General features: G+C 36.8%; 2 protein-coding genes across 3 annotated transcripts; one reads left to right on the forward strand and one right to left on the reverse strand.

The window, feature by feature from the left end:
• The first annotated feature begins 5,330 nt into the window (after positions 1-5,330).
• LOC127425649 (dolichol-phosphate mannosyltransferase subunit 3-like) lies at positions 5,331-6,421 on the forward strand. Of its 2 annotated transcripts, none has more exons than XM_051671847.1 (2): positions 5,331-5,395; positions 6,057-6,421. In XM_051671847.1, exon 2 carries the CDS (start codon positions 6,102-6,104, stop codon positions 6,378-6,380), a length of 279 nt encoding a protein of 92 aa, XP_051527807.1. In that variant the 5' UTR covers positions 5,331-5,395; positions 6,057-6,101; the 3' UTR covers positions 6,381-6,421. The 2 variants fall into 2 exon arrangements, with proteins under 2 accessions (XP_051527807.1, XP_051527806.1); XM_051671846.1 differs by having other exon boundaries at positions 5,336-5,395; positions 6,045-6,421.
• An 18,439-nt stretch (positions 6,422-24,860) lies between these two features.
• Positions 24,861-50,022, reverse strand: LOC127425639 (ephrin-A1-like). Its single transcript, XM_051671834.1, has 5 exons — positions 49,739-50,022; positions 29,398-29,693; positions 28,349-28,414; positions 28,144-28,233; positions 24,861-27,525 (listed from the first exon to the last, which is right to left on the reverse strand). The coding sequence occupies exons 1-5, from the start codon at positions 49,834-49,836 to the stop codon at positions 27,401-27,403; spliced, it is 675 nt and encodes a 224-aa protein (XP_051527794.1). The 5' UTR covers positions 49,837-50,022; the 3' UTR covers positions 24,861-27,400.
• Between the last annotated feature and the right edge of the window lie 22,067 nt (positions 50,023-72,089).

A 72,089-nucleotide genomic window follows, 5' to 3' on the forward strand; every position in this document is an offset into this window, starting at 1 on the left:
CTAAACTGCAGTGGAAAAGCAAGCTCAGAAAAGTGAGCAGAGTCAAGTCGAACCGTAACATGCAGTGGAAAAGTGCCATAAATGAGGACATACCATAGACTCCTATTGTTTTGATATAAAGCTAATTATGAGTGTGTTTACATGCACAAAAATATGCTGATAACTACCAAAAATCAGTTAATTCATAAAATTGGACAATGCAAGAAACCAGTGCACATAAAGGCAGCATAAAAGTAATCCATAAGACTCCAGTGGTAAAATCCATGACTTCAGAAGCGATTTGATAGGAGTGGGTGAGAAACAGATCCATATTTAAGTCCTTTTTTGCTATAAATTATCTTCCCTGCCCAGTAGGTGGTGAAATGCACAAAGAATGTGAAGTGCCAAAAACAAAAGAAGAATGTGAAAGTGAAAGTGGAGATTTATAGTAAATAAGGACAAAAATATTGATCTGTTTCTCCCCCCACACCTTTCATATCACTTCTGAAGATATGGATTGGACCACTGGGGTCGTGTGGATTACTTTTATGCTGCCTTTACGTGCTTTTTGGACCTTCAAAATTCCGGCCAACATTCACTTGCATTGTATGGACCTACAAAGCTGAGAATTCTAAAAATCTTTGTTTGTGTTCAGCAGAAGAAAGAAAGTCATACACATCTGGGATGGCATGAGGGTGAGTAAATGATGAGAGAATTTTCCTTTTTGGGGAACTATCCCTTTAAGGCGTTGACATGACCACACACACATTAGTCTTATTAAACATATCTGTATAAGATTGTGCATGTAAACGTGCTCTATGATTATTATAGACTAATAATAACACTAAAAGGACACTTTTTGCACTTTTATAGTTTAAAGAAACATTATTTTGTTTTTTAATTAATTCAAATCAAATCAAATCACATTTATTGTCACACAGCCATATACACAAGTGCAATGGTGTGTGAAATTCTTGGGTGCAGTTCCGATCAATATAGCAGTCGTGACAGTGATGAGACATAGGTGAGACATATACCAATTTACAATAACATCAAATTAACACAACACAATTTAAAGTCTAATATACACATAATTACACACAACAATATACAAATAATAACATACACTGTACAGTATACAATACACACAATATAGATACACATTATTCAATAAAAATAAAAGAGTATATATAGTTGTATATATAGAATGTACAGTAGGCTGTATTGTACTGTATTGACATTCAGGCTGTCAGTTGATAGTAAGTTGTTAAGAGAGAATATATATAATAATAATATAATTTATGACAATCCGGTGTGAGATATAAGAGTAAGAGTAATTGTTTTTCCAATTGAGGATGTCCATAGATGTCCTCAAATGGAGGTTTTGTCAAATTTAGCTCCCTTCTCTGGACAAATTCATCCCAGAAGTATTGCTAAGTAAACTCACACACACATAGTCTAGATCTCTTCTTGCTGGGTGGTGGCAGGGGACCACCATTTAAGCATGTAAGCTATTTAAACATCTGGATTTAATGCACCATTAAGGTCAACTGCTGACCAGCTTGCACCTGTAGCACTCCATGCCAAACCCAACACCCTCCTCTCTTTCTACTGCCATTGCACACTATTTCTTCAGTTTTTCTCTGTCATTTCATCCAAGAAGATCGCACACTCTATAGTTTCCAAGTAGAACAAAAATGATTTTATAGTCTGAACCTTTTTAAGAGTCATGTATAGGAGGTAATCATCCTTATGTGAAAAGTCTTGCGAGATTTACATGCAACATATTAGCCTCAGTCACCATTCACTTGCATCCTATTGCAAAAAAAGATGCAATGAAAGTAAATGATGACTGTAGCATTGACATGATGACATAACATTCTGCCTTAAATCTCATTTTCTGTTCTGCGGAAGAAAGTCATACAGGTTTGGAACCACATTAGGGTGAGCAAATGATAACAGATTTTTATTTTTGGGTAAACTGTCCCTGTAACCTTGGTTGTACTACTTGTGCTATTAAAAATGCTTGGATACAAAAAAACCGATACCATCTGATGTACGAATGTCATTCTGTAAACATTCAGCACACAAATTAAAATCACATTATGTCCTAGTGTGATTATTAAACCGCAAAAGCTGCAATTAAATTAGATAAATATAAAGTTTGCATGTACTGATTCACTTTGTAGTGCGAGGCATATACAGACTACATATTTATTTAATGAAATAGCAGCCTTTTGCGGTTTAAAATCACTTTGAGTCACGTAGCTACCTGCTTTTCCGGAGGTGAGAAGCTACCATCAAAAACACACAGAAACAGAAAGGACTGCAGACCAAAATAAAAGCTTCCGCCAAAATAAAAGCTACATTTAAATGGAGAAAAGTACGACAGAAATATATCACTAACGTATAGTTATGTAATATTCACTGTAATACTACTACTACAACTACTATTACTACTAATATTAATAATATTTAAGCAATATCGCACATCTGTGATGCTCTGTTATGCAGCACTTTATTTGACAAATATAACTCCAGTGTTGTATCTTGGATTGTGCTGTGAAGTTCTGTATAAAAGCACTTCATATGATAAAAATAATACAATGTTAAAAATGTATTAATCTATTTTCATTTGATGAAAGTTTTAATTTATTTATTTATTAAGACCCCATTTTGATGAAAAAATAAATAATTAAATAAAATAGAAATAAACTGTTAAACTGTTGATCAGCGAGCACCGAAAAGGAAGTATCAGTACTCGTACTCATTCTCAAAACAATGGTATTGGGACATCCCTAGTTATTTTAAAATAAACAAACTTAATTTAAATGCTAAAAACAGCTCAAATCCAGTAGGTCCACACATATAAACTGAAGGTTCAGGAAAGTTACTATACATAATCATGAAATGAATCATGATTAAGTATTTTAATTTATTGACACTTTATTTCTGGGGGATGGGAGTCTTCGAATGTTGCCTTGGACTCAAAAAGGTTGAGAACCACTGCAGTATTGTATTACTGTATATTATACATTGTATTGTTTAGTGTATGTTGTACTGAATATACATTGCAAACATGCATACTTGCACATTCACCCACAGTCTATGTATGTCTTAAAGCTGTACTTACAACAATGTCCACCACCCCAGTCGTGTGGCAATACAGAGTCTCTCAATCCAGCATCATTGTTGTTCTCTCCGCACCCCTCCCGGCCTCCTCCACCCCCTCTGTCTCAGTGCAGGCTGTTATGTTGCGTCTGCCAACTGCTCTCTGCTAGATCACAGGTTTCCTGAGCTGGAGAACAGGGGACTGGCAGTCTGAAACACTGTGAACGGCCAACTTGCCTTTTTCCCACTGTGATTCGTGAACGTTCTGCTCACTGCACACATACTCCTACACAAACGCCCAGGCAACAAAAAATAACACAGATTATGAAAGGAATCACAACCATTGCTGAGCTTTACAAATAGATAGATAGATAGATAGATAGATAGATCAATCTCCTTCAAACAGTGTAATAATCTTTCTTTTTTACTATATACAGTACTGGCAAATAACAAGTTGCATACATTTTTAACCATGGTACTGTGGTGGTAACTTTGTTACTAAGTAAATACTTACAGTATAAGGGGTGAAAACAAGTCATTGGAATTTTTTCACTATATTTCAATTTACTCAGTCATAAAGGGTCTGAAATATTTACAATAATAAGAACAGTCTTAATACAACCACTATGTTGAACTAAAGAGATGACTGTATGTGCCCCAAACCCCCACACTAATGCCTGATTACAGCAATGCTTCTTCTTTACAACCACTTGCGCTTTTGAAAGAGGCACTCACAGAGTGTAAACATCACTAAGAATAACCTCGCATTTGCTGTAAGGGTGATGTTTGTTTGTCAGGAGCCTCGGTGCTGTTTGTGCCCTCTCAGGGTGAGTAATGTTCATGACGTATTGGCTGGTGAAGAGGTCACGGCGCTTCTGTTCTCTGTGCTGAATGACCGAAGGTCACTCGTGGCATCTACAAGACACTGACCTGTGCTAACACGAGTGAAATAGAGACAAAAACAATTTACAGACTTACATAGTGCAGACAAGGGCGTAGATTTGGTTTGAAAATGGGGGGTGGGGGTGGGTTGTACTTGCTTGTTTTTATTCCCCCTTGGAATCTACGCCCCTGAGTGTCCTCCTTTAAACAAGCCTCGTTTAAACGAGATGGCCTTCGTAGGACAAATGGAAACAGAACCTATAACTGTTGCTATGACAGCACGCCACTCTTTAACAAGCGCAAGCGCTTTGAGTGACAAGGGAACAAAGTCACTTTGGAAGGGAATGTATGAGGTAAATTTGAGGAGAGTTATAATGATGTAGACAGAAAAGAAAATAGATTTTACAGGTGTACTTTTAGTCTAATACTTTATTTTAATTATATATTAATATAATTATACATATTATATACTCTGCACCTGTCTACTGAGGTACTTCAACTTGGGAATTAATATTACTTGCGTTTGAACATCATATTTATGGGCAAATTGGCGTCATTTTTTTTTTTTTATACATTTCCATTGAAGCAAAGAACTGTGGGTTGTGAGTGCCCACGAAGGATACGCAGAGGTCGCATTCGAAGGCTGCATTCGAAATGTCCTACTCGCTTTTCTGAAACGAGACAGCCTCAATGACGTATGCGGCCGACAAATTCGACCTCCGGAGGACACAGCCTTGCAAACGAGACGTCAGCTCTGGCTTGTTAAAAAGATGATTATTTGTAAAAGTTATGGAATTTATTTCTTTTTATTTTTTTGGCAGTAAATAGGCTCTGTGCTTTAACATCTATTTCACATACAATCTTGTATTCAATTACCCTTTTAAAAAAATAGACCAAGAATCATGCAAGCCACGAACATTTATATCAGGGTAAAATATAAACTACAATAACAATATAAAGGGGCTTAGATTTTTTTTTTCAAGATATAATAATGATCAAAAAAAGCTAAATAAAAAATAAATAAGCAATAAATAAATTAATTAATAAATAATAACAAACCGTTGACTCTTAAGCTTCAAATATTTTCAACTCTTTCACATATAATAGTATATATTGATTTCTTAGAATTTATATGCCCAAGAGAATCAATAAATGAACCTGTCAGTTAAAGTATTATTAAAATAAATTTAAGATAAATTTGAAATTTTCTAAATAAAATCAAAAGCTTCAAAATAAAATGCAGAGAGAGAAAGAGAGAGAGAGAGAGAGAGAGAGAGAGAGAGAGAGAGAGAGAGAGAGAGAGAGAGAGAGAGCGAGCGCACCAGAGTGGACACAACTACATGTTCCAGCATGCTTTTCAGCAGTGTGACATCATCAACCCACGCCGTATATTCCAAACTGGTGAGCTGGCTTTGAATTGCAGGTGGGAAAGTATAGATTTATTTACATCAGTACATTTAAATGGTTATCTTAAGCAAGTTATATTTAGGGGCTGGTAATTTTACTAAGTTCAAAGATTACATCTGTTTTGCGATGACTGTCAGATTTAATTGTAACTACTGATAGCCATTAGCCATCTTGCTACCTGTTCAACCCGACTGTAGATCAATGTAAATATTAAAACAACTCTCTCTATTTTGATCGGATCTCTGTGATATTTGTGACATTTATCCTCCGATTTTTCCAGTTTCAAGCCAAATCTAGCAACTACTAGAAAGTATGTTTTGAAGGCAACTAAGTATATTTCAAATTTAAATCTGATGCATTGAAAATGTTTCTGAAAGCAGGAGATAATGTACAGAAATGGTCCTAATTAATATATTAATAATCGTTTTAAAAGCCCACATCGTGTCAGATTATGAGAACTGTTTAATATCCACTTGGTACAGTAATTTTCAATTTCAAATTAACATTTTTATTTGATAATTATCCATGTTATGTCTCATTGTTTGCATTTTCTTTTCTTTTTTTTTTTTTTCAAAATCTGAATTGCCTTTTTTGGGTTTAAAATACTGGAAGGCATAATAAGCAGTAACAATAATCAGAATTATTGTCTAACGTCATAATCACAGTTATCTTTGCAGGTGGATTTTCCAGTTGTAATTTTGCCTTCCACTATCCTTCTCACCATGACCAAGCTTCTGGAGTGGCTTCTTTGTGTGTCGCTGATTGGCATCGCATGGGGACTTGTTTCCTTTGACCTTCTAGATTTGCAGTTGCCTCCACAGTATAAGGAGATGGCCTGGCCGATGCCTGTGTATCTGCTGGTGGCATTTGGGTGTTATTCACTGGCGACTGTTGGCTACCGTGTGGCTACGTTTAATGACTGTGAGGACGCAGCCAAGGAGCTGCAGGCACAGATACAGGAAGCCAAAGAGGACTTGAGGAAGAAAGGGTTGAAGATGTAAGAAGTGTTTGTGAATACTAAATATACTGTGTTTCACACATACTACTACATATTAGCAGGTTTTTTTTTCTTTTCTCTCTCATCACCTTCCTACACAGATCCAAACCTGGTCTCATTTTTTGTTTTGGGTCCACATTGATACAGAAATAGCCCAGTTATATGGACCTCTGCACTGTATTATAAGCTCAAAACTACAGTTATCCATGTGTGAAGTTGGTTCTCAAAGCTTCCCACCTTTAAGTTCAAGTTTTTCTTTTCTCTACTGTGATGTAAATGATTGTTGAAAGTTTGTCATGCAAATTCCAAGCCCTGAGATCTGCTGCACACCTACCTATTTCCAGCATTATGAGAGTCCATTTAAACTTTACAGACATATGCATATATTGTCAGTGGAGAACAGTGCTATTTTTGTGCAACATCCAGAGAGAGTGTGTATTTGCATTGGCATGGGAGTTAATACATCTGTTTTTGACCCAGTTGTTTTTAGCAGAGTCAGAATTCTGAGTCAGATTTAGAAACAAACCCACTACGTAGACTCACATTTGTGCAAGTCTGCAGCCCTACGAAGTAGGACAACATTTGGAATCTTAAGATATGCACTAGAAGCTTGATTTTAAAATATCGGGATGGGGTTGATATATTATGTTATCAATTATTTAGACGTTGATGTAAAAGACAACACACAGGATCTTTAGGTCTTTTTACCTTAATTAAACATAAGACAGTCCACATGATGCAACTAAATGTGTTCATTTTCAAAAGGGGTGTCTTTGATACAAAAAAACACTCTTATTCTCAACTGTTATAAGTCTGTGTGAGCTCGTACCCTCAGGCTGTCTATGGAATACTACTGTTGGTTCTCTTTTTATGATATCGAAAAATGGAGTTCTGTGCATTGAAATGCTTAAAATATATAAGTGTGTCCATGTTTTGGCTCTTAAAACACTAATCCCAAAGCCACTAAGTGCACATGAGTGCTGTATATAGTGCTGAATTAATCTGATATTTTTGGCAAGCAAAGCTCATTCATTCTTTCCAGGCTCAAAGTAGGCTGCTGGAGCCTTGATTTTTTTAAGGCCCCTTCTACCCCCCCGTCGAAACAGGCCTATAAAGGGCTTCAAAACCAAAAAGCGAGGTAAAGTTAGCATTTTCTCATATAATGAGGCTCTGCCCAGATGCTGATTGGCTACTGTTTAAAGCTCTGTGATGTCACTCCCTACAGATTCCTGCAAACTGTTGTTTGTTTTTCACAAAGGTTGCAGAGTTTCAACATTTTATGGCATTGAAACCACAGGATAATTAAACAATGTTACCATGTTTAAGCTTTGAGATGCAGACCAAACTGTTAAGAAATTGTGCAAATGGTTTACATTAGTCCCACTGTAACAATCAAGGCACATTATAAAGTGTATGTCATTGTATTAGATAAAAAAATATCACATTTCTAACAAATGTAACAAATGACCTTGTGACCAGTTGGTGAAAAGTAATTGCAAAAAAAAAAAAAAAAAAATAGTTTGTTTGCAGATGCCAATGGTTTGATATTTTGTTTTGTAATGCAATGAAATTCATCCGTTTTCAGTATCCAAATACTTAAATTACTGCAAATACTGGATTTCATTTTTTAAGGTTATTTTGTACTTTTATGAGGGCTTTTTTTTTTTTTTTTTTAACCAAAAAATACAACGTGTGTCATCCCTTATTTACGAATACTTCAATTTAAAACTCATGTTTTATGAAATAATATCTATAAATAGGCTTAAAATATAATCTTATTGGAATATTCTGGGTTCAGTACAAATCAGGCTCAATCGACAACAATTGTGGCATAATGTTGATTACCACAAAAATTATTTTTTACTTGTCTACTTTTAAAAATATAAAAAATTGAGGTTACAGTGAGGCACTTACAATGGAAGTGAACGGGGGTCAATTTTTGGATGGTTTAAAAGGCAAAAATGTAAAGCACATTAATTCTTCTGTTCAAACTAGTGTATTATTTGAGCTGTGAAGACATTTAAATTGTCATTTACAGGGTTAATGGTGTTATGTTGTCATGGCAATGAAGTTGCTTGCATATAGAGTGCAACGGCCTGGTTCCGGAAGTAAAAATCCCATTAATATTTTCAATAGACTAATTGATTTTCAATGATAACTTATAAACCTTTAAAGACAGATCTACAGTGAGCTCTGTGGCAGTTCATCGATGGTATATGCTTCCGCTGAAGCCATTGGTCCTCGTTATTTCAACTTCTTTGTTTAAAAATAGTGTTTGATCGTGGAATTCATGGTAAACAACTACATTAACCATGGTCCAGTAGAGAAATTCACCAATCTGAGAACCACTGCCAACCAAGCCTGCAAAACTTGCCTTGGATCGACCGTCCACTCCCATGATACACTGTGAATGAATTCACTTCCATTGTAAGTGCCTCACTGTAACCCAGATTTTTGCTTTTTTTTTAAGAAAAGGAAGGACAAGTCCAAATTACTTTTTGTGGTAATCAACATTGTTCAATTCATTCAGCTTAACTTGTTTTGAACCTGGAAAATTCCATTAAGAACTACATCAGATGTTAAAAATAAAAAACAGGAATTCAATACAGGATCAGTTTTTGGCCCCACATTTTAAATTTTGGGGTCATTTACTGGTTATCACAACTGGTGGCAATGTCCCTGAGCACCCCTTAAAGGGATAGTTCCCCAAAAAGGAAAATTCTCTCATTTATTAACCCTCATGCTATCCCAGATGTGTATGACTTTCTTTCTTCTGCTGAACACAAATGAAGATTTTTAAAATAATATTTTAGCTCTGTAGGTCCATGTGAATGTGAAGTGAATGGTGATCAGACCTTTGTAGCTCCAAAAATCACAAAGGAATCATAAAAGTAATCCATATGACTCCAGTGGTTAAATCTATTTTTTCAGAAGCGATATGATAGATGTACACTACCATTCAAAAGTTTGGGGTCACTTGCCTGAAATGTTTCTCATGATCTTAAAAATCTTTTGATCTGAAGGTGTATGCTTAAATGTTTGAAATAGTTTTGTAGACAAAAATATAATTGTGGCAACATATTAATTTATTTAATTACAAAACTAAAATTGTATTAAAAATAAATAAAAAGAAGGTTTTGAAATGGATGACTTGGACCGAATAATAAAGAAAAGTAGCCACTAAGTGCCCAACATAGATGGGAACTCCTTCAATACTGTTTAAAAAGCATCCCAGGGTGATACCTCAAGAAGTTGGTTGGGAAAATGTCAAGAGTTCATGTCTGCAAATTCTAGGCAAAGGCTGACTACTTGAAGATGCTAAAATACAACACTGTTTTGATTTATTTTGGATTTTTTTAGTCACAACATAATTCCCATAGTTCCATTTATGTTATTCCATAGTTTTGATGACTTCACTATTAAACGGTAAACTTTTGAACGGTAGTGTAGGTGAGAAACATAAAATTTTAAGTCATTTTTTACTCTAAATCTCTACTTTCACTTTTAAATCTGAAATCTGAATTTTTATTTTTGAGTGAACTGTCCCTTTTATTTCTGACCCTGGTCAAAAGTTTTGCAAAAACAGGTGATGTTTGATGTCAAACCTGTTGAGTTTGTCTCGAGGTGCCAAGTTTGAATGAGCAAAGCGAGGTTTGAGAGCTACATAAATTACAAAATATCTCCTTTTGTGTTTCACAGAAGAAATAATAATATGAGTTTAGAATGACATGAGGTCTAGTGTATGATGACAGAATTTTTATTTTTGGGTGAACTAGTCCTTTAATTATATTTAGCTGAACAATAAAACATTGTCAGTCCAACAGTTTTTTAGGCGCCAGTATTGATAAAGTTATGTTTTGATTGTTGGTTTTGGTTACAATGAGAACATTCAAAGTATCCCTTTACGAAGAAAAGAAAAAAAAAAAGAAAAAGGAAATATCACAGTGTTGCTTTTAAATATAGACTATGGTAAGAACATCTAGGTAAATCTTTGAAGTATTACTGTACGCTGTAAATACTATGGGATTACTATCTGATATGGTTACTGAACCATGGTACTACAACAGTGATTTTAATTAATTAATGAAATGTCCATTTTCAGGTTATGTCAGTAACAATTTACAATAAGGTCCCATTTGCTAACATTAGCTAACATAAGTAAACATGAACTAACAATGAACAATACTTTTATAGAATTTCTTAATCTTAGTTAATGTTAATTTCAACATATACTAATCCATTTTAAAATCAGAAGTTGCATTTGTTGACATTAGTTAATGGACTATGAACTAGCATGAACTAACAATGAACAATTGTATTTTTATTAACTAACATTAACAAAGATTAATAAATGCTGTAAAAAAATATATTGTTTATTGTTTTTTCATGACACCTAATGCATTAACTAATGTTAATGAATGGAAACCTTATTGTAAAGTGTAAACCGTTATGTCTTTAAAAGCAAATCTTCGCACTAGAATATGCAAATTCGAATGTACATTTGATTACAGCTTGTCATCATAGGTAATTTCTAGGTCTAAACTGGATGGCAAAACATAGAAAAACAAGCACATTTGTCTTTGCTGACCTATTTCAACACTTCCTTTAGGGGTAGAGACACCACATTTTGTGAATTATAAGACAGCAGGTCATGCTGCTGTTGCATGTCAAGAGACCTTTATGCCCCAATGTTTCACATTTATCTGTTATGCAAAGTAATACCTCATCTGCTCTGTTATTGTTAGGTGAATGAACCATACAAGCCTCATTTAGCTAGGATAAATGATTATAAATCAAACCTACAATGACCCAACAACAATTTGGACACTTTTGTCACATTTAAAAATATATGAATGTCATTGCATTAGATAACAATAATATCAAACCAAGAGGCATTTATATTAAAGACAGAAACCCCAAGCCCACTTTCCAAGAAAAATATTTCACAAAATGAAGTTTATTAGGTTTTAATTTACAAAACGGTTTATAATGTTCAACATTAAGATTAAAATGTACTTGGGCACTTTCTAGTTAATGTGATGAACAACACCTGTGGTTACTCTGTGTGAACTTGAGGAGATATAACTTTATACATCCATTAAAAATGGATGTATGGATAGTAGACTAATAGTAATTGCAAAAATGGCTAAGAAAAGAGAAATTAGTTCTTTGAAACTTCTAGAATAATTTGTTTGCAGATGCCAATTGGTTTGCAACTTTTTTCTTCTTTTGCAATGTTGTTTAAAATAATATTCTTGGTTTAATACAAGTTGAGCTTAGTTGACAGCATTTGTGGCATAACATACATTAATTCTTCTGTTAAAACTCATGTATTGTTTTAGCTGTAAGGTTGTTTAAATCGATATTTTTACAGTCATTTTGGGGATTGTTGACATCGTCATTGCAACGAAGTTGTAAAATTGGCTATAACTTTACACAGAAAAGGTTAGTAAGGTATTTTATCACAGTAAAATCATGTTTACAGCATACTGTTTATGTCTTGTGACTATACTTTTGAAACAGTGAGTATTTTAATGTTTACAGATTACCCCATTGTTAGTGTCTTTTTCTTTTTCTTTTTTTTTTTTAAGAAAAGAAGGATCAAGTCAAAATTAATTTGTGTGGTAGTCAATATTATGCCACAGATGCTGTCAGTTGAGCTTAACTAGTATTAAACCCATAATATTCTTTGAAGTGTCCAAATAGTTTTTGGGACCACTACAGCAACACCTTTCCCCATAAATGACTAATTTGACCACTTTGTGCTTCATATATTATTATACTAGCCTTTATCATAGTTTAAAATTAGATTAAATACAACTTCAAGTTCACCAAACCTCTGGATTGCTTGAAATGTTTAAAAGTGTCTAAGCAATGTGCTGCCAAGCTTCAACTCTGAACAAAGAGAAATACTATCCGAAGTGCCAGGTGCCAAATATTCACTTGGTCAGTCAGTTAAATAAATAAAAATGTAAAAGAAAGACAGAAAAATGAATGAAAGTGAAGAGTAATGCCTGAACACATTACCTCCTCTGAAGCTAGGTATGTCAGTGAAAGTAAACCTTATTGTTTATGCTAATTAGCTTAGAAAGTCAGTAACATGTGCTAGCTAGTATGTGTGAGGCAGCGTTCAACAGTGAGTGCAGTATGTACCTTACTTCTTTGTTTGTCAAATAATCTGAGAAAATGGCAGAATTCCAGTAATTCCAGCTTTCTTTCTCTGTGACCCAGAAGTTCCTTTCCACACAAATATGTCCTTATTTGAGACAGGAAATTGTATAGACCATCTTTTCAAGAGGACAGTGTATAGAAGATATAGAAACTATGAGATCACCAACTTATTTATGAGCATCATCTTGTTCAGCTCACATCAAACACATATACAGTAGGTCCTTGTTAAGCACACTGTAAAACCTGAGTTGTAGATTTAAAAAATACATAAAATGCAACAGTTTGCATTGCTTGTTGAACTTGTTGACTGCAGATTTTAAGTCATGGTAACCTGACATCTCAAGTTCAGTCAGGTTGCCATGACTTAAAATCTGCAATCATTGTAACAATTACCTATATTAAAACTATTTTTTTCCCCACATGCATTTTTTTCAAAATGCATTAATTCAAGTCACCTTCTATGCTTTTTTTTTTTTTTTTTTTTGGTTTGACTTTAGTATATTGTAATAGAAAAGCTGCACAGAGAGGCATTATTCATGTTCCTGAAAGTTGTAGGTTATTGTTAGAGCTTCTGAATTGTAAGAAAAAAGAAAAAATTAATGCATTCACTCATTCACATCAAATGAATGAATCAAATCTTACTGTCTATAATGTTTAAAATGATGCTTTTGGCTGAGTGACTCTAGCCTTATTTTCACCTTTTAATCAAAGCCTTTGCTTATTTTATTTGCCTGTAAAATGTATGAATTTATGTAGTATGAATGGTTCAACAGATGTCTGAGGTGACCTACTATAGTAGCTGTATCAAACACAGCAGTGACATGGTAATTTATTCTGAAATTTCTTGCAAGCTAAGCTTGAAATTCAATCACATTTTGGATTCTCCTGGAGAATAATTTTTGTCTAATCAGGACAGAGTGGCCCTCGACCCCATTCTGAGAGGCTAGTTGACATTCACTGATTTTTGAATGGCTTGACAATAATGATGGGGTTTAAGAATTAATATTTTTTCATATCATTGGATGGATATAATATTTCTCCGTGTTTGGCTTTGTATCTTTGAAATAGGATAACCCATTCAAAAGTAAAAAAGAAAAACTTACTGTATATATTTCCTTTCTCTTATTCCTCAATGAATCCAAAGAATGACCTAAGAATTCCAAGTTTTACTCAACACTCATAAGGACTGATTGCATCCATGTTTTAAAAAGCAAAATCAGTTTTTGGTATTCATCCAGGATTAAATTATTAGTAAGAATCAGAACTATATTTCATTTGTTTTAAGAACTATGTCTCGTTGGAAATGTACCATGCTTGCTTGCCAAGGTTCAATGAGCTGTCTGCTTTTAAGACCAAATGTGGTCAAAATATGATTTCTCAATTTTTCCAGATATCTCAACAGCATTTAGATATTTAGAAACCTAGGTTAGGTAACATTTAGTTTTAGGCCAGCATTTAACTTTTGCTTTAATGCTGGTAGACTTAAAATTGTCTGTCAGTTACAGTAATGCTATTCTATGAGACCAGGTTGGTCTTTGTATAAGTTATTGGGACATTTTAAAGTTAAATACACATTTTGTTTGGCTTTCAAATGCTTATTCAAATATTTTTTCCCACTTGCAACATAAAATGGCGAGTTGCCAGTGGGGAATCATTTATTAATAGAAAACTGTAGGCTAATGATATTCTGATGCCATTTTCAGAGTTGCTCCTTGTTTTCTTTTTAATTACTTGATTAATAGCTTTGGTAGAAATAAAGTGCCCATCATAATTTGAATGATCTGCAGAACAGGCATCAACATATACAAAATCTAATTGTTATACACTGTAATTGATGCATTTCTATGGTACTATAGACTGCTATGTAGGCCTACTATAAAATGTTATATTACTCGAATAAAAGCCAATTGCTCTTTGAGATTACATAAAACAAATCTAGCTATTTAAAGCAGATTATTGGCTTTGTGTCTGTTTACATTTTAATTTTTTAACAGCTGGAGTTTGAATAGTCTTGGCTGTTTGAACATTCCTTCAATGTAAGTCTATGGGATTTGGGGGACTTCTGATTTTCCTCTTTGTGAAAAACCTAACTCCAGTGAGATAGAAAAGACAAAGCAACCCGAATCAGGACAGGCTGAAGGTCTGTGGCGAATTTGAAGGATGTAGCTTGAAAGCTCCAAGATAGTTACAGTCAGAAATTTTGGTCTTGGCTTAGGGATTTTGAAAAAACCCTAATCCAGGTCTGTAGAATAACAGAATGTTGGCTTAGTCAAGCCAACATAATACAGACTGATAAAGTTTGTAGACAAACTTTGATGTTGGATTGAAAAAGCCTTGTCTGAAAGTTTAAACTAGTTTTAAAAGTTTGAAGTTTATGCAGACATTACAGTAAAGCTAGCTAAAACCAGCTAGCTAGATAAACTGATAGACAGACAGACACATAGATAGATAGATAGACAGATACTAGCTATTGCTAACATGTTTTAGCATGTCGCTAGGTGTTGCTAGCATGTTGTTAGGCATTGATGGCATGTTTTAGATTGTAGGTAGCTATTGCTAAAAATGGAAAATTTGCCGCAAACTTGCAGCAAATTCAACACTGATAATTTTCACATGCATATGAGCTTTGCAGCAAATTGCCCATTGTTGCCAAAGGTTTGTCGGAGGTTCACCACTACCGGCGAAGAGCTGCAAACTTCTGGCAAACATTTGTGGCAAATCAAAGCTCATTTGCATCTGAAAATAACGAGTGGCAAATTAGCAAAAGGTGAGTTATTATCATACTTATAAATCTCACAACCAAAAAACATTTTTGCTTAAAAACGAGAGCTGTCAGAATTAACAGGTTAACGCATTCGATTTATTAAAAAAGCTTAACGAGGTGATTTTTCTTAATCGCGATTAACTGTTAATAACCGTTAATACAGCATAAATACTGGTGTGAAGGTGGAATCTTTGTAATGTGTCCACCCGGAGTCATTACACTAATGCACACACCACAAACATAAGAAACATTACAGTGCCAGAGCCCTTCTACCAACATAGTCTATAAGCTTAGCATTAAATAGCATAACGCGGCGGTCCCACAAACATTCTATGGGTGGTACTGTTGTAGCACGCTGACCGTGACAGAGCCGCGGAGGTTGTTATCTAATTGATTAAAAGAATCTCTGCGCACACACACACTACGCTTCCGTTATAAAATGATGGAGAAAGGACCTCTTACTGCTATTTGATGTATTTTTCAGACTATGCAAGGCACATTTTAATTACCATAGAAGCACGTCAGGTCTTAACTATCACCAAAACGCAGAATGAGACGTTTTTGTTTGCAAGCACTCTTCGTGTGGACTTCAAAGCGGCGCTGGCGTTGATGTCTTGACGCAAATCATGAACGTGGCTTCAAGATTGCTGTAGCAAAGTGAATAGCCACAGTCTTCTGGTAGATTAATATTGTGGTGGATGACAGTTTAAGAGCCCATTGCAATGAATATGCAACCAATGGGGAGATTAGTTCTTTCAATTAGTCAAACTCAACTTAGACTTTGGGAAACGTTTAATGTTACTTGAATAGGTGCTATTTTAGTGCAGTTCTATCTTTACTGTGGAAGGCTTTGTTTGGAAAATGTTAATAAAGCATTATATTGTTACATTTTCTTTTCTTAGATGGAAATAAATGCATTTTGACAAGAAAAGAAGCTGGCCTATATATACAGTGTCAGATTTCTGCACTTTCAAAATCTGCGATTAATCACGATTAACTACAAAACATTATGCGGTTAATGGTGCGAACAGTGGTGTAAAGTAACGAAGTACAAATACTTTGTTACTGTACTTAAGTAGCTTTTTTCAGAACTTGTACTTTGAGTATTTAAATTTGTTGCAACTTTTACTTTGTTACATTTTTAGCCAAATAAATACTTTTTACTCTTATACAGACCCTCTCGTTACTTGTTACCCATATTAAAAAAAAAAAAATTTCATTATTTGTGAAAAGAGAGCAGAGAGCAGCTAATAAACAGAGCGCAGTGTTTGATTGAAAGCAGCCAGAGCGAGCACAGACACTCAGTGCATGCGCTCATTAAGTCTGTGTCAGACTAGCTCGGCGCACTTTTATGAAGGACTTTAGCGAATGTCTAAACTTAAAGGTGCAATATGTAATATATTTACTGTACTAAAGCATAAAATTATCATAATATGTTATCAGAGATTTAGGAAACATGCTAAGTCGAAATACCGGCTTCTCTGAAAACAATGCTACAGCCAGTATATTCTACTTTGAAATGTCCGTTCCGAGCCGGAATTTCTGTTTGTGTTTTGACCTGTGTGATCCTGCCCACAGCCCATTTCCCAATACTATTTTGACACCCAGGTTGCCAGATTTGAAACAAGTTAGTGGGCAAACACAGCGCGGTGCAGCCATGGAAGCCAGCAATATGTCTAGCTTAGAGTTATAAAACATCCACATGAGCTGGTTTATAATTTGCAAACAATAAAAACAATAAAAACATTGCAAACGTATACATTAGCTGATCAACTTACAGTGTAAGGCTCGTCGCTTTCCATTGTCAGTTTGCTCATTCCTGTTGCGTGTCCTCAACCTGGCAAACCGCGTGAGCTTCAAGTCTGGGGAGGAGGGGGCGGGGGAGGCAACTCTCTCCAATTATTTGAATTTGGACTGCAGTGCCCAATTTAATTGCTTGATGTCAATGTTACACATTGCTCCTTTAAGTCTAAACACGCTTCCAAACTAGTGATGGGAAGATCGGATCATTTTACTGAATTGGATCTTTGAGTCTCGTTCAGCAAAATGAACAAATCTTTATTTAAGTAATTTCGTTCATTTGAGCAGAATTAAAATAAATGTTAAATTTTCAATAGCCAAATCCCCCCAACATGTCTGCTTATGCAAACTTTGATTATAGTCCCAATAAGACAAATTATGAGAAACAGAAAGATTAGTTCACCTCTGGATTGAATCTTCTTATCCGAGTCATTTGTTCTTTTTCACAAACGACTTGGACAAGAAGAGTTGAAAAGTGAACTAATCATTTCTGTTTCCTGTACAGCGCTTATGCTGTTTTCACGTAACAAACGAACGGAGGTTGCGCAATGCGCATGCGTGGTCAACACAAAATGAACTAATCACTCTCTGAGACTACTCGTTCTTCTGAGTCACATAAAAGATTCGTTCAAAATGAACGACCCATCACTATTCCAAACGCACAGATAAGATATTTACCCTAGTTGTGTGTAAACCTTACGGTCTAAATGTATTCACAGCTGTATATAAGCCACAGAATACAAAGAACAGAAACAATGGAGGACTCTTTTAAGACGCTGTGGAATAAAGACAGTAGGTGCTGCTTTCAAACTCTTACATGTGTGCTTATGTCGAGTTGCACCCGTCCATGATTTCCCGGGCTCTGTCTGTCCTGGAAAAATAACGTTCCATTCCCAAAATGTCCCGGAATTTGAACATTTTCCTGACGTGTTTACTTATATGAACTTGTAGTTTATGTGCACAGTATTCAAGAAGACGGATCAAACGTGCTCTGCTAAACCGCTCTCTCATATGAATATTTAGAACACCCGATTCATTTTAGTGAGTCGGTTCGTTTGGACTATTTATGTGTATGAAGCTCACCAAAACAGTTCTCTACTTTCCATCTCATATGAAGCATTGGGAAGTTCGATTCATTTTAGTGAATCGGTATATTTGGAAGATTCATTTACATGAACCGTATTAAAGGACGATTCGTTTGAATTTCACTCCAAATACCCAATTTTTAGTCTACTTACTGCTTATTTGTTGCTGAACATTTAGTTAAATATTGCTGTTCACCACTGTTTTCGACTCATTTATTTGCATGGATGTGTTTATATTATCTCTTAAAATGCTTTCTAATACTGATAGTTATATATATATACTTCAGTGTAGTTAAGCCCTTTTATTAATAGCTTGTAGTGTAGTAACTTTCTTAAACGGTTACTTCAACTCAGAATTGTTCAGGGACAAATTAAGTAAATATTTTAAACTTATTCATTATAAAATGATTATTATTATTTGAATTAATTATATGCTGTTCATGTTTGTTTCCATGGACTATAAGCTTATTTTTAGAATAAAATGCCCTGTCCTTATCCACCAGCGACTAAGCTTTACTTACACTGAACTATCACTTATTGTATTCAGTATTACCTGTAAGAGACTCAGTTATTAGGCTTTAAAAATAACAACATGAACGGGTCACATTTAAAAGGTGAACAGATTTAAATTTGCAGTATTTACTTTTACTTTTTGATACTTAAGTATTTTTAAAACCAGGTACTTTTTACTTTAGTATTTTAATGGATGACTTTTACTTAAGTAATACATTTGTGTGGTGTCTTCACTTTTACTTAAGTATGCAAATTGAGTACTTTTCCCACTACTGATTAATCGTGATTAAAAAAATGTATCTACTGACACCACTATTAAAAATAAATTTATAACAAATGCATAGAAACCTCAGAGTTTTTGTCCTCCTTCCTGCTTCCACTTTAATTTCATCATTCTTTTCTCGGTGAGGAGTCTGTCCAACACCCTGTGCATGTTGGATAACAGTATGAAACATATGCTGTCTGAGGAAGAGTTGTGCCATATTTCTCTCCCCATGATCTCCATGCTGCGTCCAGACAAGTAGCTGCTGTTCTCCAACCTGCTCCCTCCATCGAGGACTGAACTTCACTTTTTAGGGGAGATTGAGACAGAACACATTTTGTGTTTAAAAAAGCAAGACGGAGCACAAAAACCAGAACAGAAGTATCTCCAGACGCTGAAAAAGCAGCGTGATGCTCTACAAGGGCCAAAGATGTCAGTCTAGCTCATGTTTACACAGACAAAACAATTCCACAACAGCACAAATGGATGCAAAACGCGTCCGGTGTGAATGGCCCCTATTCAGGAATAAGCTAATGTGATCTTAGATCAGAAAATGAAGCACCTACATGAACAGTCTGTTTTGATTTCATAGTACAATTCCCCTCAAAGGTCAAGTGTGTAACTGCGAGAAGGATATAGCTGAAGACCGAGTTTCAAAAAGGGGCAGGAGCTCCAAACTGCCAGCAAAGACGTATGCAGCCACTAACCTAACCCTGACCCTTACCATAACCTTAACCGTGGGTGGAAGTGCCACCACCTTTTGGAGTGGGCCCAGCCCCCTTGTGGAGTAACTCCGCCCCCTTTGTGTGTTTCCCCACACTCTTTTGGAGTTTCATCCCCCATTTGGAGATCTCCGGGTTGCATCAATACCTACTTGGTAATTTTTGCACCACTAGCGTCACCAAATGGAATTGGAAAACTTGCCTCAACGCTCCCCTTGTCAAGAAAGATATAGCTGAAGGCCAAAAAGGGGTGGGACCACTTGTGAAGTAACCCCACCCCTTATGGAATTACCCTGCCCTATTTAGGAGTTTCCACCACTGTTTGTTGAGCTAAGGGCTGCATCTATACCTACTTGGCCTCGTCTTCCACTGGTCAAAAAAACAGATAGTCCTTCCTCAAAACTCTTGATGTGTCAGCTGGCCGGGATTCTCAAACAAACAATGTTTTGATGATGCCACAGAGCCACAGTGTTTACATTTTTCAATGGAATCAATATACTAATTGCTTATGTCAAGATGTTTCTGCATTTTAGGCTGGGATAGGAGAAAATATTTTAACATTCAGTCAATAGCTTATAAAATGAACCAATCAAATCTTACTGTCTATAATGTTTAAAATTACGCTATCGGCTGAGTGACTCTAGGAGCCTTATTTTCATCTTTTAATCAAAGCCTTTCTTTATTTTATTTTACCTATAAAATAGATGCATTCATTTAGTACGAGTGGTTCAACAGATGTCTGAGGTGACCTGCAATAGTGACCGTGTGTGGAAGTGTGACCCACTTTTATAGTTTCCCCTACCCCCTTCTGGAGTAACCCCGATCCATTTGTGAGCTACCCCACCCTATTTTGGAGTTTCTGCCCCCGTTTGGAGATCTCAGGGCTGCAGCTATACCTACTTGTCTTCCATTGGTCAAATAAAAAGATAGTCCTGCCTCAAAACATCACCTTTAAGTTATGTGGCTTTCATTCAAGCTTCTATCAATCCAGACATTTCATGTTGTTGAGACTGTATAGTAATTTTACAAAAAGGCAAGAATAAATAAAGTGTGTTATCATTTAATGAATTGTCTTTGTCTCTCACAGCACATTTTTATCAAATAAATAACAGATATGGAAAACCAAGACACAATCAACTTGCAAAAGGATAAAGCATACAATGTGTGTGTGTATGTGTGTGTGGTGTGTTTAAATTCAAGCACTCTTTCAAAGTTAATTTGTATCTCAAGGACAAATGCTTAACATGTTTATCATAAAGCACAGAAACAGATGTGCTGGAATAACTTAATACATCATTTTACAAAAACAAAAATACCAAAGTAACATTCTCAAACTTTATTAGACATGAATAGCTGATAAAAGAGGGCCAACATTCATCACACTAGTGAGATGAATAATATGCAGGAAGGAAGGAGAAATATTGCCCCTTTTGTTTTTTCAGTCTCTTGGATGCTACACGGTTGCAGTTGATCTACTTACAGTTTTCTGCTGCTTACACTAATGCACTTACAATGTCTATGGGGCAAGGCATTCCAGAGGGTTTAAATGCAGAAATGTGAAGCTTGTATATTTGTTAAAGCATTAATATTAATTATTCAATATGAAAATGTTATTTGAGCTGTAAAGTTGTCTAAGTAGTTCTTTTAGGGGTGTTTACTTAAAAGAGGATTGAAATTCTTGTCAAGTATTTTAAGTAATTCTGAAAGTAATTATTGTGGGTGGATTAGGCTCTTTCTTTTAGCGTATTGTGTGAAAGTTACAGGGTCCTGACATGAGTTGAAAAATAAAATTGGATATAACACAGACAAGGTATAAGCTATTTTTTTTCACAATAGTTTCATTACCATATACTTTCAAAATGGTGTATTTTAACACTATCCTGGTGCAATACCTTATCTGAGACCTTTTTGTTCAAAATTTTTTCTAGTGGTAATCGACAACATGCCACAAATCTAGATTGTGGAAACCCGGAACATTTCTCTCACTCACATATTTCAACAACTTCAACAAATCTAGCAAAAACAAAATTATTTCCTTAAAGAACCCCCAAAATAATGCATTGTAATATAATTGGAAATATAATCGAAAAAACAGTACTTGCAGTGCTGATACATTCACAAAGAACTGTCAAGTATTATCAGCTTTTGACCGACAATGGTTCAAATCCATGCTGGCATTCTAATTTGAAACTATTTAGCTTATTGACCACCACTTTTCATCACAATCTGCTACTTCAAAGAAATAATAATCGATTTAGACACACTTTCCACATAATTTCACACTTTTTGTGGTATCTCTACCTAAACAGATGTCCTTTTCCTAAAACAAATTTTTCACACTGGCTCCTGTTGTTGTGTTTTGTGACTCTTTCGACTGACTTTTCAATAATAATGACTATTTAGAGGAAAAGTCCTCTCGTGAAGAGCCATTAATTCTCTTTAAACTCCTTAAACCCTTCAGAGGATGTCAAACGGTTAAGAGAGGATCTGATTTACAGTCATAGGGTCAAAACTCTGAAGACACACGGCCAGGGTGTGAGCTGCGAAACCCATCTGTAGCGTGACAGCTGCTTTTACGGTCACAGCCATAAAAAAAAACGAAAAAAGGAAAGGCCTCTGGAGATGAGCAGGAGGAAGGGAGGAACAATGGTGTGTACGAGAAAGACAGACACAGAGAGATGGAAAGAGACAGAGAGAGAGAGAGAGAGAGAGAGAGCTTTAGGGAAGGTAAATGAAGAGCTGAGACTGAAAGAGATGGAAAAATAGTGAGAAATTGAGATGCAGAGAGACAGAATGAGATGGAGAAAATGATAGGTGTGATTTTTTTTTTTCTTTTTCAACAAATGGTCAGTGAACGGAGGTGCTTAACCTTCAGAAAATTTTGATTGTCAACCTCAGGAGGTCAAACGAAATATATGAGCTGGGTTTTTTTTTTTGCAACCCTGTTGCCAATGTTTGTGGCAATGCATGTCTAAATACTGTTTAAAACCCTGATTTACTTCTTCTATGTTTCAGATTCAATACAAGTTAAGCTCATTTGTGGCATAATGTTGATTACCACAAAAAATAATTTTGACTCGTCCCTCCTTTTCTTAAAAAAGCAAATATCGAGGTTACATTGAGGCACTTACAATGGAAATGAATGGGGTCAATTTTGGAAGTTTTAAAGGCATAAAATGTGAAGCTTATAACATTTTATTAAAGCACTTACAATAAATATTCTGTTAAAACTTGTGTATTATTTGAGCTTTAAAATTGTTTATATAGTCGTTTTTACTGTCTTTATAGGGTTTACAACGTTTCATTGTCCTTGCAACAAAGTTGTGAAATTGGCTATGACTTTACACAGAAAAGGTTAGTAAGTGATTTTATCACACTAAAATCATGTTAAAACACAATGTTTACGTCTTGTGAGTATACTTTAGAAACGCTATTGTAATGTTTACGGATTGGCCCCATTCACTTCCATTGTAATTGCCTTATTGTAACGCAGATTTTTGATTTTTTAAAGAAATTAAACTAAATAATTTTTTGTGGTAATCAACATTATGCCACAAATGCTGTCGATTGAGCTTATCTTGTATTGAACCCAGAATATTCCTTTAAAAATTAAAAAAAAATTTTTACTACAGTGATTTGAATAGTTTACCTTAATAGGAGAAACATTTTTTTTTTTGCCTCTTTTTTTTTTAATGGTTTAAAAACAAGCTGTATTCACAAATAGTCCCTTAAAACATTTCAGAAGTATTGGGGAAGAGTAGGAATGAGGTGGTGTGAGAAAGCGAGTGCAGAGATTGAGAAGTTCTAAAACGGAAAACAATAACAGAAGAGATGTGCGTATGTTAACTGAGGCGACTGGCACGGCCCCAAGTTTAGATAAAGTACAAAGGGAAGAGTCAAACCTGTGCATTATCCTCCTAAACCACACACACACAGTCAAACTGATGCCTCTGACCTCAGACCATTGTTATTTTTTTCCTTTCACTGGTGTAACATTAACCCTGAGAGACAAAACACTTCATCTATTGACACACGAAGAGGAAAATATGTGCATTCATTCTGCTTAGGAAGTCTAAATGTTCTACGTAAACTTATAAAACAGATAGCGCTGGCAAACACTTTTATCCAAAGTAACTTACAGTGCATGTGCAGAATGTGTTCAACAGGAAAACAAAAAGGAAAAACATAATAAATGAATAACCACTTGCTTGATCTGAACAAAATAGGTGTCGTTTTAAAGCTTCGAATCTGGACTTTGCAATGCATATAGCTGATCCTACCAATTCTTAAATAATGCTTTTTAATTTGATTACAAGTTAGAACTGTTTCATTCTCATCATTTGCAAATTTGTAATCACAACAATTATATTCAGAGTTGGTAAAACCATACAAAAATAAAATAAAAAAAATTAGCCATGTGTTATATATCGTTGGAAGGTTAGAGGCCAAACTGCAATGAATATTAGTGTATGAAATTCCCACTGACACATATAAATATAATAAACAGGAGTGTCTTTTTGTCACATTTTTCCTTATTACTTTCTGAAACATACATGTAACATAGACAACGACATATCATAACTTACAGCAGACTATCCCGATTCAAACTAGCCCAGACGCAACATAATACAAGTAGATCTTGAAACATTCCTCAAAGAGTGTACATGGATGCACAAGAGGGCGCTCAACACACAATGTGTGTGTGTGTGTGTGTGTGTGTGTGTGTGTGCACATGTCCGAGGACTTTGTGTGAGGAAACACACATCCACATACAGTATGTTCTCATCTAAAGGATTGGCATGCTCCTGAACACTTAATATTTCTGTATTTTGTAGTCTAATCCATTCATTTCCAATGGCCGGTGATTATTGACCGGGAACACAAGTGTAACAAAGTGAAATAAAACAAACAAACAAACCAAAAATGTAAAGAAAATGGTCCAAATTATTTTTGTGTTTTCAGATACCATATGTGAACAAAGTCAAGGAATTTTATTCCAACTGGATTAAGCAAAAAAAAAAAATATAAAAATAAAAATAAATAAATAAATAAATAAATAAATAAAAGTTAGTCAAAATGAAAGGAACACAATGTAAGGGTTAAAAGCAAAAAGGCACTTGAAGTGACATCACACATCTCTTCAATAAACACATGAAGGTCAGAAAGGTCACATTTTCAAAAAAATATCATTTATTTTCACATAAGAATTTTCACATTAACTTGTTTTTTTTCTTTATCAAATGTCTCTTTTTTTTTTTTATATAATCTTCTTTATATACATAATATACATTTTACACAACACATATACAAAATAAGAATATGAGAATGACATAAGAGAATATAGGATAAAAACAAACTGGAAAAAACAAATCAGAGTGATCTAAAAGTTAGTTGTATGAACAACTGCTCAGAAGTGAGCTTAAACAGTTACATTGAATGCGACGTCACCAGTCAGAGTGTGTTATGTTTGTTCATAGTTGCTGTAGTTTTAGCTGATTAATGTTATACGTGTATGTCTTTGCTAAATGTTAAACCTGATCCAGTTTCTCCATATTAAGCTATTCACGGTAAAAATAGTAAAATAAAAAAATAAAACATTAGTCGCTTTTTATTTTATTTACGCATTCCAATTTCATAACCAAAAAACTGAAGTGTAATTTTTAACAAACTTAAATTAATAAAACATAATTTTATATATATATATATATATATATATATATATATATATATATATATATATATATATATATATATATATATATATATATTTTTTTTTTTTTTTTTTTTTTACAGATTATTCAATTAAATTTCATAGAATTTTGTTATGAAATTTAAATGCATAGATCTTAAAATTGTTTTCTGAGTGTGTATATTGTAGTCAGCCACTTTGAGATTATTGACACTGGTCATTAACTGCCTGTTTGGCCGATTTCCTTTTGTGCCAATCACCCCTCATCCAATAAATAATGCACACTTTTCAGTTTTTGTTGTGATTTTGGAGTAAATATTGTGCAGAGTTAGTCTGCAAAATTTCCACATTTGTTACGTCTCATTAAATTGTGTGTGTGTGTGTATATTATATATATATATATATATATATATATATATATATATATATATATATATATATATACACACACACACTACCATTAAAACGTTTGGGGTCACTTGCCTGAAATGTTTCTCATGATCTTAAAAATCTTTTGATCTGAAGGCGTATACTTAAATGTTTGAAATTAGTTTTGTAGACAAAAATATAATTGTGCTAACATATTAATATATTTAATGACAAAACTAAAATTTTATTTAAAAAAAAAAAGTTTTTGAAATGGATTACTTGGACTGAATAATTAAGAAAAGCAACCACTAAGTGCCCAGCATATAGATGGGAACTCCTTCAATACTGTTTAAAAAGCATCCCAGGGTGATTCCTCAAGAAGTCAGTTGAGCAAATGTCAAGAGTACATTTCTGCATCTAGGCAATTTAGGTAAAGTGTGGCCACTTTGAAGATGCTAAAATATAACACAGTTTTGATTTATTTTGGATTTTCTTAGTCAAAACATAAATTCCAATATTTCCATTTCTATTATTCCATAGTTGTAATGACTTTACTATTATTTTAAAATGTGAAGAAAAAAATAATAAAGAATAAGTAAGTGACCCTAAACATTTGAACGGTAGTGTGTGTGTGTATATATATATATATATATATATATATATATATAGGTCAAATGGTGTAAAAATAGAGAAGTATATTAACAGATTTTTTAACTGCAATTGAACCAAGCTAAATATTGAAATATATTAGTGGTTGACCAATATGGGTTTGCAGATGGCTGATACAAATATTTAGGGAGCTGGATGGCTGATAGTCAATTATATATAGTATTTCGCACAGTAAACATTTTTGTTCATTATATATAGTAATTTGTTCTGCAGCAAACCTAATAATTTATTAACTCTTTAAACAATCAATGCACAAAAACAACACAGCAATTCTGGATTCGCAAGTATGTCAGTGGGTTTGGTAAACAGTATCGGCGTGTGTATTGTGTCTGTGTGTGTATTGTGCCATTTTCCAAGATTGAATGCCTAGTACAGCACATGGTTTTGTAAAATCATGAAAGATGAGAATAAACCCCACTGAACTGCTGCTACATAAATTAATACGTATATAAAATATTTGTCTGGATCAACAAAAAGAAGAAAACAATGAAAGTTTTGATCGCTCTACTCCTTCATGAGAAGCTCTGTTGTCTTTGGCTCATTCTTGGCTAGCATCCCCTAACTATAACACTCAAATAAAGGGGTTGTCCATATTTGAAGAACATGCTATTACAATTCCAATTGTGCTATTGTTTCAGTTGGTCTTTTCCAGGTTTTGTGTAGTCCAGACATTTATACGTCCATAAAAAAGGAAAAGGGGAACAAAAATCTCCCTTTGCATGAGTAATCTTTCCAGAAAAACACTGACGTGTCAAAGTTTTTTCTTTAGAACTGTCCATAAGTAAGAAAATTCAAAGCCCTCTTCATCCCAGTTTCGCTTTCTCAGTTTGCACCTGCAGTGTTAGAGAGCTCTACTTCCTGTCCGTTTCCCCCAATGGCCAGCACTGGGTTTTTAAACAGCTACCCCTGTGTGTTTTCATCAACACAGGACACTGTCATTGTATTCTTTTGTAGGTGTAAATTGGAGTCCAATTATGGTCTCATTGTAAGACCAGCAATAATAAAAGGGGAAGTAACGTTGTGAGAACGGTCCAGGATGCTACTGACAAGGCGGAGTTCGTCCGCATGCTTTTCTGTATTTCAGGAAGATCCACGACTGGATCATCTGTAGCAGAAAAAACATCTATTTCAGTTTTTTGTAGTTGGAGATAGAATACATAGAAATAAGGCAAGAAGCATACTTAACACAAGTAGACAAACAATGAAAGCTTGGCCAATGCAACATACATACTTAACCTGCATTCTTGTGTAACTCAGTAAAAAACCTCAGTACTCAAATAAGACCAGAAACATACTTTACACAAGTACTTGGCCAATGCATTGCAAGCGTGCGTTCATGCCCAATTGTAAATACTTGTATTCAGTTCTTGCACAACTTCCACGTAACAAACCTCAGTCCTCAAGGGGGGCAATAAACTTACTTTCAAATATCTGTGTCATTAAACCATCTGTTATTATTCAGGTAGCTAGCTATAAACCTGTTAATATAATCTTACTTGCTCAGCAAGATTCTTCAAACTGTTGCTCCACCTTTACAGTAGTCAAACTAAAATAAAAAAGTCCAAGTGCACTTGCGTTGTTTATGAATTGTATTCTGAAACAACGCAAAAATGCATGAAATTCAGCTTGCGTAGCTAGAGGCATCTATGCTCTTGTACTTGCGTAAAGTATATTTTGGGCCTTACAGAGACGGAGTATTGAATGTTAATCAGTGTTACCATACCTGCTGGTAACCGATTGGATGGCGTGTGAGCTCCTCCCTCTGTGCCCACCTTGGCTCTGCCTCCTGTGCCAACCCTGGCTTCTTGAGAGCCTGAATAGAAAGGAAAGGAAAACACCAAACATAAAACACATGGCAACTAAATTGCAAGACATGCTTTTTTGAGATCTGCAATTCACTTACAGACCACCAGGGTGGCGATACTCACCATCATTGGCAACTACGTTCACTTTGAGCCTCATACACTCCTGTCCATGGTGATGCAGTGGTTTGGCTGTAAGGTAATGAGGAAGAGTGTCAAGATGAAGGTAGATTAAAGGATGATAGAAGGAGGTAAATGGTTGCAGACAGGTTAATTAGAAACAAGGGTAATAGTGTTAGACGTGTAATGGATAATCCATTTCTCCTTAGATAACTAGAGGTTTAAGTTGTAGCCATCTGGACCAGTGACCTATGTCTGATCGGTCTTACTACAGGGAACTAACTGTACTCTAATTCTTATGGTGCCTATGCAATAGATTTTACACTGCACTGGTGAATGCTGCATATCCATTGATATCAATTGTATTGTAGTGTGTAGGTGTAGGCATCCATTGATCATTGAGAATTTCTGAGAGGCAGGTCTGGTTTTGTTTTTGGAAATCCAATTCGAATTCCTACTTGTTCCACTCTCTGAAATCGAATGCCTTCCTATACATTAAACCTGTGTCAAAGCTTCCTCTAGCGTGCAAACTCCGTTAACTGTTCCATTCAAAATGGCACAATGTTTAAACTAGCAAACTGAACAAGTTTTAGTAATACTCTTTCCAAGAGGGGTCTGGTTTTGGTTCTCGACTCTGCCATTGTTAATTCTAGACTTCCATATTCCAGTCCACAAGCTCGCTAAAATGTGCTCCTTGTGTTTTCAACTGCCCAAACTCCCCAAGGATAGCCCATGGGGTTGCCAAAAAGGACACGTAGCGGATTTGTTGCCAGTTTAGCCCTCCACAACATGAATTGGCTTCAAATGCAATGCATGTATTCATTACTGTGGTGCTAAAATACGGCTCTAATGTGACTCACAGTCTTAGTATTCACTGCATGGTTTGTGGGGCAATAAAATCTATAACTGGAGTTATAAGTGTGCTGGTTGCAAGATTCCCTCTTAATATTAATTTTTTTGAAACAATCCACCATAAACTTTATTGACTTGTATTTACATACATTCAGTAGTTTAGGCACAAAGAATTCAGACAACTTTTTAGAGCCTATACTCACAGATATAGTAGTAGCTTTCACCCTGTCGGAATTCTTTTCCCAGAGTGAATGGAGTGAAGCGCTGGAACTTCTCAGAAAACTTCTCAGGTGCATGCGGGGCGAAAGGGTGGCCGCATTCCCAGCGCATCTGGTCATAGGACAGCGGACGGCAGGAGTCGTAATCTTCACGTTCAACCATGTAGAGCACGTAGCGCTCTGCGTCCTGTGATGGCACCTCGCCCAGCGGGTAGTGCGGGCACACAATGTCCAGATAGTCGTTCAGGCGTACCTCAACTGCATAGTCGTCCCATCGGAAGCTAAATGAATAAGTGAGATTTCGTAAATACTTTTTGTAAGAAGCATTCTTGTTGTATGATTAAAGCAAAACCTCATACCAATGATTTCTGTTTAAGACTGGTTATATTACTACAACAAACAAATGCCAACATTTCAAACATTTTAAAGTTTGCTTTTGGATACCGAATGGTAGGAAATATAACTCAATTTCACACTGCCCCAATAAACACCAACTGTGTTAACACACTGATCCAAATAAACACAACAACTGTTGAAATTTAGTTTGTTAACATTTGTTGGGGCAATGTGAACCAGCTTCAAAGCTAAATAGGAAATAAACTATAAACAATAAAGGATTTTATATCAATAAAAAAGTACATTTATGTGACAAGATTATCTAACACCAGAGATGGCCTAAAACTAAGGAAGAAAACAAGAAAAACTCCCGTTGGTGACAAGAAGAATTCTTCATTTAGAAAACTTAAATGGAGTGTCTGACTTGAATGCCAAGCCTGATGCAATCACATTTTCAATTGCCCTCGCATTGATCTAGATGACATCTCAAAAGACGACCGGCAAATCACAAAGGGACAGAGCCGGAGAAGAAAAACCGAAAGCATAAATAGGGAACAAAGGAGAGACAGACAAGTACCTTGATTACTTTACAGAACACGAGATGGGACAGATGCATGAATATGGATTATTCTAGACATCGTTTCATTGATTTAACTGCACGCTGTCCGTATTCACGAATAGGTCAGAGTCAACAAGAATGACAGGAACATGGATGTGTTTGCGTGAATGTTTGAGTTTTATCGCCTTGTGAGAGCAGATTCTTATTTGAGCAAAGGGATCAGTAATCTGTTGGGTTGCATTACCAGGTGATGACTATTGACTATGCTCAGATACACACGCTCACACACACAAAGTAACACAAACAGAGAAATAAATCTGCGTTTCGTCTACAGCCTTTGACACACTCCCTTACTTATTAGAGATAAACACACACACTTTGGCTGACAAGAGTCATACACACCCCGTCTATGCCACACTCCTCCTTTTCATTTGACACACTGAGGGAGGTGACGGAGACAGTCTGCCTGTCTGCCCTTCCTTACTCCTCCCTCTATCATTTGGTTCATTCTCTGTTCTGCTGGCAATATACTATCAGTTTATGTGCTGCCCACTGATAGAAGAATGCCAGAGAAAGATAGAATGCCCTTGTGTGTTTATTCATCCATCCATCCAACCATCATCGGATTCCATGTTGGTTTCTGAGATCAGCTTAGTTTCAGCGGGTTGAGTAGTTTGTTTACTGTTCCCAAGTAACGAGAGCCCACCCCGAGTCATTTCCTCAATATATTTATATATATATATTTTTTTTACTTTTCGCCTGTTTTATCACCTACCATGCAAATATTTTAAGTTGGATCTCTAGGAAATGTAAAAACATAACTCTCCTCAACAAGCCGCATGATTTGAGGTACCATTTACACCCATAGCACAAATGGTACAGGAATGGTACAAGTTACCGCCTAAAAGCCTATTCACACCAAGCCCGGATCTTCAGTGAGAATGCTAGTTGTGAAGAAGCTTTTGAATAGTAACAATGGATTCCCACTGTGCTATTCACAGTGGGTCCAACAAATTGTCCACTGACAATCCAAAGGTTTTTTTACCCTTTGAATTGTGAATAAAATTGATTGACAATTAGAATAAGTGTTTTAGTGACATGTCCCGAGCCCAAGGACAGATTAACCACTGGGCTGATTGGGCCATTGCCCAGGGGCCTCTAAACCTAAAGGGCCCTGAGCTCTAAATCAATTATTTATTTATTTTGAGATATCTATTATAAATCCACATAAATGTGAAATACCATTTGTTCGGCCCAATGCATGCTGGACTACAGCAGCGCCAGCACAGGCCCTCCAGTGCGCGCTCAGGGAATCTGCGTCTCACAGGTGCAGCGCATTTATTTGAAGGACTACAGAGAACAGCGTCTGATTCACAAAACGCTTCCAAACTGCCATTTACCTGTGTACAAAGCTGATGGTTTAAATTTATATAAGTGACAGAATTTGTGCAAAATGTTTAAGTCCTGCATGCATTTAATGTTTAATGATAAAGCGAAAGATGCCTTAATACTCTAAATATGTGCATGATAACCTTTTGTAATATTTGGTTCACGAACGGTTATTCTGTTATTTGTCAGGAGTCGGGACTAAAGAACGCTTATTGCCATGGATGCATCAAACACAATCTAAGATTAGCAGGGAATAAAATGCACAGTGAGCTATGAGCCTAAATAGCACAATACACAGATCTTCAAATGATAAAATCACATTAAAGTCAAACAAAAATAATCTGTCACTGCCTGCAACATAGTAAGCCTATTCTTAATAAATGGAAAATTAGTAATTCTGCCCGGGCAGGTTCACTTTCCATGAGGTAACGAACGATACAGTTTTTAGGACTTCTTCGGGATGCTTTGATTTTTAAATGATTCAGCATTTAACTTGTGTAATTATTATCTGCACACCAGAGCAAAAGGGGGAAAAAACATTGGCCATGGTGTACCGGCCCATGGGCCTCTCAGTTCTTAATCCGTCCTTGCCCGAGCCACTGCAGCTACAAAATCCAGTGTGTTGGTGGCACCAACACACCAAAAGTTACTCAGCAAACAGACATTAAATACCTAAAGAAGAACAACTGGAAGCAGGCGTTGAAGATGGATGTGGAGCTGCTCTTGTCTTTGGTATGTGAGCACAAGGAATTATTTGATAAAGGCCACATCGGCTACAAAAATACAGAACAGAAGTTATTATGGCAAGGAATTGCAAAACAAAATCGAAATCAATGGTGAGTTTTTTTAAAAATGTATTTATTAAGTAGTCTTGCAATAATGAAATTGTTAGCAGGGTTTTTACTGAAGTTTTCAATAATGTTTCACTGCAGGACATGAAATTAAAATACCAACTAAAATTGCCACCTAATAAAATGTTAAATTAAGTGGCACCTATTTTTCAGGAATTAATTTGCTTTTCATATAGCCCGAGCAAAAACTGTCTCGTTTTTGGTGTGAACAGACCTTTCGTCGGCAGTTCAGTTTGCAAATTCATTTTGGATTTGGTGTGAATAGGCCTTAAGTTTAATACTTATGGATAGTGATTTGTTCAAATCTTTGACCTTAATTATGAGCAATTATAATACTGATATTTACCCCCCAGCAACACCCCTAATTAACACTGTAATGGTTCCGTTGATGTAGAAATATCGGATCGCAAAACCTATCAAGGGCCTAACCAAGTACAGAAAACACTGTCACACAAAGTGGAATCCTCCTATTTTCTGGGGAATTTCAGCTTTCCTCCCAGTCTGGTGGACACAACAGTAGCTTTATTACCCAGAGTGGGTGTTTCGGTCCATGTGCGACAACATCCACATGTCTGCTTTATGATCAAAGTCTGTAAGTGGGTCTCTTTTTTTTCTTGTTTGTTGATGGTGGGACCCCCCGGTCTTAGGACAGACGATCTGGCTCCAGACCCCTTCAACTCTTACACACACACACAGCCCTTTTAATTGGCCTGCTGCTTTCACTCACTGCAGATGCAAACACACACACACACACACACACACACACACACACACACACACTTACACGCAGCTCTGCACATAATGCCAAACTTGGTATTCCCACTCACTTCAATTCTCTTGGGGCCTCATACGCCAATCGCACACTGATCCGGGTGATGACGACTTTGTTCGATGAATGAAGCAAATATACTCCATCCCCAATAACAATTTACATGTCTCACATTCTATCACCAGATGCTTAAGAGCAGTCATCTGGCACTTCAACACACGCACACACACACCCTGTTGAAACCCTGATTAAAATCTGTTTGTGGTATGGCCCCAATGTGTTCATCAAAAGGGGGGCAATTAAAACACAAAGAGTAGAATTAAAATGGCCCCAGAGGGGGGCAATTATTATGCAGCTCCCCCCTCTGCCCCTGGGGGCTGGGAGTCAGAGGGGAGGGTGGGAGAAAGCAGTGGGGGATGGAATGTCCCTCAATAGAGAGGTCAGAGGGTGCTCCCCACGCCAGTGTCTTTTCTGTAGCTACAGTTACTTTATCAATGGCTTTATTCATGTAGTAATGCCATTTGCTCATTTTGATTCATTCCTTACATTGCATACAGGGCGAAACTTCTTTAACACCAATTGATGTTCGTTGCTCAACCATGTTTTGTGTTTTCTCTGCTTTTTTTATGCCCTGAACACTGACTTGGAAAAGGTGTTTGGATGAATCTCACGAAAAGATTTCTGGGTCACATTTCATCATAAAATCAGAAGGAAACATGTTTTGCATAAAGAAAACTGACCAATTTTTAGTCCAACAGGATTTTTGAATTGTGACACTATTTTCATGGCAATTAAGCACATTTCTACCCAAATTCTCAATATCGTAATGCATCTTTTGCAGTTGTAATTCCCATTATTCTCAATGGTGACTCTCATTAGATTAGATGCATGCAACATATTGATTGATTTATTTAAAAAAGCATTTAAATAACGCATTTTTTTCCCAAATATTCAGCATGCCTAAAATCAACAATAAAAACTTTCTGAATTCCCCAGGCATGACTTTTTGGATTATGATCAGGTTTAATTTCTTTATTCTCAAACAAATCTTTCTTTTGCACTCCCTTATTTGCCATAGGCATATTAAAAGACATTTTTTACTAGATTTTTACATTTTTCTAAATTGAAATACTTGATTTATTTAAATAAGAATTTAAATAATACAATTATTTGTATTACGGTAATGATAATTGCCATGAAAATAATATTGCAATGCAAAAAACCTTAATGGTCCTGAAATACTGTAGGCTTAATCTGATTTCTTATTTTTTTATTTTGATTTAGGGGTGAAATATGACCTGTGCATGTTGATTTTGCGAGATTCACCCATTAACAGTTTAAACTGTTATGAAAATATTGTTGGAATGCAAAAAACCTTAATGGTCCTAAAAAAGGCTTAATTTTTATTTAAACAAACATGTAGGTTTTGCGAGATTCACAAAAAGTCAGAGGCAGTAGTGATGTCAAACGTGCTCTTCGTCTCAATACCACCCTTATTCTATTTTTTTTTAAGGAAATGAGAATGAATGAATCATGAGAATCATGTTTGATTTATGCAGACTGAAACCTGGCAGACAAATATGTGGGTGATTGTGAGTCACGTCCCTGCTTACCGGAATACGTGAATAGTAAACGATCTTTAATCCTGAATTCACTTTCTGCCAAAATCATCAGCAGATGACTCGGTTAGGAGAACTGACTTGGTGCCAAATGGGCAACTGTAGGGTTAATCTGGGGTCTCTTAATCTTTAGTTCAAAGTGTATTGTTGTTGTTCTTTTTTACCCCCTTTCTAAGTCTTTCTGTTGGCCTCTCCTCCCTCTCCCTCTCTCATTTCAACACTCTATCACTCACTGGAATGTTGGAGCTTGCAAAGGGGTGGGTGATCAGTGGGGGGTGAGAGGTTGAGGAAATGTTTGGAGTCAGCAGCATAGACCTTAACACACTCATTACCAAATGATGCAGGGTTAACATTCTTTCCGTATTCACCTGCTTGGGGTAGGTTTGTCAGAGAGGTTTTGTCAGATTATTTAACAATTGGTCCTCAAAGTATAGCTAGGTAAATCCCCACACAAACACACCAACAATAGGTCTGCCAACATCCCTGTCATCCGATCTGTGATCTTTTGTAACTTTCAACATCTAATACTACAGTCAAAAGGTAATTAACAAAATTCTCACCCCGAATCTGTTTGAATATCCATCATTCACACTACTCTGTCCAACCCCTCCGAACACCTGCGTTGACTGGCTAAATTGACTATGTCATTAGCCCAGAAACCTCATGCAGATCGTCTTCTCTGTGCTGTTTTAATTCACCGCTAATGCAAGCGACATCGTTCTGGGTGACTAGTTTGGAATGCAGTGCAGCTGGATAATCGGGTGCTCTCTGCTCCGGGATTACTCTGCCTAGGTTGCCGAGGGGGCCAGGGGCCTCATTTGGCTTAGTGCAGGCAGAAAGAGAGAGCAAGCAGAGGGGCCCATAGCAAGCTATTTCATTGTACTGATACACAGTTGAAACTTTACACTGGAGTGGTTCGGATGCTAATTGAACAAAGGCTGCCGAAAGAGATAAAAAAAAAAGAGAGAGAGAGAGAGAGGAAAGAGAGTGATGGAAAAGAATAGAGAGAGAAGGAAGCAAGATACATTAGTAAAGGGAAAAAAAGGAAAGAAAGAAAGGTTTGGAAAAGTTAGGGAAGGTTTGATTTGGTTTGAAAAGGAAAGGCAGGAAAGTTTTTGTTTGAAAAGAAAAAAGGAAAGGCAAAGAAAAGGCTTGGTTTGTAAAGGAAATGCAAGGGAAAAGAGGACAAATTAAAATGGAAAATGTTTGGAAAATTAGGAAAGGAACATTTTGAAAGGGAAACGACAGGAAAATGAAAGGTTTGGAAAGGGAAAAAAAGTTGAGAAAAGTTAGTAAAGGGAAAGGTTTGATTTTGAAAAGGAAATAAAGTTTTTGTTTGAAAAGAAAAAAGAAAAGGGGAAAGAAAAAGAAAAGGAAGCTTGGAAAAGTTAGGAATAAAAAGATTTGGCTTGAAAAGGAAAGGGAAGGAAAATGAATTAAAATATTTGGTGAGGAAAGGAAATGGAAAGGAAAATGAAAAGTTTGGTTTAAAAAGGAAAGGAATAGCAAAGGAAAAAAGGTTGGGGAAAGTTAGTAAAGGGGAAGGTTTGGTTTGAAAAGTAAAGGGAAAAAGAAGAGGAAAGGTTTGGTTTGGAAATGAAAGAAAGAAAAAGTGATAGGAAAGTAAAAAGGTTTGAAGGAAAGTAAAGTTAGAAAGTTAAAGAAAGGTTTGTTTTGAAAGGAATGAAGGAAAGGAAAAGACAGGAAGGTTTGGAAAAGTTAGGAAAGAATTTTGGTTTGAAAAGGAAAAATATCTTTTGTCTGGCTTTTCTCAAAAATGTGCTTTATACTGTGCAGGTGTACAAGAGATAAACAAAGAGAATAGGGGGAAGAAAGGAAAAAAGTAGAGAGAAGAATCCTTTGATACAGCAGCACAGGCTGCTCTTGTGCCTGTCCTGGCCCTGACTCGGACAAGTCCCAACTCTTTCATCTTTTCTCCTATCCATCCATCTCTGTCCACTCTCTCTATTCTCCCTCGGTCTGTCTCTCAGCTCTCAATAAGCAGTTTGATCCCCCATTCGTTCTCCCTGCAAACACCCCCCCCCCCCCCCACACTGCCCTCATCCTATCAGAGTCCTGCTCGCTGGAATTTCGAGGTATGTTAGTTAGTGACCTACGTTTTGTGGACACTAACTCTGGTATTTGCAATTGCCATGACAACCAAATCAGACCAGTTCGCCATTTAACAAGCCCATATTCCACACCAGGGTTTTTTTTCAATTCATCATGTTTACATACATCCTATCCTCATCAATCTTTTTTCTTTTCCTTCAAATCGCTCAACCTTTTGTCCACCTGCTTCATTGATCAAGTTGTCAGATTTGCCTTTTCAAATGAACTCTTTACTTTCTTTCATAAAGGAATGACTGAGTAGCGCCTGATAAAGATCAGTGTTTGCATTCTCATTCAATGATCTGTAAAAACAGCCCTGTCAATTTACAGCGTTTCGCTAATTCAAATCTTTTTTTTTTTTTTTAGGTTAATATAATCCCGTAAACTAAAGTGTGTATGATAACAAGTGCTACATTTTTAAACTCCTTAACTGTGACTTTCCTTAAGGTGTCTTTGGAATTAGTTGTCTAATTCCTTATTTGTCCAATCTGTCATACTAATAACAGACCCAACCATACAACTGTACTAACTGCCTGGCTCCTGTGTCCTCTCATAAATAAATTAGATTATTAATGCCATGAGAGAAACTGGGGATTATTAAAGGGATAGTTGAGAAAGATGGCTTGCAACAAAATATATTTTTGTCCAAGCTGAAAACAAACGGAACAACATAAATGATTATAAATGATAAATACATAAGGCATATTCTATGAAAAAAATGTCTTCAGAAATTCCTTGCATTGTTTAAAACCTGTTGATGCTCATTTACCCCACCCATGGGTTTGACTTTACTTTGCTTAAATTAATTCACATTTACTATATAGTGTGCTGTTCAAAATTGTTCATAATGTTGACAAATTATACATCTTTATAATTTGTCAACATTATTAACTCTTTGAGTAGACTATATAGTATATGTGAACTAATTTAAGCAAAGTGACATCAGTTCTGGGGGGGGGGGGGCATGCACATCAACAGGTTAAGAACAGGCTTGGCCACCCTTCGGGGGGAGTTGTCTCTTGCACCGTCCCATCACCACACACTGTAATAACATGCGTGCGACTTGTCGTGGGAATGGACCTTCATCTAAAAAACAGTCCCATTCAAGAGCAGGACAAACAAAAAGACCGTGGACCCAAAACCACATGCTGGGGCTGTGATTATGACAACAAGATCCCAACACAACAAAATGCAACACAAACATACCGATACACTCACACAAACTTAACGGCCCGCTACCATCCTTTGTGTTGCCTAAAATAACTAAGCATACGATAGCAAACGACTGTTAAAACCCTTACGCACATAAAGAATGGTATGAATCAGGTATTCAGGTTTTTCAAAGTTATTGAGCTTGACCTTTCCAGTCGTTTGTGATTACTGGTCTGGATAATGTTTTTTAAAAAAGTCACTTAATTCAGACCAATTTGTGAAATCGTTTGACCAATTCATCAAAAAGAATGACTCCAAAGAAAGAATCACTCTCAAATTAGACAGCCCAAGAGCAATATTTAGTAGGGCTAGGTTTTGACACAGATCCCACGATTTGAATTCGATTAATGTATTTTACACGATTCGATTCGATTTTGATTCTATATTGACTCATATGGGTATATTTCAGTTATAATTAGTGATCGACCTATATGGGTTTTTAAATGGTCAATGCCAATATCCAGAGAGCAGGGTGGCCGATACAATGGCGATATATCACACAATTTAATATAGTAAATAACATAAACATAAAATTGCTAAAAAATTTATAAACTCTTATTAACACTATATTTACTAAATTTTACACTAAACTTTAACTTTGTAAAAAAGAATCTAAAAATATTATATTGTAATGGTAGATAGCAGTTTCTTCTGATTTCTGTTTAGTCGTCACATTTTAGTAATATATTTGCACATGAAGAAACTGATAAGGAAGAAGGATATAACAGTACACACAGTAGTCCAGCAACCATGGATGACATGTGTGCATTAGTAATAGCATTTTCTCCAAAAATACAGAATCAAACCAATTGTACATACAGTTCATAGTGAATAAGACATTTACTTATAGCACATGTGAAACGCTTTTACTTTGAAATTGCTCTCACTCTCTTGTGCGGATCCAGTGCGAGCAGCAATCTTCAGGCCGTTTAAATGGCCTGAATTGCCTGCTTGGATTGTTACAGACTGACCGTCTTGCTTTGTGAATCAGAGGAACTCTTGATCCTGAAGTTTTTGATTCTGGCTCATGGAATACGCGCTTCAGAGGAAGATATTAGATGAGCGCTTGACGGGAAGAAAATGCTGGATTTTCATGAGGTTTGTGAATTACATCTTTTTAAATGAGATATCTGCATATTTCCAGATGGTATAGAATAGATGTTTTATTGATATTTTCCTTTTATCATTAGAAAAGTTACAGGAAACTGTTGAGGATAGACTGTTAGAATACATACTTCAGATGAAGATTTATGAGTGCTCCACAGGATGCTGGATCAGCTGAAGTTGTGTGAGGTTGGTTTATTACATCTGTTTAAACGAGATATGTGCATATTTGTAGACAGTACATGATATTAGTTTTATTGATATTTGCATTTTTATCATTAGGCAAGACAGTTAAAAGTTACACGGAACTGTTGAGGAGAGAGAGGGAGAATGAAACAGGCGAACACTTTAACATTACGAACTCAAATGCATCTGCCGATGCTCTGATATGCGGACCGTTTAAATGACACTGTGATGCACACCGGTCTATTATGGTAGTAACACGATGGCACGTAACAACAAAACAAACCCTGACTGGTCGTTTAAATGTCTCAGTCGCTTCACATGCAAGCAGGCAATTCTCAGTGGAGGGGATAATTGAATAATTCCAATTTATTAGCCTCGGCGATATATCGGTCGACCACTAGTTATAATGTCCCTTTTGCTTACATGTGAAGAAATTCTCTCCCAGCTAATGCCTTAATTTTACAGCGGACCTTCTAATTAGGTACATTACGAAAATATTAATTTGACTAATTATATATTTTATTTGTTTTTCATAATTTTAGTCACATTTTGGCTTTTTAAAAATGAACAAATCCATGTAATTAATTAATTGTCATGGTCCTTTCTCTCTGTCAGTCTGGGTTTTGGTCTGACAGGGCTGTGACATTATCCACCCATGTCTGTCTTTGAGTGAGCGTGCGGTCTCTGTATTATTCCCGGCCGCGCGCTCTTCTGTCTGTTGTGTTTCATGTCTGAAGTATGGTGTCTGGGTCCTGACTTCCTGTCTAGTTCGGTTCCGGTCTGTGTTGGGACCCAGACATTCATACTCCTTGTCTGTCTCTTGCATCCACAGATGCGCGTTGCGCTCGCTTTGCGCTGTGCGCCCCGGTCACGAGCTGTCTTCTTGTTTGTGCTGAGATTCGGTCACTTCAGTAAGGTGGCGGGTGTGTGTATGACTGAACTCTCACACAAGTGTCTGCTCTCGTCTTGTTTGTCGATTGGCATGAGTGTATTTTGCCTCATTGTCTTGGCGATGTGAGCTCATGCCAATCAGATGTTTTGCCTGCTTGTGAGAGCACATGGCTTTGTTATTGTTCCTAGAACAGTCGGTCCTGTGTGTATTCTTGTGTTCCTGTCATCCTGTTCACCTTCCTGTTTCCAGTGCGGTCTGGTTGGTCCTGTTCCCTGTTTCCCTCTGCTCGGTTCCCTGGATTACTTTTGTCCCCTTCGGGGTTGTTTTTGATTTCCCCCTCATGGGAGTTAGATTTTTTTAATAAGGTATCTTTGGTTTTTTCATCTCTGCATTTGGGTCCTTACCTCTCCCCAAAACCCTGACATTACAAACTGGCCAAACATGGACCCAGCAGAGATTTTTTTTTCTTCTCCCACTCCAGTCTAGCAGGAACCAGCCTCCCATTACCGCAATCCTTGAGCCACAATCCGAGGAGCTGGCATCAGGGCAAATGCCCTTTTCGCCGAGGCACTCCTCAATGCGGCTCAGGGTTTGGGTTTTGACGAGGTCACCCTAAATTATCTGTTCCTGACCAGACTGGAGGAGTCTGTTAACTGGGAGATTTGAGAACCTGCAGACGTGGTCCTTCTGGGAGGTGGTCTATCGTGTCATGGAGATAAGGGAAGAGGAGTACCTACTCGGGCTATGGGAATCCAACTTTGACATTCACACCTCCTAGCCCCTGCCAGCGCCTCCAGCCACGAAGGCTGCTCACCTGCTGTCCCTGTTCTATTCCCGGCCACGCGCTCTTCTGTCTTGTGTGAGCACGCGGTCTCTGTTTTATTCCTGGCTGCGCTCTCTTCTGTCTGTTGTGTTTCATGTCTGGAGAATGGTGTCTGGGTCCTGACTTCCCATCTAGTTCGGTTCCGGTCTGTGTCGGGACCCAGACATTCATACTCCTTGTCTGTCTCTCACATCCACGGACGCGCGTTGCGCTCACTTTGCGCCAGGGTCGCGAGCTGTCTTCTTGTTTGTGCTGAGATTCGGTAACTTCGGTAAGGTGTTGGGTGTGTTTGGCCGAACTCTCACACAAAAGTCTGCTCTCGTCTTGTTTGTCGATTGGCATGAGTGTATATCGCCTCATTGTCTTGGCGATGTGCACTCATGCCAATCAGATGCTTTGCTTGCTTGTGAGAGCACGCGGCTTTGTTATTGTTTCTAGAGCACCACATGCTTCTCGGTCTGACGTCACACCCGCCTCCTTGTTTGCTCGTTATTGTTTCATTGTTTACACCTGCCCTAGATTAACCCTCTTGATTTGTCTCCCTATTTTAGTCTCGTTGTTTTTGCTGTCCAGTGCTAGTTCATCTCGTCTTGTTCTCTAGCCTTGTTCGCTTGTCGGTCCTGTGTGTTTTCTAGTGTTCCTGTCATCTTGTTCACTGCTTCCAGTGCGGTCCAGTTGGTCCTGTTCCCCATTTCCCTCTGCTCGATTCCCTGGATTACTTTTGTCCCCTTCGGGGTTATTTATGTTTTCCCCCTCATGGGAGTTTGATTTATTAATAAAATATCTTTGGTTTTATTCTCTGCGTTTGAGTCCTTACCTCTCCCCAAAACCCTGACATCAATAAATATTAGGGCTGGGACGATTCATCGATGAAATTGTTATCACATTGCTTCATTTTCCACGGCCATTCAAAATAATACTAATAGTTAATGAAGGTACACTCATGGCATCAAATATTTTATTTTAGAACATGGACATTCAAAAGAATGTTGGAAATTTTTATTTATTTATATATATTTATGTTATGCTAACAGAGTGTCTTTTTCACTGTATTAAAGTTTGCATTCATAGTAACACTGTTTGTTTCTTGTACATTTGTTTGTGTTTAATTTATTTTGGGTTAATTAACTGTTATATTAATCAAGTAATAATTATAAAAAATCTTTAGAATAACTGGCAAGTTAGTCGGTAGATTAATCGACTAATCGGAAAAAGAATCTTTATATTAATCGACAAAAAAATAATCATTAGGTGCAGCCCTAATAAATATTATATTTCATATTATTTTTTGTTACATGTTTATTGTTTAATTGATACATTTTTACTATTTACAAGCATTGATTCATCTAACACATACTAAAACCGGCACTGTCTCTTTAAGAAAACCGGCAATTCTGAAAAGACCGTCTGTAAATAAGCGCATGTTAACGAGAGAGGCTCGAATGGATATATCTCATCCGTGCTATGCGTGATTAGAATTTAATGTTTATTTTTTTTTAAATGTTTTTGATCAATAACTGACTGTAAAGAACAGAAAGGGTATTAAAAGAGACATTATTCAATGAAAAATTATTCGCGTAGATCTTGTCTTTGGACACACATTACACGGAACAACTTTTACAGTCAACACACAGTGAAAGGATCTCGCTGCTGAATACTCAACCACTATACTACAAAATTACTGCTGAGTAAAATGTAATAATTTACCAGCCAGTTGCCAAATATATACATTTATATGAGTGGTTTCCTCTCATTGTAGGGGAGGGTAGCGCATAAATTAAGATATCGATATTAGGATTTAAGAATCGATATCGAGATTGATCAAATGAAGATCGTGATGCATCAGAAAATTTATATTTTTTACCCACCCCTAATATTTAGCCTATGAAATATTTTAGAGAAGGGCATAACTAGAAAAATGTGTATTTATTATAGAAATTTCCATGACTTCTCCCTGACTTTAAGATTTCTGTGACTTTTCCAGGTCTAAATTTTTATTTATTTATTTTTTTTATTTAAAATCCATGTTTTCCAAGTTTTCCATGACCGTTGGAACCTTGGCTATTCGTAGGATGGGCTTTATTAAAACGATTAGACATTCAACTTGATCTGTATTGTTAAATGCAAGAGGAACCTATTAAATATGAAAGATAGTCAAAAATGTCTCAAAAATTAGGTTAAATGGAGGGAAAGGTTAAATGACCGTGAGAATGCACAAAGATTCTGGGAATTCTCAGGGAGTGAAATAAATGAGATCACAGCTGTAGGATAAAAGATAACAGCATTACTGCAGGTGTTAAAAAAATGGGTGTGTCTCTTTCAAGATGCAGAGAGAGATATATGGTGGAAATGGTGTATTAACAAGTGTTTTTCCAATATTGAGCAGTAGATAATACTCTATCACATTCTCAAGCCCTTTAACTTGTGTGAATAATAACTCATTGAGTATGTGTGGGTATAAGGAAGTGTATGTCTGAGACTTGTGTAAAAAGCAGGCTGCTTGCGTGCGTGAGTGTGTGAGAAAGGTATTGTTTATTGTACACGCAGGATGTGCAGTTTTCCCGGGAAAACACTTGGCCAGGAAGCTCACGCTTAACAAGGAAAAGGCAGTCTCTTCGTGAGACACAGATATACGCACTGCCCTTGTGAAAACCTTTGGGTTCAGTTCACTAATCCTCTTGCTCAATCGGGTCTGTAATCTCAATATGGTGTAAGCAAATCAGTTCAGGTCAAGTAAATCTTTCATCATTTGACAAATATCACATTTCACACATGAAATTTTTTTTATATAGTGTATATCAAACACTTCTGGCCGTTAGGGACAAGATGTAGCAGTCTACTGGAGAAGATTATCATGGGTCAACAATTAAGAGAGTAGATTGTAATCTATAGAAGTGAGGGAGGGAATAGAGAAATTACAAGAAAGAAGGTCTAGAAGCAATCTGTACACTTTTTTCACATTTTCTGTGTTTGTGTTCTGTGTGACGGATAAAGAAACACACAAGGCTCAGGGGATTTGCACTTTGTGAATGTTTGGTGTGCAAACTCGGTGGAAATCTGACAAATACGTTTTACTTTTAATAATTTATCAGAAGCTTTACAAATTATGAAAAACAAAAGCAACACTTTTCAACCAGTGAATTTCAAGGACATTTTAATAAGTTTTCCAATCATATGTAACTACTGGATCAGGATTTTTTCAAATAATTTTGATTCACAAATGAATCATCCAGACCAATTTGTGAATTTTTCAACCAGTGAATTTAATGACATTTTAATTACCTTTCTATGACCTTTACAGTCATATGTGATTACTGGATCAGGAGTTTTTAAAATAATTTTGATTCACACTGATTCACAAACCAGTGAATTGACCTTTCCAGTCGTATGTGATTACTGGATCAGGATTTTTTTTTAATATATATATATATATATATATATATATATATATAAATAATTTTGATTCACACTGATTCACAAACAAATCTTCCAGACCGATTTGTGAATTTTTTCAATTTATTGACTTCAACTGAATAAAATAATGTTTAGTTCACAAATCGGAAGCAAGCTTTACTCTATGTAAGCTCTACACAAGAGGAACATTTTGCCAATGAAATATCAGTGCAGAGAATAACTAGAAACATTTTGATATTTCCATGACTTTTCCATTACTTCTGAAACATGACTAATTTCCATTACTTTTCCGGCCTGGAAAACACAACTTGAAAAATCAGTGAATTTTAATGTATTCCATGACAGTGGGAACCCTGAAGCAATATATTATATAATTTTAGCAGTACTGTAATACCAAAGTTCAAGAGTAAACAAGAGAAGTACAAAAGCTAGAGAAGAAGTGTACCTGAGGAAAGAAAAAAAGTGTTTTTTCCCCAATCAGGGAATGAAATGAAAAGTGGAACAGTTCGATTTGACTCAAGCTTTATCGACTGGAACACCTGAAGCAATGCCATGTGAGCGATCATACATACACGCATTTAAACGTATAGTCATAATAAATTTATGTCAAAGAGATGGGGTGGGGGGAAAGTCCTTTTCAGCACAGCACGGAGAAGGTGAAAGAGAGGAGAAAAAGTGAGAGATACAGGCTCTGGTGGTAAAACCGAAGAAAAAGAAAATCTAAACCTCTTTCATTTCATTCATCCTTCTTTCACAGAGGGAAGGAAATAAGAACAGGAACTGAATAAAAGGATGAAAAGCAATAGCATGTAAGGGTGAGATAAAAGGTAGAGAGAGAACGAGGGTGAAGCCAGACAGGCCAGAAGAATGAAGCAGAGACCAGGAAGGAGGGGAGAGAGGTGGGCTTGAGTGGCGGCCTCCTTATTTGAAGACCACCAGAGACTACATAAAGTGAATGGCACTACATCACTCACTCTCTTACTGTCACTCTAACATGCATACACACAGATCTGATGAGATTAATGCTAAGTGACATGTAGACAAAAGCAAAATTGCACTTTATCACCAGTTTCTATCTACACTTCTCCTCTCCTTACACACATATAGATGAACACAGTGACAGACACACTGCATAAATGGCACTTCATCTCGCCAGTGAACTCTGCCCCACGATTGGTCACACTAGCCCCGGTTTTGTTCCGCTGCAGATCTGCGGTGGGAGCAAGCTAATTTGGCTGTAACATATAACAAAAAAGCACTTAGCTGGCTAAACCCCACAAGCAAGGCCCCATTCCCTTGGGGGGAAAAAATAGCACTGAATGGGACATTTTGGGTAGAAATGCAAGAAAGCCCTGTTACTATCTGAATTAAACTGTGTAAAAGGGCTCTTTTGCAGGGTGAAACAGTAACACAATGGGGTGACATCAGACAAGCGAAAAAGAAAAAAAATGCAAGGAGGTTGGAGAGTTTTGGGATACAGATGGATAGGAAGAGCGTGAAATGATTGAGGGAAAGAGTTAAAGAAAAAGAAGAAGAGAAGAGGGTGTACCAGTAAACCATGCAATACAGGGCATGGAGCCAGGGAAAAGGGAGGAGGTTTGGGAAAGACAGGTAGAGACCAAAGGCAGAGAAAGAGAGAAAAAATGGAAAGAGAAAGAACAAACAGAAACCAAAGGAATCTCTATAAGTCTTTAAGAGCTGCCTGATACAACAACAAGAGCAACACTAACATAAAACTTTCAGCAACCATGGCATTGATATTATGAATTACACTGAATCCCTGGCTGTACAGTGGTCCTTTCAAATGGTTTAAATAGAGAAAAACAGTGAAAGTGAAACTTTCGGCAATCGATCGGTGTCTATCCATCCATCTATCTATCTACCTATCTATCTGGTAATTAATCTATATATCTATCCATCCATCCATTCTGTAATCAATCAATCAATCAATCTATCCATCCATCCATCCTGTAATTAATCTATATATCCATCCATTCTGTAATCTACCTATCTACCTATCCATCCATCCATCCATTCTGTAATCTACCGATCTATCATCTATCCATCTATCCATCCATCCATCACTGCAATTACTGTGTAACCATCAAACTTTTAAAGCTAGTTGGTCTTGGCAAAATTTACCTATCTAGTTTAAGCTACTGAGCTATTGTTATTTTACTTTATTTGACTATTTATCATTTTATGCTTCTATGTTCGTAATTACTTTGTAATGCAAATGTAGGTGTGACATGCCAATCAAGCACACTAAATTGAAACTGAGAAACACACTTGACTCACTGCAAGAGTGTTCAGAAAGGTTAATTGAGGAAGTTTGGTTAATAAATACATGAGAGAGTCTGTGAATCATAACCAAGCACTGGATAACAACTACTTATCAAGCATTTCAGTTGATCAGCTATTGAATTTGAGCAACACTACAACACATGAGTTTCCAACAAGCAGCAGCAAGCACAACAAGAGCAAGCACCAACAAATTCAAACATGCAGGCTTACTTGACCTGACTCAGAATCACCTCTACAGCCTAAAAACAAAATATGCTCAGCTGCAGTGGACTATCGACCCTGGTGTCAATCTTCCCCCAAGGCACATACACATCTATACACACATATACTCTGTCAACCATATGCATTGAAGGCATGAATGCACAAACAACACACAAATGCAATCACATCATTATATATTCCTGGAGTTTGTGGAATTAAATCTATTTCAATAAAATCTGGCTTTTTGTCTGATTTTAAAGAGCACCTATTATGGTTTTCCAAATATTACCTTTCATGTAGTGTGTTATATAGCTGTTTGTGAATGTAAAAAAGTCTGCAAAGTCTCAAAAATCAAAGTGCACGACAAATGGAATTATTGACTCCCAAAAGAAAGAACCGATTCTGAACACCTGAAACGAGTCGTTAGTAATTCCAGACTTACTTCCTGTACTAACCTACATAATTTGGTAACAAAAAACCCGCCTCTGGTCTTCATTGGCTGCTCGCAAACAGCTTTGACCCACCCTAAAACGCTACACAAAGCAGTAGACCAATCACAACAGACTGGGACATCTGACCAATCAGAGAAGAGTAGGCTCTCTGAAAGGAGAAGTTTAGAATGAATCCTTTAGAACAGATCATTGAACAAGTCGTTTTTGACACTGGGAAAAAAAGGTAATGCTGCAATTTAAATTATGAGCAAATTAAAGTGTTTTTTGACGTTGGATGCATGTAAATCTGTGAAACCTTTAAAACAAAATTAGGCATGTTTAAAAACCATAATAGGTGCTCTTTAAATAATTTCATATGCAGACTTGTGAAAGAAAAATAATTTCCCCCAACCCCTCTGATATTTCTATGAAAACAGGATTAGAAAACACACAGAGAGAAAGCTTTAGATCTGATATTGAATAAAAATGGTGAGTGTAGTAAGGATTACGCTCTTAGTCACTGAAATGATCGTTGTTGTTTGGCCATTGAACATGTATGCCCTTTCTTAGAAGAATGGATAAATCTGTGTGTTTGAGTGTGGAGGGGGCACAGGCCTTTTCTGTTACAAGCTGTTATAAGCTCTGAATGTTGGCACAAATAACTCAAAGCCGACAAACTCATTACTGTAACTCAGCATGACCTTACATTGTAGGTGTTGGATTTAAAGGGGTATTTTGGGTTCAAGACAAGTTAAGCCCAATCGACAGCATTTGTGGCATAATGTTAATTATTACCACAAAAATGTATTTCAACTCGTCCCGCCTTTTCTTTTTAGAGCAAAAATCTGAGTTACAGCCAGGCCCTTACAATGGAAGTGAACGGAGCCAATCTGTAAACTTTAAAATAATACTCACTGCTTTAAAAGTATAGCCACAAGACGTAAACAATATGTGTGTTAGCATGATTTTGTGTGATAAAATCGCTTACGAACATTTTCTGTGTAAATTTATATCCAATTTTTCAACTTTGTTGCCATGACGATGTAACGCGAAAACCCTGAAAGAACCGTCAAAATGACGAACGTTACAGCTCAAATAATTTCAGGTTTTAACAGAATAATTAAAATGCTTTTATAAAATGATAAGCTTCACATTTCTGCCTTTAAACTCTCCAAACATTGGCCCCATTCACCTCCATTGCAAGTGCCTCACTGTAACCTCGATGTTTATTTTAAGGAGGCACGAGCAGAAATACATTTTTGTTGTAATCAACATTATGCCACAAATGCTGTCGATTGAGCTCAATTTGTGTGGAACCCGGATTATTCCTTTAACGTTGATAAATCCGATTCATTTGAACGAATCGGTTCGTTCGGACGGTTCTTTCATTGGAGCGGCTCAAAAACATCGGTTCGCTGGTTCGCTTGATTCATCACTCAAAAGTGTTGTCAAAAGTCAACACATTTGGTTAAATAAAGAAATCTGCTCGCAATAGAACGTGTCAATCAAATGTTGCGTTACAGATGGTTCCAAAACAAAAAGCGACTCGAACGAATCGTTCCGAGTTTTGCAATCCCATCACCAGCCCTGTAAAGTAACTGTGCGTATCAGTAAGCGGAACACTCACTCAACAGCCAATGCGTATTTCAGCACATTGTAGACGCATTCAGGTGAAAAATACGTCAGTTTCCGTGTATTTTACGAGAATGAGCGCAGTTAGCCCACACTGTGGCAAGCATCAATACATCTTATAAAGAGACAGATTTTGGGATCACATCCACAGCACAAGCAATGGTAAACAAACAATCCAGTGATGGGAAGTGGACAGATTATGGCGCAATAAAAGTGACTGGATAACGCGACCTGTTACAGGTAAAGGTGTACAACAAGACCACAGCGGCGGCATACCACTGAAACAAGCACAACAGTCCTGTTAAACCTACCAAATGCACAGAGCGTAAAACCCGTATTGAGATGCAAATAAGATTTTAATAAAAGGAGCAAGAAGTTCTAACAGTTTAAAACAATTAATTATATTTTAATTAATGGCATAAGACGTTTATTTTAACACCCATGTTGCACAGTAATTGCTCGAAGAGAGCAAGAAAAAATAGATTTACTTACTTGGAGTTGGTACTATTCCAGAAAACAGTGTGCCTCTCAGCAGAGACGAGCAAAGCGCAGAGACTCGCTCCGATGTATAAGAGCCACACCAGATCCATTATAGACGCTCTGTGATTCAGTCCAAAGACAGAAAATAACCAGGCAGCAATAGGTGAAGTGTAACTTCTCAATTCCTTTCACCTCGTACAGCCGTGTAGGTAACTGTTCTATAGCTAGTTAATATTCGGTTTCGACCAAGCGCTACATGAAATTAACAATTCAACAGCTCTGCGTCAGAGATTTACCAAGTCAGTACTGAATGAAAGTTTCTCTGCGTCGCATTTTGCTTTTGTGGAAATACCGTCCGAACGGACCACGCCCACTATACCTACAACAGCCAATGAGCATGCAGGATTCATTCCCTCACAGCGGAGAAGCTGTCTGTAGCCCTCTGCAGATTCAGTATCACAGTTGAACTCAACTCAGACTGAGGTTGAGGAAATCGACTGTTATCGTATTTTCCAAATATGCTGAAGTTATGTGCTTGAACTATTTCGATAAATCCGACAGGGTTCCTGGAACACATTATAATCGAAAGCGCCGGATTAAACGTTTTATATCGATTTAGTCGGTCTGAGAAAGCGTTTAATTTCAGTTCATCGAAAGCGTTTGCCTAAAACGACGTTCTGATTGAATTATACGAGCGAATTGACGTGTTAAACAGTCAGTAAAGGTACTTTTAACACTTGGGGTATAAATGCTTTCATCTTCCCCAATCAACAAACGTTTGTATAGTCATTGAGACTTTCACACAGACTACTATTCTTTGGTCATGGTCAATCAGATTAATGTCTTCATTTGCCCTAGTGTAAACAACTGATTACAGTTGATATTTGATCAAGCAACTGAGTACAACCGATTAACCTCCCATACAGCTTTGTCCAAGTATGAAAAGTCTTTGTAATATAATTTTATATATAAAACCCTGTAGTTTGCAGTCCATGCTTGTTTATGAAATAAAATCAGTTCTAGTAAATGTCTGCAGACTGCCCTTATTTTCACTCTTCTCTCTCTCTCTCTCTCTCTCTCTCTCTCTCTCTCACTCACACACACACACACACACACACACACACACACACACAAATACAAACTCACAATATGATTGTGTATTGCACAATACACACAGCCTTTTTTAGCACACTTGTCAAAATAGCAGTTACTTCTGCTGACTACTAATAGATAATTCAAGAACCTCTTGTGGAGAAAAATCACAGGGCTCAAGTCTCCTCTGGCTTTCCACTTAATAATGAAATATATATATATATATATATATATATATATATATATATATATATATATATATATATATATACACACACACACACACACACACACACACACACACACACACACTGGCGGCCAAAAGTTTGGAATAATGTACAGATTTTGCTCTTATGGAAAGAAATTGTTACTTTTATTCACCAAAGTGGCATTCAACTGATCACAATGTATAGGCGGGACATAAATAATGTGAAAAATTACTATTACAATTTGAAAAAAATGTTCAGAACTTCTTAAACTACTTCAAAGATTTCTCGTCAAAAAATCTTCCACGTGCAGCAATGACAGCTTTGCAGATCTTTGGCATTCTAGCTGTCAGTTTGTCCAGATACTCGGGTGACATTTTACCCCACGCTTCCTGTTGCACTTGCCATAGATGTGACTGTCTTGTCGGGCACTTCTCATGCACCTTACAGTCTAGCTGATCCCACAAAACTCAATGGGGTTAAGATCCATAACACTCTTTTCCAATTATCTGTTGTCTAATGTCTGTGTTTCTTTGCCCACTCTAACCTTTTCTTTTTGTTTTTCTGTTTCAAAAGTGTCTTTTTCTTTGCAATTCTTCCCATAAGGCCTGCACCCCTGAGTCTTCTCTTTACTGTTGTACATGAAACTGGTGTTGAGCGGGTAGAATTCAATGAAGCTGTCAGCTGAGGACATGTGAGGCGTCTATTTCTCAAACTAGAGACTCTGATGTACTTATCTTCTTGTTTAGTTGTACATCTGGCCTTCCACATCTCTTTCTTTCCTTGTTGGAGCCAGTTGTCCTTTGTCTTTGAAGACTGTAGTGTACACCTTTGTATGAAATCTTCAGTTTTTTGGCAATTTCAAGCATTGTATAGCCTTCATTCCTCAAAATAATGAAAGCTGTTGAATGAAAAGAAAGCTTTTTCTTTTATGCCATTTTTGACCTAATATTGACCTTAAGATGTACAAATAAAGGCGGGTGTACACTGTACAATTCATAATAGTGCTTTACGATTGCTGCTTGTCAGACTGTATGATATGAACGCATTGATATCGCCATGGCACATTGTGCGACATTATGTCAGACTGCACGATATACATCATAGCCGACTGTGGTCCCAATCGTCCCAATCAGTGAATGTGACTCACGTTATGGGAGTGTTGCAGAATAGAAGCAAAATGGCTAAATTTGCTCACCACGAAGGAGCATTTTTTTTCTCTCTGAAAGTCAGGACATCAGCAATTCTGTTGCTCCAATACCACTCCATCACGAGCATATTTACAAGAAAGATGGATTTTGTCAAATAAGCCTATAATAAGACAGCCTGATCACAAATACAGAAAATTATAGATGTTGAGAATGAACGCGAGTGCGGGAGGTAGCCTACAGTAATATTGAGCTACCACAAGCAAATATTCATTGTGGAAATAAAAAGACTTGTGGCCCAAAAAATTACAAACTTCTTCGTTCATATTGGAGAAAACAAAAATGGTGGGTTATAGTACGTCTTTCTCCTCTTTTAGATTAGTAACCTATAGGCCACACAAAATGTAGAAAATTCATAAAGGTTGATAATATATCATGCTTTTAAATTCCCTATAGATGATGCTTATGGTGATAAGATGTGCGGATTGACAGTCTCAGATGCGGAGGCAACTGAGATTCGTCCTCCACCACCCTGATTGAGGCGAGTCACTATGCCACCACGAGGACTTAGAGCACATTGGGAATTGAGCATTCCAAATTGGGGAGAAAAGGGGAGAAAATCCCCCCAAAAATAAAAATATGGCTTATTATGTAAATAGTACGTGACATGTCAGTATCACAGAGTTAAAATGTACTTATGTTTTATTAACTGATGTGCTTATGAAAACTCTTCAATCAAATATCATTCTTTCTTTCAGTACTCCTCCCTCTTTTCCTATTTGATGTTTACCCATAAATCATATGTGTTAGTTTCATGCATTCTCTTCAATTTTATGTCAGACATTGCCTCTAATTTGACTTGTTTTGTACAAAAACAAAACACACAAACATAGAAACAACTGACCCTTGATCACATTAACAATACATTTTACAATACATTAACTTCTTAAAATTGTGTTCAGTAACATTTGCCAATTTTAAATTTCCACCAAAATGCCTATGCATACCCCATTACCCCATAATTCCAATGTCCCATAAAAGTAAATTGCAAGGAAATAATGAAATATGGCCGCTGTCACAGACCCTATCCAGTTTGTTTGTGTAAACACCACTGTAAAAATTATTTGACCTTTTAGCTGTCATAACTTAAAATGTAGAGTTAGAATAACTGCCCTTACTTGATCTAGTTGAGATAACTCAGTTATCCAGAAAAAAGACTTACTTAGAAAAAAGCTATCAAAAATATAAATCAAGAGAACTATGCACATCAGACTCACGTATTCGGATTCCCAGCATGCACTGCGGCATGAATAAACTATGCAAATTTCAGTGTTACATTTTTTTTTAAATTGAATTTTATTTATGTTTGCTGATTTTATATATGCTGTTGGTTGTTTGGTTTTTGCTGTCCCTTTCAGTTATTTGTCGTAGCAATAATTCAAAGCTTTTCTTTTTATTCTATGTATTTAATGATTGTCAACATCATTGTGATTTACATGTAAAGTGTTGATCCAGGCATGTCTCCTTAACAAGCTTAAGTCTGAATATGACAGAGGGATCAGATGTTGGTCTCTAATCTACTAGACATTTACCATCAAATGGAAGTTTATTTTAGCTCTGACAATGGGATAACCCTAACTATTTCTATATTTATCAATAATATTAAATGATAATATAAGTAATTTAACTTCAGTATTCAGTTTGAATTGAATTAGAATTAATTTGATTGAACTAAGAAAGTCAAGATTACTTAAAAAGACATTAAGGCAGCAAAATTTTAAGGCAGCATGAATACTTACTTTTTAAAGTTTAAACAACAAGATTTTTTTTTGCAGTGTAGCTTTGCCAACTGCTCTTAAACATCTGTATGTGTGTGTCATATCAGTTATGACACACACTACATCATCATGTTGTTCATTGATTACTATCCTTGTTCCAGTTTAATCCAGTTTGCTCCTGAAACTCAGGTATGTAGTTTTAATATTATTTAACTCTGTCTGCAACAGCTGTCTTATCCAGGTATACCAGACAAGGCCGGTAGTAAAAATGGCAATATTTCCTCATCAAAACAGACGTGTGACTTCCAGTTCACTGATGACTGCTATGCATTACACAACAGCAAGCGCATGAATCAGGGTGTTGATGACAGGCTCATAATTAGTCAGCATTTGTTTATTTTGCACTTACTGGGACTGGTTGTTTCTGCAGCAAACTTATTGGAGGCTTGATGTAACATGTTTTTCCTTGGGTCTTGAATCGATCTTGACAGCATAAAGTATATCAAAATGTCATTCCATCTTCATTCTTTTTTCACATTTCTCACATTTATCATAGACATGGGATCAGAGCACTGCATGAATGCTGTGGCTACCTTACCACAAATTACATGTTTGGAGGCTGGCACAGCTGGCACAAACTTCTTAGCATGGATCACATTATTTTTTGTATATTCCATATATTGTTGCATACAACTGCCTGGCCAAAAAAAAAGTTGCATACTCCATTGCATATTTCGTTGGACCACCTTTAGCTTTGATTACGGCGTGCATACATTGTGGCTTTGTTTCGACAATCTTATGCAACGTCACAACATTTATTTCCATCCAGAGTTGCATTAATTTTAAGATTAAGATCTTGTATTTATGATGGGAGAGTCGAACCACTCCGTAAAGTTTTCTCCAGCACATCCCAAAGACTTTCAAAGGGGTTAAGGTCAGGACACTGTGGTGGCCAATTCATGTGTAAAAATGATTCCTCATGCTCCCTGAACCACTCTTTCACAATTTGAGCTCACTGAATCTTGGTATTGTCATCCTGGAATATGCCCGTGCCATCAGGGAAGAAAAAAATCCATTGATGGTATAACCTGGTCATTCAGTACATTCAGGTAGTCAGCTGACTTCATTTTATTGCTGCATAATGTTGGTGAGCCTAGACCTGATCATAACACTGCCTCCAGAGGCTTGTACAGTGGGCACTATGCATGAGTGGTGCATTGCTTCATGCGCTTCCCTTCTTACCCTGATTTGCCCATCACTTTGTAATAGGGTAAATCTGGACTCATCAGACCACATGACCTTTTTCCATTGCTCCACAGTCCAATCTTTATGCTCCCTAGCAAATTGAAATCGTTTTTTCCGATTAGCCTCACTAACTAGTGGCTTTCTTGTGGCCACACAGCTGTTTAGTCCCAATCCTGTAAATTCTCGTCACATTGTGCATGTGGAAATGCTCTTACTTTCACTATTAAACATAGCCGTAAGTTCTACTGTCGATTTTTTTACGATGTGACTTCACCAAGCATTTTAGTGATCTCTGATCATGAACATTCAAGATTTTCAAGATTTTATTCTGACCACATTTCTTACTCGAAGCTGATGGTTCACCACTATCCTTCCAGGTTTTAATAATGCATTGGACAGTTCTTAACCCAATTCTAGTGATTTCAGAAATTTCCTTAGTTGTTTTATTTGCTTGATGGAGGCCAATAATTTGCCCCTCCTGAAACACAGTAGCATCTTTTCCATGACCACGGGATACGTCTTCCGACATGGTTGTTTAAGAAATGAGAAACTACACACTGCATCAGTTAGGGTTAAAATAATTGTTGCCAGCTGAAACATATTAATCATTGCAATAATGATCCAATCATAGGCTCTTAAGCGTTTGCTTATTTAAATCCAAACGGCGACTTCTTTTTTTTGGCCAGGCAGTGTATGATGTGTATACACAGTGTATAGGTATATATATATACTCTGCATAAACTCTTGTTAGAGGAACAAATGTTACATAAAAAGAAAGTAAAAGCACAAGGGAGAGAGGAAAAAAAAAGATCAACTTGAAAAGTCTTGAATACTTGAAAAGTTATTCAGCGGACAATCAATGTCAACGGTGACCTTTAGCCCAGGGGAAAGTTTGATCTGTGAATTTAAAGCCGCCTTTATAAGAACTGTATTCACACTATACTTTGCACTCTTTGCTACCAAGCTGATAAGGTTACTTGTATAGATAAGTTTCTTTAACAACACTTGAGTTTTTGGCAATAAGCAGAACCAATCCCATCCATCTCTTCAAGCTATACAACTAACATTTAACCGAACTGAAGCTTTTGACCTTTTTATTGTCGGAACAGCTAGATTAAGATAAAATAAAAATTCAAATCGACAAGTTTGACCCACAAAAAGTCTGACAAACAGTTACAAAACTCTGTTGGCCTCCAGCTAATGTGAGTGGCTAGACAGCATCTCCTATTTTGTCTGTCTGCTTCACAAGGTGTAGAGTCTTAAGTAGGCTAGGTGGCCAGGTGTAGATTGTCGAGTCAGTTATCCAGAGGTGTGAGTATTAATCAGACAGTGTATTAAATCCAGGAATGGTGAATCCAGGAATGATGCTAATTTAAACCTTGCCCTGAGATGAACTTCTGTAGAATGACCATAATCCTCAACAGCACAGATGCTTTGCATTCCTTAAAATAGTCAGGAGGCATTTTCAGCTTCCTTTGTGCCAGTGTACAACATTTTAACAATCCTTTTGTTTGGCTAGCCTACAACATTAATAATACAGTACCTGCCAATTATTTTCAGATATCTTGTGCATGTTTAGCTCTGGCTAGGAGAGATGCTGATTGCTTTAAATATTTTCATCATTATTTCATGCAAATCGCTTGGTTTAAATTTCCCAACATGCCCCCTCCCTCTGAAAACAAATGACTTATGATCTCTTAAGGTGCCATGGCTACTTTCACTATCTAGTCTAATATTTTGACAGCCAAAAGAATGAATTATAATATCATTGTATTAAGAATTATTGAACCAGCCAAATATTTAATAACCTCTACAGGGCAAAGCTGTATACAAGATATAATTGTCAATAAGAGAGGCCCCCAAAGCTCATGAATTCAGCCTCCAAAACATTTAACCATTTGTTTTGAATACTAAAAGTATCTGAAAACTGGACAAAAGGACAAAGGTACAAGACTTAAGTACAAGAAAGTACTTAACGTCTTCCATGAGGGAATGAACTACAGACCCATGAAGCATTTTGAATGACGTAATTTAATTAAAAACGATGGAAAAATATAAAAATATTGATTTCAAGTTGTTGATTATAGTATAGTAACAATTTATTTAAATTATATTGAAAAATATTTATATATAGATACACTCACTTAGCACTTTATTAGGAACACCTGTACACCTACATATTCATGTGATTATCCAATCAGCCACTCATGTGGCAGAAGTGCAATGCATAAAATCATGCAAATAAGGGTCACGAGCTTCAGTTAAACTGGTCATGAAATGGAGAATCAAATTTTCCTCAAAATTTAGACATATAAGAGGTAACTATACTATAAAAACATACTGAAAATTTCAGAACTCAAAACTTACTCCCAACTCTAAAAAGATCATTTATAGTTGCCACCAGGCTGAAACATCTCATTTCGAAATCAGTCTGTTCTTGATGCCAAGAAACATTGCTCATTTGTATTTACACATCCCACAACATGCATCATTGCACCCTTGGTTGAAGTTTTAAGGAGGTGCTTAGGCCAAAACCAAGCGTTTCAGACAGAGGCCCGTAAACAGGATGGAAACTGATCAAACAGTATATTACTAAATTGTTGTTTTGGCGCAAAAAAACTTTCCTAACATTATCATTGGACCTCGGGGAAGATAATCAAATTATAAAAAATAGCACTTCATGACCTCTTTAATGTTCACATCAACCATAAGAATGGGGAAAAATGTGATCTCAGTGATTTCATCCGTGGCATGATTGTTGGAGCCGGGAACCGGCTGAACAGTCAACGTAAAGTTTAATGATATAAATTAACTTAAAACCAACATAAACAAACATGCAACGCGGCCGCGTGCATCTCTCTCTCTCTCGAACCGGCATCTCCAGCTTCCCCTTATCTCACTCTCCCGCTGATCAGCTGATTCAGAGGCGGCCGTGCTCCCCGTCTGACTAAATCCACCCCCATCTCTGGAGGGGAGACGCTGCCCTTCCTCTCCTGTGAACCTGGGAGGAGAGTCGAGGGGAGGTGTGGGGAGTGGGAAGGGGTGAGCGGAGACACACAGAGAGATAGAGAGAGGAGAGAGAGAAGAACTTGCTCGACGGCTCCCGGACACGCTGTCGCCCGGTCCTCAACCGCTCCTCTGCCCTCTGGCAGACGACAGCTTGTCCTCCGGCCCCTGGCGGACGGAACCGCTCCTCCCCTTCTCAGCAGATGGTCGCTGTTCCTCCGGCTCTAGGCGGCTGGCAGCGACCCCTCCGTCTCCAGGCAGATGGCCGCGGCTGCTCCCCTGGCGGATGGCAGCGGTGAGGACTCTGGGACAGCACATCCCTCCACCCTCCCGGGTTTCGGCACCACTGTAACAGTATAAGGATGGGCAAGGAGGAGGCGGGAACCAGCTGAACAGTCAATGTAAAGTTTAATGACATAAATTAACATAAAACCAACATAAACAAACATGCAACGCGGCCATGTGCGTCTCTCTCTCTCTCGAACTGGAGTCTCCGGCTGCCCCGTATCTCGCTCTCCCGCAGATCAGCTGATTCAGCACCAGCCATGCTCCTTCACGGTCCAGCCACGCCCTCCTCTTCGTCACAGTGCCAAAAACAAAAACATCCAGTGAGCAGCAGCTCTGCAGACGGAAACACCTTGTTGATCAGAGAGGTCAACGGAGAATGGCTAGACTGGTTCGAGCTGACAGAAAGACTACGGTAACTCAGATAAGCACTCTGTACAATTGTAGTGAGCAGAAGAGCATCTCAGAATGCACAGCACGTCAAACCTTGAGGCGGATGGGCTACAACAGTAGAAGCCCACATTGGGCACTTTATGAGGACCATAGTGTTCCTAATAAAGTGCTTAGTCAGCGTATATATTAAAATACAAGTAGTTTGAGAGTGTAGGGAGACTCAATTGCGTCATTCACAGTGCATCATAGAAGTGGGCGGTCACTATAGAGCTCTTTTGGTGCACTTTGGTCATGTGATTCTTTGATTGGTGGATCGTTTCCCTTCATTATGGGTAGTGTAGTTGTTCACCTGGAATTCCGCTATTAAATGCAATTAAAAAAAAATTATTTCAAATAATGCTGACTGATGGCTTCAACAAAAGCATATACCATCGATTAACAACCTTGGATCTCATGGTACGTCTGACTTTAAAGGTTTATAAGTTATTAAAAATCAATTCACCTATGGTGAAAATTAATGAGATTTTATCTTCCATAACTAGACCGTTTCACTGTATTGGCAATTAGTCCCTCAGATTGCGTCACTTTGGTCAGTTATAATTGTGATAAAAAACAAATCACACTACTACAACAAATTTCTGTCATCTTTGGAAATAGCATCAATACTTTTCATATCTTGCTGATTACAGTACTAAAGGAAGTGGCCAATGAAGTAAAGCATTATGCAGTGGTCTTTGTGGACATATAAAGAACCCACACTCGTTGTGTTTCACAGAGACAAATTTAACAGAGGCAGGACCACCCGGACAGATACACACAATGTCAGCTTTCCACCAAACAACACAGCACAATGCCAACAGCCTGTCTAAAGTTATAGCAGTGTTGCACTGTTGCAGCATGCACACACACAGTCTTCAACTCATTGCAGCAACAGGGGCCAGATGTCAGATATAAGTAGGTTTATGCTCCACACTATACTGCTATACCACACATGCCTTAACTCGGTGTCCTCATTAACCCAAACACACACCATCCACACACCCTTTGTACATCCACACACTGTAAAGTGTCAGAACCATCATGCTCTCACAGAGGGGAACTGTCAATGTTTTCAGAATCATGAGATCCATCATTATGAAGCACAAACTTTTACTGACACCTCATGGCCATATTAACATTTATTGACAGTGACAATTTTGAAAAATTAATGTATTGCGACTTTACATTTGTGTGTGTACGGTACAGTAATTGTATTTTGTGAGTGGTTCTTTTGAAAGTTTTATTTTCCCTCATTTTCTCACTAGCTTATATTATCATAAACAGAGACTGCCCAGATGCAGATTTAGGACTTTTCTTAAGCTCAAAGCTTGAAAGTAATTTCCTTTCTCCATGGAAGCACAAACAGGCTGCATCCTAAAGCAAGAGCTTGAGTCATTTCGAGCAGTTTGAGGTAGTTTGGGGACAGAGCCACAAAACTTCACCACTGACACTGGATCCATAGTGTAATTAGGTGAAAGACAAATCACATTTGACAGCAATCTCCTCAAAAATTATAAGAATGATGTCATAATGAAATCATGAGGCATGTTACTGTTGTGATGACAACCAAACTGTCTTGATGTTACCAGCAGGGTTCCATATGTATTTCTCTTATTTAGGAATATGTGGCCATGGTGAACTTATAGCACACTGAGTTTTGCACGGAAATAAGCCTAATTCCTTCAAAACAGTTTCCTTTAGAAGTTCTGTGTTGCAATGAGGACACATAATAAAGTACAGTATCTACTTGTCATGAAACTGTTACTTTTGAAAATAAAAGTTTCAATTTGAAGCAAAAAAGGTTTAAGATTCTGAAGAGTCTTATTTAAAGGAATAGATCACCCAATATACAAATCTGTCATCTCAAATCTCATTTGTGACCAAACACCATTGGTTCTTGTTGACCTTGTAACCGTTCACGACAAGCTTGAATAATGAATAATTAGCAAAAGTGCAAATTAAATTTGAGAGCTACGGCAGAGGCCAAACATTTCTGTAAACAATGACTTAAATTCTGGTCTGTTCCTCATACAAGGCTATCAGAGGGCCTCAGAAGTCATGGAATATAGTTAAATGGGCTGCTTTGTGGTGCTTGTTTGTGTTTTTTTTTTGGTTTTTTTTTGGAATGTGATGGCCGCTGGTCACTATATGCTTTAGTTTTACAGAAAAGAACAACATAAACATTCCTCAAAACATCTCTTTTTGTGTTTCATGAAAGAAGAAAGTCATACAGGTTTGGAATTACATGAATATGTTAATTTTTGGGTCAACTATTCCTTTAATATGCCCAAAGAACTTTTTATTTTGTAATTATTTAGAAAATCCCTTAATGTACATGTACTTTAAAGAAGTAGTGGTGATTCACTTTTACTATTAAGTGATATCTAAAAACTATTTTATTAAACAGATACTTCCACCTTTAAAATCTGATTAGATGAGAGAAGCCATTGTAAAAACTAAGATTTATGGCTTCTCGAGGCTTGTTGCTTTAAATGTAACATTAAGAACTTTTTAAATCTCAAACAGAATAAAAGAACCAACTCAAGAACCCTACATTCTCGAAAGGAAGAGGCTTCTTAGCTAAACCTAAGGTGCAGCAAAGAAATTTTGTTTTAAGAATGTTCATATAGAATTCCTCAAGTAAGGCACTTGACCTGGCTTGCCTAGTCAAATAAAACTGGTAAATATACACTTTAGAGGTCACTCCAGTTGTTGGTTTACTTTGTGTGTGGTCTACCTTCATTATTTCGTGATAAGCTGATGGCTGCTGGTCTGTTGTGTTCTAGTGTGTGCTAATAAATAGCACTTTAATGGACATTGCTTCTCCTTTTCACCCCGGCTTCCCTCATTTTTCCATCCATACTGACACACTTCTACATGCACTGCCCCTCACTCAACAGAATGAGAGAATAAATTTTACTGCCTCCATCCATCACCTGCCCCGTCAAAGTTCAAATTGCATTGAAGTTTGAAGGTTATATAAGCCTCACAGCCCGAAAGATACTTATGATAGACATGCAAATAGATAGACAGTTAGACTGATAGATAGACATGCAGATAGATAGACAGATAGACAGATAGAAAGATAGATAGACTGATATATAAATAGATAACTAGATAGATATGCTCAGAAGATAATATAACTGCAAATACAAAAGCAATGTAATTTGTATTTATGTAATTTCAGCTAAAGTAATTGAATGTGTTTTGTTTGAATTTTTATTCAAGAAACTACTTAATTACCTAAAAGCATGTGAACCTACCACACTAAGACAGACTGTTAAAATCAATTTTATAGTCTCTCTCTTTTACTTTTAAGGCCTTACTAAACTAAACAAAAAACTAAAAGACTAGGATTAAGTTAATTGCACCAATTCCATCTCTAGTTTTTACTGTATGTGACACACTATGTCCATTCATCCTTTGTTTCTTGTTACTTCAGAGGAAGCTCTTCAGACCCCCCCATCCCCCCAGCCCAAAGTGGCACACTTCTACAATTACTTCCTTTGTCTACTTTTTCTTTTGTTCAACCATTATTAAAGAAATGCAAGTATGGAAAGAGAGTTTTATGGCCTCAATTCTTCCTTGACACTCCAAACCCTTGAAAGTGTGCCACGTTACATTAGCTTTTACCTCTGTGGCTCGGATCCAAAACTCACTGAGATGTTTTGCTGCCTACTGCTTACAAAAGCAGCATCCAAACTGAAATGAAACATCATAAGGGACTGATTTGGAACACTCTACATAGGCAGCAACTCTATACGGCATAAAAACAGAGCTCCTCATGCAAAGCACACAGGAGTTTGGCATTAGCATGTTGCTAAGCCAACAACATGATATTTGATAAGCATAAATAGAAGTAGCAAACACAAATATTGGGTAAAATATTAAAAAATGCTCCATACAAAGACAGCTCCCTATATTTTGAGCATCTGACTGTTTCTCTCTTTTATTCTCCCTCTCTGGCTGTCAGTAATGATACGGATTTAAAAAATATTGAAATTTTGTCAGACATATCCCCCAAAGCTCAGTGAATTTCAACACTTCCTTACATTTCTAAGCCTCAGATATTAAGTCTATCTATGCTCGTGGATGAATCTTATCACAACCATTACATATGCCGAGCCACCATTTTTCAGAGTGACACCCACTGAAATGACCTTATAAAGAATGGCACATTCCATTTTCCTCTGTCAACACATTACTTAAAAGTTGAGATTAATTTTACAGCTTCCTTCTTTCCATCATTCCACCCCCCCCCCCCCACTCATCTACTCTTTTTAAAAAGGGTAGAAAATCTATTTTAAGAGGTTTTCCTCCCAAAAATGTCTGTCCCTTTTAACAGAGCCTTTAAAAGGGAAGATAATCAATAAATAATAATAAATAAATAAAAAAACTCCGCCTCTTCTTCAACAGTGGCACATGTCAAATGTCTGTCCTTCTTTGGTGTAGTTTTTTAACTTCAACTTTACAACCCCTCCACTACAAAGAAACAAGAGGCAACAGCCAACATCCATCACCATTGTTTCAACCTCAACCTTAAGAAAAGATCCAGAGATCAATAAAAGCATCTCAATGGTCATTCAAAGGCCCACACACAACAACAATCTGTTCTTGTACAAGATATTCACTAAAAACACCCTCACAACATTACCATACAAGTGTTCTGTCCCTCTATATAAGGCATATTTCTCTTGTGATCTGTTCAGTGTGTTTGTGAGTGTGTTGAGGAGAATTGAGGTCATTAAGACAATTTAACACCTTTTGCTTTCGCTCCTATCACACCACTGTGAAAACAAGTTTTCTTTTCATCCTGTGTCTTCATACATCCACTTCTGCCATTGCAAGCATGCATCTCACATGTACACTCACTGAGCACTTTATTAGGAACACCTGCCCACCTACTTATTCATGTAATTATCTAATTAGCCAATCGCGTGGCAGCAGTGCAGTGCATGAAATCATGCAGATATGGGTCAGGAGCTTCAGTTAATGTTCACATCAACCAACAGAATGGGGAAAAAATGTGATCTCAGTTATTTCGACCATGGCATGATTGTTGGTGCCAGACGGGCTGGTTTGAGTATTTCTGTAACTGCTGATCTCCTGGGATTTTCACACACAACAGTCTCTAGAGTTTACTCAGAATGGTGGCGAAAGCAAAAAACATCCAGTGAGCGGCAGTTCTGCATTTGGAAACTGATGTTGATGAGAGAGGTCAACGGAGAATGGCCAGACTGGTTCGAGCTGACAGAAAGTCTACAGTAACTCAGATAACCCCTCTGTACAATTGTAGTGAGCAGAATGCACAACATGTCTAACCTCGAGGTTAGGCTACAACAGCAGAAGATCATGTTGGACACTTTATTAGGACCACAGTGTTCCTAATAAGGTGCTCAGTGAGTGTATGCCATTTAACTAAACACAGATAAATAGCTGTGAATAGAACAATTGCTTTAAAGGAAAATATTCTGATCAGCTTTAGCAAAAAAATTTAATACAAAAACTCTTAACAGTAATTTTTCACAAAGTAACAAAAAACTGTGTGCATTTCTTTTTTATCTGTATTACTTCATATAGTGCATATATAGAAGTACATACAATAGACACAATAGAAGATACTCTAACAGAACTGTACCATGGTAACCATAGTTTGTCAAAATGCAAACATTAGTACAGTTATTGATACTACTGTAACATACAGTAATACATTTATATGGGATCTCCTAACACACCCCTAACCCTAAGTATTAAACTCATCCCACTGTTTGTACACAGACATAAATGACACCTCAAATTGTGTGGTAATTTGATGAGGAGAGGTGTGCTATTACTTTAAGTAATCAGATTTATAATTTTCGCCTGGCAGATGATGAAACAGGTGTAATTATCCCATAGACTTACAATGAAGGAGAGATCCGACCCATGAGTATCTCAGAGCGATTTTACACCTGGCTCGTTTGGAGCATTTGTTTCAGAACCTGATGTGTTTTTTGCCATGCATAGTTCAGTTTGTTTAGTCATGTATGAACACGGCAAACACACTAGGATTCATTTTAAAGCAATCGGTCCTGACAAACCGATAGCAAATGAACTCTAGAACAGTTCGCTTTTGGTGAGAATGCAATCCGACCCAATGGACCAACAAACCAAACAATATTCCTATAAAAACCATGATAATACCTGATGGATTTTTGGAGAAGAAATCTTTTGGTCAGCTCTTCACTGTAATAAATGATAAAAACACGAATATAGATTTTTGGCGACTATATTAGATATAAAATGGGAGTTGTTTAATAATTCATGAGGTAATTTTAGTACGATTGCTTCTCTCTTTTGGATAGCGGCAGAACACAGGTAGGATGGCATCAGCAACTTTTTGAAAGATAAAAAAAACAAAAACACTAAAATTTGTAAAGGTTGACAAATTTTAACAGGTATATAATTTTAACCGGTATATCAGTGGATATGCTAAATCCCGGAACAGCGCACAAACATTCTGACATTTTGCTCACATGTGACTTTTACTGACACAATTTTGGTCCGTTTTGAAATGCTGTCTTGTGAAAGCAAATGGAACCAAGAAGAAAATGCAACATTGTAACACTTTTAGCCCCTGTTTCAGAACAAATCAAATAAGATACAGGTCTAAAAAAGGCCCTTAGAGACTTTGGGGGTGAGCTCTTTTGAAGGGCCAGTAAACAACCCCCCAGCAACCACCCAGAACACCATAGCAACCACATAGCAATGTGCTAAAAACCACTCAAAACAGTTGGCAACCATCCACAACACCATTGCATCATAGCAGTGACTTTTCTACAGAAAATGTAAAAATCTGTTTTTTTTTTTAAAGATTTAGCACATTGTTTTTTGTACTTTGGTGGAAACTATGGTTTCTATGGTACCATGGTTTTGTAAGGGTTGGATAAAATACTTAATGATAATATGATAATGTGTCAAGGCCTCTTTTTGGCTTACTGTGCCTTAAAGCACTGTAAGCCGTACAATGTTTCATAAGCCGTACAAAGTTACACCTTAATTATGACGGTGAGAACCGATGTTCAGATCCCATCACTCCGGCTTTCTTTATTTGTGGCCTGGAGGAACACATGTCTAGATATGTCTAACAGTGAAAGCAAAGAGTTAAGTTTTCACTTTCAAAAATGCAGTTTACATATACTGTCATAAAGACATGTTTTAACTTTACAACCCACTAGTGAAATGCTTCTATTTAGCATTTTTCCAATTGAATAATTTTTTTTCCCACATGACAGTTTATACGTATTATCAGCATCATATAAGTGAGAAGTTTAATTGAAAAATTAGCATACATTTAGATTTGGTGTGTGTCCAACATTTACTTTGATGACATGTATTCAAAATGGCATGGATTTTACAAGTTAGTGCAAAACCTAATGATCCATGTAAAAATTTCTCCTCGTTTCATGGAAGTCAGGTTTGGAACAACATGAATCAATGACAAAATGATGATTATATTTTTTCTGGTTGAACTAGCCCTTAATACAAGAGCCCCTTAGAGAACAGGGTGGGAATTTTGTTTCTGAAATACTTTTGCGTGCCCTCGCAATAAGTTTTGCATTCCCTTGCAATAAATTTACCATGTTTTTACTCCAGTAACCATATTTTAACCATGATATTCATAGTGAAACAATAGTGATAATACAGGAAAACTTAAACTATGGTAATTAAAAATCATAATTTTGCAGTAGTATGGTTTTACTATACAAATACTATAGTTTAACTATTGTTTTACTATAGTAAAATTGTAGACTCTAGTAACCATAGTTTTTGGCGAAAATATTTTTTCTATAGTAATATTGTAGTAACCATGATTGTTGTAGTCTAACCATGTATTTTTTGTTGTTGTTGTTGTTGTTGTCAGAAACCATGGTTTTAATACAGTATACTGTATCCATATAGTAACCATGGTTTTACTACAGATTAACCATAGTAATTCTTGTGGTTTCTGTTTGAATACAAATACCATGGTATTTGTAGTAAAACCATAATAACCACAAAATTATAATTTTTATTACCATAGTTTTCATTTTTCTGTATTATTACTGTGGTTTTACTACAAATATCAAGGTTAAAATATGATTACTGTAGTAAAACTATGAGGTATGTAAATTAATTGTGAGGGAATGCAAAACTATTCCGAGGGCACGCAAAACTTATTTCGAGGGAAAGCAAAACTTATTGCGAAAACACACAAAACTATTTCAGAAAATAAATTCCCACCCTGTCCTCTAACAGACTCTTTACCTTTAACATGGTCAGTGTAACACATTTTCTTATTTGATTAGTGACCTAGAAACCGTACATAATCCTAAATATTGTATCTTTTTATTTATAACGTTTCTTTCTTTAACATTTAAAAAAAATCCTAAATCTCTGTTTATTGCTATGATTAAATTAGATTTTGAATCCCAGATTTTCATTGTGGATTCAAGGCTTTTGCATCCCACTGTACATATATTCTAGGTTGAAGATTTTCTTCGGTTTTAGGTTTAGTACTTGAATTGGTAACCTCAAAATGTTGTGGAACAGTGGAGAAAGGGATTGTGTGTGTGTGTGTGTGTGTGTGTGTATGTAGCAGTTTTTCAGAGATGGAGGCAGATTCTTAGAGACCACAAGCCTTAAACATATCTGCAGGCCAGATGCTAACCACTCCATCTTTCTCTGTCTCTCTCTCACTTCAACTGCTGTTCTGCATTCTGTTCATTAACAGTGTCATAACACTCCCACATTCTCTGTGTGCATATTTGCAAAAATCTGTAAGGACAATCATAATGTACAATGTTTGTGTGACCGCGGTATACATCAGAATGATTGATTTTTCTTCCCCATGTGTAAAGCCCCTCTGTATTGTAATGTTGGATGACTTGTGTTTGTATAGCCAACGAATATGATTAAGTGTGCGGTTTGAGTGTGTGTGCATTCAGGAAATTCTATGGTCAGTTTGTAATTAGTGTTCTTCACTGAAGAGCTGAGATACTGCACATTTCCTTTGTGCTTAAAACCTCTTCTGAATTAAGATGTCACTGGTTCTGAAAGGAAAGTCTCGCAGCATCCCTCACCCAAAGGTACAGTATGTGTCTGTGTGTATCTGCTCATACAGTAAGTGATGAGCCCATACCACCCACACACAGTACAGTGGAATATAGTTTCCTCTAGCTGGGGAACTGAGAATGAGTATAGAAAGGAAGAAGAATTTGTGAAGGTGTGAAAAGAAATATAGCTTCAGGCTATCTGCTCTCCATGCCAAAAGACCTCACTGCATGTTGTTTTCTTGGTTCATAGAATACCACCAACCTTTCAATTATGCAAACAACAATACACCTTATGCAGGTATACAGTCATAATTTTTTTATTATCATGAAGACAGTTCAGCTTATATTTGATTTATGATTCATAAATAGAGTAATCCATACATTATACAAAAATATTATGGCTATCAACAGATTAAAATAATTCACAACTATATTCTGAAGGACGTATGTGCTTTCAAAGCAGCAAAAGAATAGTATAAAAATTTTAAATGAACTTAGATTTAAGACTTTGCTTTGCAGAACCAAAATGCTGCATCAAAGCCACTTTGCCATTGTCATGACACTCAGTATATATCTTGTTTTCAGTCACCTGCATACAAGAATCATCAATCGCTGTAATGACGGTTATTAATCCTTAAATATATGCAGAGACAAAACCAATGACAATTCTCTGTAAAATTGGGCATTCACTCGCCACTGTGGCTGGTGGCCAAAAAAGTTAATTTCATACGCTGGATTCGATAGGTGTGGGCGAGAAAGAGATAAATATTTAAGTCCTTTTTACTAAAAATCTACACTTTCACATTCTTCTTCTTTTGTTTTTGCCGATTCACATTATTTGTACATATCACCACCTACTGGGCAGGGAGGAGATTTTATAGTAAAAAAGACTTGTTTCTCAACCACACCTACAGTATCATATCGCTTCTGAATATATGGATTTAACCACTGGAGTCTTTGGATTACTTTTATGCTGCCTTTATGTAATCTTTGGACCTTTAAAGTTCTGGCCACCATTCACATTCGTTGTATGGACCAACAGAGCTGAGATATTCTACAAATCTTTGTTTGTGTTCAGCAGAAGAAACAAAGTCATAAATGTCTGGGATGGCATGAGGGTGAGTGAAATAAGAGAATTTTCATTTTGGGGTGAACTTTTCCTTTAATTCACCTCTATATGTTCTTGCAAAAATGTTTAAGAACGAAGATTCACTCCAGGTAACAATAGCATAATAAAATAGCATATCAAACTAAAATATGTGTTCACTGTCTTTAACTGTTGAGGATGCTGCCATATTGGTTATTTTTACATGGCACGACTGTCATTCGAGCTTTCGAATTCAGAGTTTACAGCTTATAATTACGAGTTCTACTATTACATGAACACTTTTTATAAGTCGGAATTTCTTAATTACAATAATCCTGACATGACATGAATGTACCATAAGTCAATGGGAGATTTTTGAACTTTATAAAAAAAAAAATAAAAAAATATTAGGTGACACTCAGACCGAACACATTCATGCACTTAAAAAGCAAGACACATTGCAATGAACAGAAAAGAACGCAGTTGTTTCGAGACATGTTTTTAACAGCTGAAGTTCCTTAAATTGACATGGCGTCTAATAACATGCAGTGCTCCTGCGTGAGACGCTGAAAAAAACTGAGACGCGGGGCGCAAAGGTCAAAAAACGCACTTCTTGCACGTTTGCATAGAAAAAACATCACAGACGGATGCAAAAACACGTTCGGTGTGAACGGCCCCTTTGGTGTGCAAAAAAATACAAATATAAATCGGTACCAAATCTAAGGCTGAAATTGTCTACTAAGTTTACTATTTAGAGTTAGGGGTTTGGAAGAATCCCTAACCAGAATATTTGAGGAATATCCTGTTCTCTACTGTAATAACATTCAATTGGAATGTCAAATCAAGCAAATACATTAACTGTGTTCATTTAATGGCTTTAGACTGATCTCAAAGTGAAATGGGTAACATTAGGTTGACTTTTCTTTAGCTAAAATAATTCGAAACACTCCCTCAAATGGCCAAAGCGGTAAGTTTTGTTGGGCATATGGGCACCTGTGAGCTCATTTTTCCGGGTGAAATGGCCACTGAGGGGCGCCAAAAGCGAGTTGTTTTCAGCTGTACAGGAGATAATATAATGTGAAGAGGAATGCATATTTTATAAGCTGTACCCCCCAAACCAAACCCCAAACCTAAACCTAACCATTAGTGGAGTAAAATGTAATGTTAGTGCAATCTCCAAATCGCACTTGTCACTGATAATGCAGCGCAATCTCCTAGTTTCATGTGGGATCCGAACCCTGGTCGCCCATGCTGCTTTGCCGATGCAAAAATGTCTGATGCCGGTGGTCAGTGAGTCTGCATAATGTGTATGATCCAAGGGTACTGGAACTCTCGGAAAGAACATGCTGACTTCCCGTGTGATCATGTTGAAAAAAAAATACGTTCCTAAAATAAACCTACGGCTAAAGCACACACATATGTATGCACACATATTCACTTAAATACTGCTGCGTCCGAGGGAACTTTCCCGCGACTCACTTACCATGTTGGCTTTCCTGCCACATGTTTGTAGATGTGTGTAAAAGCTCAGTGACCTCTGCATTTAAAATAGTGCCCGCAGAGTCAGTCAGCTGACAGACAACACAGCATTTTTGTTTACTACTGTACCTTATCCTGAATGTATATTAGGAGTGCTGTACTCTTCCTCTGTCACAACCACAGGGTATAAAATAGGAAAATCTACCCAGTGTTTAATCTATAACAGTACAGTACAGTACAACAATCTACTGTCAATGAATTACATTCTCAACGACACTACAGAAAACAACAATTCACAGCCTCAACATTATAATAGAAAATTTGTAATGCTCAGAGGTTGCTCTTTCATAGATCTGAATGTTTCAGTCAAATATAAATTTTGTCTCAGATATTTCTCTTAATTCCTAAGGAGGCATAAAAATAGAAACAAACTACATTTGTACATTTGAATATGTGATTGGTGCTTGCCTGTGCAAAGAAACAACAACAAAATGTTCTGAGTGTTTAACGGATTGCTATGCGGTTGCTTGAAGATTCTGGGTTGTTGCTATAATGTTGCTATGTTGTTGCTTACTGGCCCAATAGTCAAAAGAGCCCACTTGCAATTCTCAGTGATATTCTGCATATGGCTCGGGTTCCTACTTCCATTTATGCCTATGGGATTTTTGCCATTTTAATATAAGATGAACAACTTAGAAAAGTAATAGCACACCTCTCTTCAATAATGTGCACAATTGAGGTGCATTAGCAAGCAACACTGCTGAAACAATTATTGAGATATAGATAGAGCTTTAAAATTCATGTGCATAGTTCAGATCATTTAGTTTAATCTTTGATTTTTACAGCAAACTTTAGTATTTTGACAAATAGAGCACAGTTTGAGACATTGAAATTTTTTCTGAAACTCTAGAGACAAATGTGATGTTAGTTTTTTTTTTTCTAAAAACATAAATAAAATAAAATAAATTGCGACAAGAGAAGCGAGAGACCCAAGCAAAAGTTTCCATTTGCTCTTCATTTAATCTCATTGGTGTCAAGAACAATTAAGATATTAAAGCCATTTTTCTTTCCTAAAACAAAACTTACACTTAAACAGCACAATGAAATGTGCATTAATTGCACAACTGGTATAGCATTCTGTCTAGAAATAAGCAAGACATAACCAAGCATTGGACCACTCAAAAAGAGCTCAAACTAACGCCCACCTACAGGGAGAAATTGTGCCTCGGAGCAGGACCATAGAGAGTTTGGCCTTGTGACATGATAACTGCAGTCAGCAATGAAGGTGAGATATCTGATTCCACATTAGGCCTTTGGGACACCCTTAGGATCAGTTGTAGTCAAGCTGAACAGACTCTGGGGTCTCAGTTGGAGGTTTGAGGTCTCACTCTTACACCTTACAACACTTAGTTTTAATCACTGCTGCTAAACGCTATCAGCTGTCACATACACACACTCGACACAGACATACTGTACACATGAAAATGCAGGCACACATTCTTGCTATATATTATAAAACACAAAGACACAC

This window comes from Myxocyprinus asiaticus, chromosome 34 (assembly GCF_019703515.2).
Source record: "Myxocyprinus asiaticus isolate MX2 ecotype Aquarium Trade chromosome 34, UBuf_Myxa_2, whole genome shotgun sequence".
Lineage (NCBI taxonomy): Eukaryota > Metazoa > Chordata > Actinopteri > Cypriniformes > Catostomidae > Myxocyprinus > Myxocyprinus asiaticus.

Bases quoted from the DNA above. Each gene is read 5' to 3' on its own strand.
- LOC127425649 (XM_051671847.1), top strand. From the start codon at position 6,102: ATGACCAAGCTTCTGGAGTGGCTTCTTTGTGTGTCGCTGATTGGCATC.
- LOC127425639 (XM_051671834.1), bottom strand. From the start codon at position 49,836: ATGGATCTGGTGTGGCTCTTATACATCGGAGCGAGTCTCTGCGCTTTG. The intron at 28,415-29,397 runs GTGAGTATAGGC...ATTACCTTACAG, and splicing joins TGAAAGCTACTACTATATCT to CCAAACCACTGCATCACCAT. The intron at 28,234-28,348 runs GTGAGTATCGCC...CTTTCTATTCAG, and splicing joins GAACGTAGTTGCCAATGATG to GCTCTCAAGAAGCCAGGGTT.